The sequence below is a fragment of the Tinamus guttatus genome, unplaced genomic scaffold, assembly GCF_059628265.1.
Source record: "Tinamus guttatus ecotype Peru unplaced genomic scaffold, ASM5962826v1 Tinamus_guttatus_pri_ptg000663l, whole genome shotgun sequence".
In the NCBI taxonomy this organism is placed as follows: Eukaryota; Metazoa; Chordata; class Aves; order Tinamiformes; family Tinamidae; genus Tinamus; species Tinamus guttatus.
In genome coordinates, this window is record NW_028289197.1 from 3,894 (window position 1) to 74,482 (window position 70,589).

Genomic DNA, 70,589 nt, shown 5'->3' on the forward strand with positions numbered 1-70,589 from the left:
AAATCCTGTCCGGCGCTTCCCTTCGGCTGCCCAAGCAGGATGCTTCTGCTTTCACCGGGGCAAGGGAAGAGGATTTCCCCATGGTGCCAGAGGCCAGGTCGAGCATTTCCGTCTCATCCCTGGCAACACCACGGCCATTGCAAGGGCACGGCAGCCGGATCGTTCTCCCACCCGTCAGCCGGCAGCCTTCAGAACGCTGCTCTCTCTCGGGAGCCCAGAGCGCTGCGGAAGGGACAAGCCGAGGCGGCCCAGGGGACGTGGAGCGTCGTAAGCCCTGGTCAAGATACACCGTCCTCCCAGCACTGACGCAGGCCCCTCACAAGAGCGTGCAGAGCCAGGACTCAGCCTCAAGTGACTCTGCAGAAGACAGTGACAACTGGCCCCGCGTGGAGATGGACCAAAGCGCCTCCTCAGCACCTTCCCTGGATGGCTTTGCTGCGCTTGGGCGACACCTCCATGACGTGGACAGCCCCGGGAGCGCTGAGAGCCCAGGCCCAGCTCCACACAACCCCAGGCCCGAGGCCGAGGCCTCTCTGGAGGAAGCTGCTCACTTGCTCGTCGATGGAGGCCCCGACGAAGGCGTGGAGGTGGAGATGGCCGGGAGAGCCCTGCGGCGCCACCGTGGGCATTTGCGGCTTCGCGGGAGCGCACTGTGGCCGTACCCCAGGGCCTTCCGGGCTGCGCACTCCGTTCAGCACCCACGACAAGCAGAACGCAGGACCCGAGTGCGCCACAGGCCAAGACTACAGCCCCGGCGCCTCAGCAAGGACCTGCTACCCGTGCTCGTGGCAGGAAGCGTGCCAGTTTTCCTGGGCAGGTGCGGAAGGCCAGGGCCAGCACCACCAACGGGCTCACAGCAGGCGTCTTCCGTGGAGGAGCAGCAGGAAGCAGCTGGGCCCGTGGTCATGGCAGAGCTGCACGGAGAGCAAGGCCAGTTGAGAGAGGAGCCAGCAGAGCTGCAGGATCCTGCAGGTGAAGACCTGCCAGAACAGCAGCGGCTGGAGGAGTCCTTCTCTGTGCGTAGCGTCTGGGTCCGGCCGAGCTTGCAGAGCCTCTTCTCCGCAGCCCACACGCGCCACAACAACGAGGTGCCCTGCTCCCTCGACGGCAAGGACAGCGACGCCGAAGGAGAGGCAGCCGGCCCCTCGCAGGGCGCATGGCTCCCCCACGCAGTGGCCTCAGGGGACGAGGAAGAAGATTGGTCCTCGGCTGGAGGCTCTCAGCAAGAGGGGAGCAGCTCGCCTCTGCCCACGTCAGCCTGCCCAGAAGCAAAGCCAGCAGCTTTGCCCTCGGCCGGGGGCCCTCAACACCAGGTGAGCAAGGAGCAGGTGGCCAGCCCTGGCCATCAAAGGGAGGGGGCAGGGGAGGTCCCGCTGGGCTCCGCATGGTGGGGAGAAGCCTGCTGCTCTCCTGTTCAGCCTGCCTAAGCCACCAGGACTGACACCTCCTCTGTGCCCTGCATTGCCATCAAGCCTAGGGGATGCACGCAAAGTCCGGAGGGAAGGGGCAAGGTACAGCAGCAGCCATCTCCCACACTCACCCCCCCAGCCCACTTCCTCTGGCATCTTTTGCCCCCCAGCCCTTTACGGCCTCCGGCCCTGCCCTGCTGTTACGGCCCCGTTGCAAGCATCAGCCCATCGGCCCACCGGCCGCAGGAGCCTTCCCTTGGTACTCGCAGCCATGGGCGGCCTCCCCACGCCGTGTGCATGGCACGAGGCCCCAGAGCTTGGTGAGCTGAGGGCACTCACCTGGGCTCTTTTGCTCTCCCTCCGCAGCTTCCCTCTGAGCACCAAGTGGAGGCAACATCCTCCCCCTCCAGAGACACGCCGGAGGATGACGCAGGTACGGGTGAGAGTTGAGAGCCCTGTTGTGGGCACAAGGCCGGGGCTAGCCCAGCAAGGGCTGTTGGGCTCGGCAGCACCAAGTCACGACGGCTCAGGAAAGCCCTTGCTGGTGGGGGTGCTGCGGGCTTTCGCCTTGCGCTCGCACAGCTCCTGACCCTCGCCTCTCTTCCCTCACAGCCATCACCGCCCTCACAGACCAAGCGGTTGCCAGGCAGCGGCCTTCCTTCTTCACAAGGGTGCTGCGGGCCCTGCGCAGCGCTTTTACCTGCAGCTGTCTTACGGGGCGACGGGAGCGACGGGGCCAGGAGGCACGTGCCAGGCAGCTCCGCTAACATCACGGCTGAGCGCACGGAGGGAGAACAACAGAGAGGCACGAGACTGTGCTGCATCGCACCATAAAATTGTTATGGTTGAAAAAGACCTTTTCAGAAGCCTCCATGTTATTTTTCCCAGGAGGAAACAACTGCGGTTTGAAGCGGGGGGTAACTATGGTGAGAGATAAAGGCGCTTGAGTTCCAGACGATCGTCAGAGCTTAGAGGGGCTGGAGGTTGCTGGACTCGTCTCTTAATAGGGATGCCAGATGCCGTGGTAGCTCTAGGCCCACCTCTGGCAGTAGCAGATAGTCTGTTGACTAGAGGTCTGACTGCCCTCAAAACAATTAGTTGAGTTCACAAATAGTAGGCTTTATTCGAATGCAACGTTTACAAAGCAGGTTTTGGATGTCACCAGAGGAAATTCTCTACTACAGCGTGGGGTTCTTAGCTAGCTTTGATGTACCAATGCGCAACAATCACTGGCCCCAAAAGATGGGAGAGGGCTCTCAAGCTCGAGGAGCCTCCTCAGGCGGCATCTCGACCCGAGAGGAGGAAAGAGGTTCAGCCCGCTGACCAATCCCTGGAGCTGCGATGGAGTCTCCCCCCACTTCTCCCCTCCTTACTTCACCTTTTGTACTCTTTTTCCATTCAGGTGGAGCTTCAGTGATTCTGGTCACACTTACTTTTCTGATGGATTGGTATAAAAGTCTCTCGCTTTTCATTAAAAGGAAATCTAGAGCGCATGCTCAGTCAGAGGTGGTCGTACCTTGGAGGCGGGTCCCTTTTGGGGCTGGCGGTGTGCGCTAGCATTATGATTAGCTTATAAGGAGTAAAGTTCAAGCAAAGTTCATCCAAAGCCAGTGATCTGCCACCATTTCCCGGCCCAGCGCCTGACACCTTATCGTTTATTTCCCCTTCGACAGTTACTGTGTGGCTTATCAGCTACACGGCACCCTTAGGTCACCACCTCCGCAGGGAGTCCAACAGCTTGGCTGTGGTGTCTTCACTCTGCTCCACCCTCCCTTACTCCTCTTTGCAGGTGCTGGGAGGGCAGGCTGTGCTGCCTAGGGAATGGTGGAGGAGCAGAGTCTGTACACACCAGCCTTCCTGGAAGCGGCAGCTGTACCTCACCCCAAACAAGCCTCTGCCATGCTAGAGCTTCTGTTAGGTCCCAGTTTGTTTCAAGCAGTACTTCCACAGAACCTGTAGCCTGTCCTTTGCTAGCTTCTTAGATTCCCCATTTGTTTTTAACACTGTGATTATTGCCAGAAAATCTACTGGAGAATTTAATTCTGCAATATTTTCCCTAGAATCGTAGAATTGTTACGGTCGGAAAACACCTCCAAGATCATCGAGGCCAACCCTAAACCCACCACCACCATGCCTGCTAAACCATGTCCCAGAGCGCCTCATCTACACGTTTCTTGAACACTGGCAGGGACTGCGGCTCCACCGCTACCCTGGGCAGCCTCTTCCACTGCCTGGCCACGCTTTCCATGTAGATTTGTTTCCTAATATCTAACCTGAAACTCCCCTGGGGCAACTTGAGGCCAGCTGCTCTTGTGCGACCCGCAGTTATTCTGGAGAAGAGATCGATCCCTACCTCGCTACAACCTCCTTTCAGGTACTTGTACAGAGCGATAAGGTCTCCCCTTCTCCAGACTAAATAACCTTAGCTCCCTCAGCCGCTCCTCGTAAGGTCTGTGCTCCAGCCCCTTCAGCACTTTTGCTGCCCGTCTTTGGACACGCTCCAGGGCCTGCATGTCTTTCTCGCAGCGAGAGGCCCAAAACTGAACACAGTATTGGAGGTGCGGCCTCACCAGAGCCCAGCAGTGGGATGCAGGGCCCAGCAGCATCCCCAGGCGCTGGTGAGGAGGTGGGTCAGACCCAGAGCAGGAGAGCAGGGCGGGAAGGATCCAGGGCCATGGGGAGGGATGCCAGGTGCCCCTTTCTCGAGGAACAGAGGTGAAAGGGGGAAGGCACGAGAGGAGGGCTGGGGCTGGTGTCAGGGCTTGGGACAGCACTGCCCTGCCACCTCCCGAACGTGTGGGAACTTGGACTGCATCCTGCAGGACTCGGTGGCGGCCTGAAGAAATGTGCGTCATCAGGGTCTCTGGGATTGCTGGGAAAAGCGGAGGGCTTTCCACACAGATGACAATTGCACCTGTACCCATTGGCTTTGTGGGAAGTCTCTTGGCCCAACAAACTCCCAAGAGGGAGGGGAAGAGGATCCCACCCTCAGCCACAAGTGTCCCAGCAAGTGGCTCTGAGGACAAGCTACCACATACGCAGGGGGCAGGGGCACCGTGAGCCAAGAAGAGCTGCCTGCACAAGGCCCAGGGGAGTCCAGCTCTGCAGAGAAAGACCTGGGTGTCATGGTGGACCACAAGTTGACCATGAGGCAGCAGCGTGCCCTCGTGGCGAAGAAGGCCAATGGGATCCTGGGGTGCATTAAGAAGAGTCTCCAGCAGCTGGAGGGAGGTGATCCTGCCCCTCTACTCAGCCCTGGGGAGGCCACATCTGGAGTATTGTGTCCAGTTCTGGGGCCCACAGTACAAGACGCATGTGGAACTGCTGGAGAGAGTCCAGCGCAGGGCTACAAGGATGATCAGGGCCCTGGAACATCTGCCCTATGAGGAGAGGCTGAGGGAGCTGGGCCTATTCAGGCTGGAGAAGGGGAGGCAGTGAGGAGGATGGTGCTGGCCTCTTTTCATTGGTGGCCACCGACAGAACTAGAGGTAATGGCCACAAACTGAAGCACCAAAAGTTCCACATGAACTTAAGGAAAAAATTCTTAACAGTGAGGGTGACAGAGCACTGTCTGCCCAGAACAGGCTGCCCAGAGAGGTTGTGGAGTCTCCTTCTCTGGAGATCTTCAAAATCCACTTGGATGCAGTCCTGTGCCACATGCTCTAGGTGACCCTGCGTGTGCAGTGGGGTTGGACTAGATGACCTCTAGAGGTCCCTTCCAACCTTAAGCATTCTATGATTCTATATAATGGCAACAACAACAACAAAACTCTATGAGAATTGACCAGACATGTCTTTGAGCAGCCTACTTGAGCTTGGATATTAACTCTGCTTTGCACAAGGCCTTGGATTGCATGAACTCCACAGGTTCCTTCCAACCTATATTGCTTTATATTCTGTAATCTTTGCAGAGTTTGCAACATTTGCCTTAGAGATTCCCTATCAATAAGGAATTAATCTATTTTAAGAAGAGAGGTAGTTCAAATAGGATGGTAACCTTTACTCCATAGCACGTCATGAAAGTACAGTAGAACAGAAATGAAATTAGAAAAATAGTAAAGATGTTAATACCCCATTTTTTTTATCCAAACATATAGCTAAAGTAGAGGCTAGGGACACAAATTTAGCTTTATTTTGATTTAGCTTTGCATATTTCGTGCACTTACTTAGCACACTTTAAAAAATACTGACTAAAAATAATTCCAGTAAAACAATTCCTAAAGATTACCATAACTTCCTCCTAGTAGAAATTGCACAAAATTACAGGAAGGCAGAATATTAGAAGGAGGACAGTTGTGGGAATACAGCAATCTTAGAGGATGAAAAGAAAAAGAACTACTGGGGAAAGTAGTTGTAGCAGACTACGAAATGTGCATAAAGACTACCTGAGGTGAGCAGGGCAGGAAAATCTTCTAAATTTGGCTGTGACCAATACATTTCAATTGATCTTGTATAAATATTAGTTCTTCACTTACATTTTTCTCATCTCTTCCTAATATATTCACATTCCCCCAGATATGTTTGTAAAGCAGAATCATATTCCCTATTCCCTCCCAATCTTTGTTTTGCAAGGATTAATCACCTTTCAAAATTATACACTCTCCACTTCTCTAGCTTTACTGATAGCTATTCACTGTATTTGTTCCTTTTTTTTTTTTTTTTTAATGTAGATCAGAAATGCGCAAAGTCTTCTCAGACATTTAATTATGCCCATATGATACAAATTCTACCAAGGCACTTTTACTTCATGCATCAAACCTTGTATAGTTAAACATTTGACAGGTTTGCAACAACTCTGATAACAACTCTTTCAATAAAAATCCGTATAGTGTTACTACAACTCTGTGCTTGACCAGGCTTCTCTTCAAAATCTGTGAATATTTTTTAGATTAGTCACTCAAACTACTGAGCTGTTTGACCAACTACTTTTTTTCTAAATATAAATACTGTGCTCACCCTGAATTGACAATTCACTTAAAATCCTACTAATAGACTTGAAATTTAATATGCCTCTTCTTTCAGTATTCTGGATGAAGACCTCAGATTCACTGTTTTTCCTTTTTTGTTCACCATGAATATGTCATTTTTTGTTACTTAAGTCATACTTGCTTGAGAAAAGCTATCTGTGCACTTAAATACATTGTGATTAGATTTAAAATATGAAATATCCACTATTTCAGTAATATACACCAACATTATCTGTAGTATATATCTACTTCATTTTGTACAGTAACCCACTTCTCTGCTTATTCACCTTCTTCTCTACTTATTTACCATTTAGATTCTTTAAGAAGAATCCTTATTTATCTGTATTTTCCTTGTAACATCAAGGTTTGCCCGATTGTTGGCTATTTCATGACCCTTTTAATCTTCAAAATACAGTTCTTCTGCTAATAAATCATTTTCCTTTCCTTGATTTGTCTTTTCTTACCTTTTTTCTTACCTTTTTTTTATGTTCATTCTTTGCCTGTTAAAGTGTATATTACTTCTGTTAAATCTAATGATGATAACTTGAAGCTGGAGGCTGTTCTTTCACCTAAGGCTTAGTACTTTCTACACCTTAGAATAGATTTTTTTTGTTTGATTGTTTTTCATTTGACATTAAATGGTTCTTTTTTTTCTCCATATTTAAACCTTAGAACAATTTCAGCTGTCAGTCTAACTAATCAGTGCTTCCCTAACATTCGCTCTTCTGAAATTCCAAGACATCATTGTGTATTTTATGTCCTGAACTTAGTCTAAGGCTTTGAATGACTTTTAGTTTCAACAGACAAACCAGAGACAAACTGTAAAGATTACCTTCAATGGGTTTATCTAAACTTTGAGATAAGTACACCTCGCAGTGTGTCTCCCCCTTTGAGTCTCCAGAGGCATAGGGTGCCAAAATAGTGTCTGTCTGTCAGGGCAAGGTCTGAGTATCGATCATGTCCATGCATGATGGACTGAATCTAATACTCTGTTCACCGGAGCACTCTCTTACATTAATCATGAAAAAAGTCAGCCATTGTACTGGTAATTAAAATATACATATATTAAATAAGAAACAAAAAATAAATTAAAAGACAACAAAGAAAATAAAAACAGATAAATTAAAATATATATTTTTTAATTCGAAGCATGAAACAATATGATATTGTTATTATGCACAAATGTGATGATACTATGCATGTAAGTATGGACATAAATATAAAACATATAAGATTATAGCATTTAATATACAAAATATAAAAAGTATGATTTGTGTTATCATTTTTGTAACGATATAACTGAAATTATTCTTGTGTAGTGTGGCATGAACAAAAATTTAAACTAAGTAGAGCTAGTAGTAAAATATTCTTTTTAGAAGTTTATCCCATATGGAAGTGTCTCATCATCAGCTTGTATTTCACTGTGTCAGAAAAGACCAAAAAAGAAATTTATCCACATGTCTAATATTATTTTAGCACTGTAAAATAAACAAATAGAAGAGCTGAAAGCTGCTGCTGTAAGTCAGATGCTGAGTGCACTGAGGGGCTCTGCAGCCTCCTCCCACCCTGGGGTTTCATCTACAGTGACCAAGTCCAATGCTGCTTTGGCGGTGAGCCCGGATGAGGCTGCAGGGAAAGACCTGTCTGAGAGAGGGCAGGAGAAGCCCTGCTGGGACCTCTCCTCTTTTCTATCTTGGGAGCTACACTACATCTGTTTTATATTCAGGTTCAGCACTGAGTGATGCTTCAGGGCATTCAGATCACATCCCATCACAATTCAATAACTGTGGTACAAAAAGTACAACAGCAAAGCTTTATTTTTGATAAATATTTCTTTAAAATGTGAATATATACAACAGAATCCATGAAGCACATAGATATGATAAATGTTTAGGTATATGCACATCTATATATACAATTGTAAACACCCTCCAAGGGCAAGTTTGTGTGTAGAATTAACACTCTCATCTGACAATCATTTTTTCTAGGAATGGAATTTGCAGTCATTTTGTAGAAAGTATTAATTTGAATTAATACTGTAAATTGAAAGTAATGGCTTGTAAACAGTTAAGAATTTATATTCCTAAATCTTATTAAGAGTCCTAACATACTCCCAATTTTTACTTCTAAATATTCCTAAGTTTTTAGGAGCTTGAGTACTTATTTTGTTTCCTTCCTACAAAGGATGGATCGGTGTATTTAGGATGGGGGCGGGGAGTGAAATTTCACCTGAGAAGTAAAGGCCTCTCTCTGGATATTGAAATAGCTAAAAGCCTGACTAGTGAAATGAGGAAACAAGGAGCAGTAATTTAAAGTGAGATGGAAGATATGTCAAAAGGTACTGGCATCCATAATAATCCTGGAGAGGTGTGAGAAAATTCGGAGGTAGGGGCCTGGATACAGATGAGGAACCAGGGGGGTTGGACTAGATGATCTCTAGAGGTCCCTTCCAACCCTAAGCATTCTATGATTCTATGATCCTATGAAATGTCCTCCAGATGGAAATAAGTAAGTCTTATAACATGACAGCTAAGCACTAAAGCAATGAATATGAAATAAGCATGATATCCAGAGGGCATGCAGACTGTGTAACCATGACACAATACTATATATAACCATTAGAAAACATACATAAAATTTATCATATTGAGTTTAGTTTTGTCATAATCGTTCTGGTGCTTGTAAATGCACTGGCAGAGGAGAGCGTATATTTTTTTCTAGGTAAAAGATGTTGAAGGTCCTTGTCCTCTTAGTGACAGAATCCAGCAGATGCTGAAAACAAAATGGAGACAACACGAGTTGAAAATAGCACGAGACCTTCTGCAAAAGCTCTTTGAAGGCTTCAGGAGCTAAACAGTCCCATCACAGCACAACTGACTGCCAACACTGTTCAGGAGCCATGCGTGGAGTGAGGCTGTTGGACCCACACACAGCAACCAGGCAAGTGGAAATACTGCCCACAACTGCCCATCAAGCTCCGCTTCCTTCACAGCAGTGAGGGGAGAAAGTTCCCTACCTTGTTCTAAAGAAAACTGAAAACAGACATACCACAAGCTTGCTGTAATCCACGACAACGGGGGGATCCGGCTCCTCAGGAATTCCCACCGGACTCTCATGACGTCCGGCCAGACTCTCATGACGCATGTAAGTTTCTGGGATGAAAACATTTTCTTAAGTCATGATTTCTCTTTCTCCGGAACATGGCTATCCATCAGCTATCCCACAAGTGGCATCCAATCTTTCCCTACAGTTCCCTGTTATTTGTTCACTGAGAAATACTTGCCTTCTACTTTCTCCTCCATAAAAAATAGGAACCAAGATCAAAAAGCAGTGGGAGTGAAAAGCCCAGGGTTGAGAGGAGAAAAAAGCAATAGTCAAAAGTTGCCATTACAGCAGTGCCTACTTAAGGAAGTTGAATCTTAAGAAAACCCATCTCCCATTTGAAGTGAGCATTAGGATGTGAGTCATCTCTGCCACATCGTGACTAAGTCTACACAGGCCGAGTTACAGAACCTTATCCCAAGCTGCTCCTTATCAGAAAGATGCACGTGCCATAAAAGAAAGCAAATGATTGTTGGTTTGCCAGGAGATAGAATTACAAAACTGATTTCAGAATCAGAAGAGCAGCAGCTTAAGAAAAATGACTTTGGTGGCATAATGAGAGGAACAGAATCTTAATGGAAGCAACACAGTGCAGTGATTTGTAAAGAAATAATAGAATGAAATTAAAGGAGGTTAATGTAAACCCCTCAGCAACAAAATGGAGCTAACTGGTCTGCTGGGCCTTTCGCTTACCTTCTGAATCACCCTCTTGGAAACTTGCTGTATTTTGGGAATCCAAAGTCTCATTTCAATTTCTTAGCCCTGAATTGGGAGAAAACTGGGCTCTTTTCTTTTCAGAGCCAGATTTAGTCACAGAGGAAAAATCTCTTGTTTTCTGTTTCATGTTTATTTTCATAGACATTTGTCTGTCGTCGTGGAAGACTATTGTGGCTTTCTTCCACACGAGAACCTCCTATGAACTCACCTTCAGTCTGGTGCATGCTGGAAGCACCGTTTTCCAGGAACTCTTCTCCATCACTGTCTACTTCCTCTTGGTCTTCTCCACTCCTATTCACTTTACTCCACTGCAAAATCTTTCTCCTCTTTGTTTCACCACTGGAAGTGCAATTGTTCCTTTTGTGTTTTCTTTTGGACGGAACTGCAATAAGATATTAGAAAAAAACAACCCAAAATATAAGCAAAGCAGCTCCTCCTTTAAAACCTGCTCTTCTTATCTTCCTCGTATGTCAAGTAAAACAATCAAAGAACTGAAAGTACTGACAAATCTCACTACACATGTAGGTCTAAAGAAAAGGTTGCAAGTTCATGTGGTCCATTTGCTGTTAGATTTTTAAATTCACTCAAGACTTTAAACTAGATTTGAAGCTTTTAAGCCCAGAAAATTCCTACTTTAGCCTTGCTTTGCAGTCCTATTGTCTGCCTATTGGGTAAAGTTGCTTACTGTCTCATTACATGAACTAATAGAGATGAATAGCAAAAAAGCCTTTGGAGAAAAGCTCTTCTTCAAATCTCTTATAAAACCAGTAAAGATCAAAAGCTGAGTGAATGCTGGGAAGAGGTAAAAAGAGACCATTTCAAGAAAGTAACTGAAGGATAAAGAAAATTCTCAGTAAAGTTTTACGATTCAGATAACCTGTTTAAAACTGTTTTTGTCCTTATGCCTTCCACAAAGGAAAACAAAAAACCCCACCCTTCTTTCTATTTACAGAATATTGCACAAAACAGACGGGTGAAATCCTTGGCAAAGTATCCACCGGCAGAAACCTTGTCACAAGAAGGATATCAATGGCATTAGCAATATCACCCAGAAAGCCTCTTGGTGGGGAGAAAAAAAGAAAAAAAAAATCTAAAAAGAAAAAGCAACTTGCCATTAGGCAGTGGTGTAGGGCAGGCTCCAGGCATCACTGGCATCTCTATTCTTTCGTTACACTTGTTATCTTGTTTATTACATGCAGAAACAGAGGGCTGCTGTGGCATCACCTCGTAGTGAGATGGCACATCCTGTGAAGAGCTGCAGCCTTGCAATGAAGAACGGACAGCAAAAAAGTTGGTCTCACGTTTCTACTTTCAAATACTGAGGCAAGCCTTCAAATCCCGAGGGTTGGAATACATACCTCTTTTCTCACGAGACTCTCTAATTTCTTCACAAAGTTGTTCCAAGTCTTTATCCATTTCCTCCTTCACTATGGCATGGGCAACATCTCTCAGAGCACAAGCTTTGTCTCTAATGAGACGATCTGAAATTTGACAGTCAGAACTGAGTGTTTGCCACTAGCTAAGTGAAATCCTTCATTTGGATCATATGGAAAAGATGAACTCTTTTCCCAAAGAGGTTTTGCAAGCTATTTCAGTGAATAGTTTTGGCAGAAGAACATAAAAGTTAATAATCAAGGCAGAGGCACTACATCTTCATTAGCACCGATTGCACATAATTTCATCTCTAAATAATTTAACACTACACCAATTTTTAAAGCGGCAAGAAATGCTCTCTGTGGATGTTTCAAGGGAGCTAATCCCAAGGCCATTGTAAAGAGACAACTCTTCTCAATCTATGCATTTTAAAGGTTGTCTAAATGAGGGATAAAGAGCTATCCTCACCTCCAGCTTCTCTATCTGGCTTGTATTCTAAGGCACTGCTACAGATTAGATCAAGATCTTTCAGAAAATCTCCTGCAGTTATATATTGGTGCAAGTCAATTTTAGAGAGAATTGTTGAAAGGTCCATTGGCTGTTTAATAACTGTGATATAATCAGGTGCCTACAAATTAAATAGATGGGTTCAGAGGTTGTATTAGACTTACACAGTATCTACCCACATTATTTTAATAAATTCAAATAAATGACTTCTTAAAAACCCTGAATATTTGTGACATTATGAGCAGATAGTGGAATTAACCACTTAGCTGCTTGAAAAAGGAAGGGCTCTTCCAAAGGGCTTTGAAGAGACACACTGGAAGGGAGAAGAAAGGCAGCAGGAAGCTGGGGAGTGTGTGTGGGACAGCGAAGGGAACAGACATGCAGAGCAGGATTTGCTTCCTTCAGCTTCAGAACATCGCAGTAAATACACTGGATTGAGCCACCCGAGCCAGGCTCTGCTCTGGGCAGCAGGAAATCCGCTGCCAGAATTGCCCTTTGGAAGCAGCTGCTCTAGGCATCTCCCTTAGGAGGAGATACCTGGAGCAGAGCTAATTATGTCCTTACTGGGAGCGTGAGAGGAGCCTCAAGGCTAGTTTAGGTGAGGAGACCTCTATTTGTTTAGACTATTCACATGTCAAGAGCCTGGAAGGGAAAGACGAGGGATGCCCAGAGGAACAGGGCCCTTGCTGATACACAGCTGTATTAAAATTGCAACTAACTCTGAAGTATATGCCCCCATCTTAACAGGCTAATTCAGTAAATTAAATGAGAAAAAGAGGGACTTGGAAGTTTTGGGGGAAGATGAAACCACATGTCATTTATGGCTGATCCTGTACTGGGGAGCCAGAGACAAAATGGCAGGCGGAATCTTCAATTGTTTTTCAAACATCTGCTCTTCTCCAGTTCCCAGAGGAACCACTGACAGCCAACAAACACGTGGCGAGAGCTTTAGGCTTTATTCCAACAGCCCCAAAGAAATCTGACTGTTTATTTCAGAGTTGTAGCATACCTACATATCAAAGTCTTTCCCCAGGCAAACTCTGGTGGTAGCTGGTCTGACTTTCTAGGAGGAAACCAGGGCTTTCAGTGACTACTTAAAAAAAGGACATTGAAGAGCCTCAGGGAGTCAGCAAAATAAAATACAAAACACTTTTTGCTCCTCCAAAAAGAAATCCTTTTAGTGCAGTGCTAAAGATAAGCCTTTCGCTAGAGCACACCAACACTGGGCACTTAAAACTACACCCAGACAGTACAGTATTACAGACCCAGAGCAGTTTACCTCATCTGCATCAACAGGGTTTGTGAAGGCCTTGAAACGTCCATCAGTAGCAAGTCTGAGAGTAACATCCCTTAAGAAAACGCTAAGTGCACCAAGGGCCTCCTCCTCCTGCTCCTCTGCCCCTTGTGTTTCTCCCCGTGGTGGTTCCCGAGGTTCAGGCGGCGGCGCCACCGGCAGCACTTCCAGGGCCTGCCGAGCTTAAGGGAACCAGAAAAGTTTATTCCATCCGCAGCACTCAAATAGGAGCACACACAGAGTTACTGATAGGAAACCCACTACCAAAACAAATACTGTAAGGGTGTTAACATACAGTTAGCAAATTTTTATCTATAGAATAGGCTCACCTGCTTTCTTTCTAGATGCAGGAGGTTTAGCAGCTTGACTTAATTTTAAGTCCTCAAAAAAGTTGCTTCTCTCTTCCTTAGCAGGCAATGGGGTATCGAAAACGTCTCCATAATCTTCAATAAACAACTCCTGTATCTATGGCATGAGAAGGAAAGACATTTCAGGTACAAGATCACTACGTCAAAAAGAGGATTTTTTTAAATTAAGCTTAATAATGATCTGAAAAATAATATAAATGCTATCTTCCTGGTGATCAAAGGCTAGATTTCTTTAGGTCAGGGTGGCAAATATCTTCTTTGAGGAAAAGCTCTAGAATTTAAGCTCAGGGAATGGACGAGCACACGATGCACTGACAGAGTGATGACATCCCCCACCTTTCAGGTTTCCTGCTGAAGTGGAAGCGAGTCCCTTGACTCACAAAACAACCAAGACAAACGTTCTCAGCGCTGCTTTGTGTCTAAGCAAATCTACATGATTCAGAAGGGTGCCCTCGTAATAAAAGGATCCATTGGCTTGAGGGAGGACAGTATTATAGAATCATAGAATCATAGAATGCTTAGGGTTGGAAGGGACCTCTAGAGATCATCTAGTCCAACCCCCCTGCATACGCAGGGACACCTAGAGCACGTGGCACAGGACTGCATCCAAGTGGGTTTTGAAGATCTCCAGAGAAGGAGACTCCACAACCTCTCTGGGCAGCCTGTTCCAGTGCTCTGGCACCCTCACTGTTAAGAAATTTTTCCTTAAGTTCCTATGAAATTTTTGGTGCTTCAGTTTCTGGCCATTTCCTCTAGTCCTATCAGTGGCCACCACTGAAAAGAGACCAGCATCGTCCTCTGCACTCCCTCCCTTGAGGTACTTATAGACACTGAGTAGATCCCCTCTCAGCCTTCTCTTCTCCAGCTGAACAGGCCCAGCTCCCTCAGCCTCTCCTCATAGGGCAGATGTTCCAGGCCCCTGATCATCCTTGTAGCCCTGCGCTGGACTCTCTCCAGCAGCTCCACATCCCTCTTGTCCTGTGGAGCCCAGAACTGGACACAGTACTCCAGATGCGGCCTCACCAGGGCTGAGTAGAGGGGCAGGATCACCTCCCTCGACCTGCTGGAGACGCTCTTCTTAATGCACCCCAGGATCCCATTGGCCTTCTTGGCCACGAGGGCACACTGCTGCCTCATGGTCAACTTGTCGTCCACCATGACACCCAGGTCTTTCTCTGCAGAGCTGCTCTCCACAAGGTCGGTCCCCAGCCTGTACTGGTGTCTGGGGTTATTCCTCCCCAGGTGTAGGACCTTGCACTTGGCCTTGTTGAATTGCATGAGGTTTTTCACCGCCCAGTTGTCCAGTCTGTCCAGGTCCCTCTGGATGGCAGCACAGCCCTCTGGGGTATCAGCTACTCCTCCCAGTTTGGTATCATCAGCAAACTTGCTGAGGGAGCACTCTGTGCCTTCATCCAGGTCATTGATGAATAAATTGAACAGGACTGGACCAAGGACTGACCCCTGGGGGACCCCACTAGCCACAGGCCTCCAACTAGACTCTGCACCGCTGATCACCACTCTCTGGGCCCTGCCATCCAGCCAGTTCCTAATCCATCTCACTGTCCACTCATCTATCCCACACTTCCGGAGCTTGCCCAGGAGGATGTTGTGAGGGACGGTGTCAAAAGCCTTGGTGAAGTCGAGATAGACGACATCCACCGCTCTCCCCTCGTCTATCCAGCCGGTCATTCCATCATAGAAGGCTATCAGGTTAGTCAGGCAAGATTTTCCCTTGGTGAATCCATGCTGACTACTCTTGAGCACCTTCTTGTCCTCCATGTGCCTGGAGACAACAGCCAGTATGAGCCGTTCCATCACTTTTCCGGGGACGGAGGTGAGGCTGACTGGCCTGTAGTTGCCTGGGTCCTCCTTCTTGCCTTTTTTGAAGACTGGCGTGACATTGGCCTTCTTCCAGTCCTCCGGCACCTCCCCCATTCTCCAGGATCTTTCAAAGATGATGGAGAGCGGCTTAGCTATGGCATCTGCCAGCTCCCGCAGCACTCTGGGGTGCATCCCATCAGGGCCCATGGATTTGTGGGTATCGAGGTTCCTTAGGTGCTCTCTGACCCAATCTTCCTCTACCCAGGGCAAGTCTTCCTCTCCACCCGCTTCTTCTCTTGTCTCTAGGGCCTGGGGCTCTAAAGGGCTGCCCTTGGTAAACACCGAAGTGAAGAAGGCATTGAGCAACTCTGCTTTTTCTGTGTTATTTGTAACCAAGGTGCCCATCCCGTCCTCCAGCGGACCCACGTTTTCCCTGATCTTCCTTTTGCTGTTAATGTATTTGAAGAAATTTTTTTTGTTATTTTGAACGTCCCTTGCCAGCTTGCCTTCCAGACGTGCCTTAGCTTTCCTTGTCACATCTCTGCACTCCCTGACCACGTTCCTGTATTTCTCCCAGGGGGCCTGTCCTTTTTTCCACATTCTGTATACCGCTGCCTTCTGCTTGAGCATTGCCACAAGCTCCCGGCTCATCCACGCAGGTCGCCTGCCCCCTCTGCCTCCCTTCCTACACACAGGGATGCACTGCTGCTGGGCGTGGAGGAAGTGCCGCTTGAAAACTAACCAGCTCTCTTGGGCCCCCCTTCCTTCTAGAGCACTAGCCCATGGGATTCTACCGAGGAGGTCTCTGAAGAGGCTAAAGTTGGCCCTCCTGAAGTCCATCGTCGCAAGGCTACTTACAGCCCTGCCTCCTCCTCGTTGAATCCTGAACTCCACCAACTCATGGTCACTGCAGCCGAGGCTACCCCCCACCTTCACATCTCCTACTAGGCCCTCCCTATTTGATAGCACGAGGTCCAGTAGCCCACCTCTCCTCGTCGGCTCCTCCACAACCTGCGTCAAAAAGTTATCGTCGACGCTCTGCAGGAACCTCCAGGACTGCTTATGCCTGGCTGTGTTGTCCTCCCAGTTGATGTCGGGGTAGTTGAAGTCCCCCATGAGAACCAGGGCCTGTGACCGTGAGGCAACATCCAGCTGCCTATAGAAGGCCTCATCAACCTCCTCGTCTTGGCCAGGTGGCCTGTAGCAGACACCCATTACTTAAAGGATTCGTAAAATGAAACTGAATAAAAGAATTGGGAAAAGTGTTGATAGAAATACCTCATCTTGGAGATCCATGTACGATACGTTTGCTGTTGCAAGCCACAAATCCGGAGCAAATGCTGGAATGTTCTCTAATAACATTGTAAAGGTAGTTTTCAACGCAACGCGAGCTGTTTCCCACCATACATCGATCCGTGGAATATAAATTATACTTGGTGCTGTCCTCTGAGCTTCTCGGATAAACTAGTAGAATGAAAGCTTTGGTAAGAGCAATGAACCAGGGAGCACAGGCTGCTCATAAATAACTACGCATCAAACTGGCCTAATAAAATAGAAGTGCATACAGGCAAAGTACAAAAAAAAAAAAAAAAAAAAAAAAAAAAAAAAAAAAAACCAAAAAGCTCCACACACCTCACCATGCAAAACTTATTAATAGTAGAGTAAAATTTCTGATTTGACTCAAAAATTGATAGAGCTACACAGACAGAGATCCAGATTGCTGCCTGATTGCAAGACTGCTTACATGTAAGTTAACTTCTAAAGAGCCGCACGACTCAATAGAACATCTGTGCTTACGTGTCCATCTCTCATCAAAGGTCAAAATGTTATAATATAGTAGCAAAGTACAGTAAAAGCAGACCACCTCCATTAACAATTTCACTTAACTCACGTGAGCAGTTTACAGACAGTGAATCTCATGAGATTAAAGAAAGAAGGAAAAAAAAAAAATACCTGTGCACCTATTTCCTCTGGTGATGAGGCACTAGCAAACAGAACTGGCAGGTCCAGGGTATAAACTGGAAACTTTTCCAGGGCGTGCATGACTGCAGGCGCCAAGTGGGGGCTTTGCCCACGGTCTGGCTCTCCAGAGAGCAAGAGCCTTGGCCTGTGACACGTTGGCTGGTGAGAAGCATTCTGGAACAAAAGTAGAAAACAGCAAGTTTAAAACACATAGTGATGATTAAAGACATCAATGTTAATTTGCTCTGTTTCAAGTTTCTCTTGAGAGAAGACACAAGCAGCATAATCTCTTTCCAAAGACACAACAAGCTGAAGATTCTGAACCTAAAAGGGGACAGGCATTTACCTCTCGAAGTCAAGGAAGATTTTCTTCTTTCGACAAGTCTTTTCAGGAAAAGTCTCCTCATCTTCAAAGGCTGAAAGTGACTCCTCATCACTCCAGATGAAATTGCTTTGTAAAGTAGCGTTCATATCATCTGCAAGACAAGAAGGGTTTAACTTGCCTGGATAGTCTGCATGTCTCTCACTCTAATACAGCTTCCAAAGCAGCCCCCAAACCCACTTATCTTCTCTTTCTCCCTTGGATGGGCTCACACTAAATGCGATTTTTGAAGACTTGATCCTACCACAGGTCTAAAGAGATTGCACAAGGCTCTACAAAGCTCACCTAAGTCTTATGTTTTGCAGAAGTTTTATTTCTTTATTGGCAAAAAGTCCCTTTTTTTGCCCCAAGGACAAAGAAATGTGATTATCAGCAACAACAACTGCACTTGCTAGACACCCACACAACCCACGAGGCCATGTGTGTCTGGAATCTGTGTCCCACAGTAAAAGTATGGGAATTAAGTGAATGTGATGGCCACCAACTGGCCTTTGTCTCAAGACTCCTAAGCCAGGGTGTGTAGATCAACACATCTTCTGCACAAAGATCCTCCAGGATCACTCAGGGAGGAGAAGGTAGAAGCGGAGAACAGAGAGGGGAAGCAATTATGGATCACTTAGCATCTCTGCTTGCATTTGTTGTGGCTTTCTGCCTGCTCTACCAATAAAAATGAACCTAGCAAGTCTCCAGGTAGAAAAGCTAGCAGGATGTTGCCAGGAAGTCTGATGCATGTGATCTCACACATCGCACAGTGTGATCCACAAATGCTTCAATTCATATGAGGTGAAATGATGATAGCTAAAACAACAAGTAGTTTTAACCAGCTGTACATGTTATGGTCCTGCCTTGCTGCTGCTCCTTCTTTAGGACAAGTTCTGCATGGGGAAATACTCTCTGCAGGACTCGTAAAATTCTCTGAAAAGTCTTATTAAGCAGTGGTTTAAAAATGGGTGATAATGCTTGTCCAGGCAAAGCCGCAGACCTCTGTGAAGCTGGTACAATTCTTTCCATAGCCATGAAAAAATCTTTTGCTGTTATTTTAATTGAAGAGACATCAAGCTGCAGTTTCTCAGGGCTTCTGTGTATCTGAGGGTAGCAGTGCTGCAAAGCACGGAGGGCGGCTTCAGCACACGCGGACTTGATATCAGCACCACAGTATCCTAATAAAACAGAACATCAAATGGAGCATTATGTCAGGCTGTGGCAACACAGAAATGTCAAGGTGCCAAAGTGCAACATGCAAAGACTTTGCATGCAGGTTAAAACAGTCTAATAGGAAATGTGAAAAGTGTTGCTGCACTCCAGAGGTTTTGTTAGCCACCCTGCACGCTTACAAACCAGCCAGACTTTTCTCCTGAACCTTCTAAGCAAAACTTTTCTCCTGAGGAAGTTGCCCCAAAAGCCACTTGCTGTTTGGAGAGACAGAAAGTAAAGCAGTAAGTGGATGGAAGTGTCTCACTCTGATGGCTTTGAGGACACGCAGCTGGCTCCCTGGCTAGTTGTGCAGCGAGGTGCAAGAGCCTGGTTCCCCCCTGCCGTGCGCCACGAGCTGAAACTCCTGCAGACTCAGTCACATGCAGGAACTCGCTTCATTTTTGAACTTACCAGCAGCTTTTTCAGCCAGCTCATCAAGGAACGTGTCACGTGGTGTAGGGGTCCAGTTTCGTGTGTGAAGCTTGAAAATCTCTTTTCTAGCCTAGAAGCAAAGTGCTTGCATTATAGCTTGTCTTGAGTCAAAAGGCAGAGGCAGAACCCCTAGTATTAATAGATTAAGGCAAGTGATACTCCCTTTTTAAAGCACCACACACCAGGTCTTCTATCATGCCAAGGCCTTTGCTTACATTTTGAACCTGCATATACTCTAGATTTTATGCATTTTAAATAAATCATTTTTACTACTTAGAAAAAAAAACTCAACAATGCCCAAATGTTTGAAGCACAAAAAAATATATTGATGCCTCAGTGTAATATCCTCCCCTAGGCAGCTGAATTAGAGTTTTGTAAAGGTGTGTTACCTTGGGGGCTGAATTTTGAATTTCTCAAAGACTTCCGGATAAAGCAGCGGAAAAATCAGCATCTCTTTTAACACTGCAACGTGCTCAGAAAGACCACCCACACCAAACCAGACCTAAAGATCAAGTCAACAGAATAAGTTTACACCTTAAAGAAAGCTGCAGCCTACAGAAGGTTCCATCAGAAACCCTGGAAAAATCCCTCTAACACAATGAGTTAAAATCACTTACGGCCCTGTCCATTTGCATGGCACCGGCATCAGCCAGACTTGCTCTCATGCTTGTTCGAGCCTCGTGAACCCCCTTACAAATCGTCTTTCCAAACGTTAATGGGAAGACACTTGATTGGAATTAAAAAGAAAGTCTCCTCCTAACTGAAGGGAAAGCTGGAAGACTTTTATTTTTAAGCGTTGGAAAGCAAATGTGTGTAACAAAAGACAGGCATTTCAGAAACATCTGCCTGAAAACATATTTGCTAAACACTTAATACAACAAATGATATTAAAAGATATTAAGTAGCAAAAATGCTTTTTCTGTATTTTTAACTTCATGCTAGAGTGGGTTTCGTTCTAAATAAGCTAAAGAAGCAGGCCAAAAAAAATCCCCATGGCAGCTGGCCATTATTATCATTATTATTATCATTATTATTTATTTCTTTTTCTAATTATTTCTTTTTAATTTTTATTATTTTTGTTCTTCTTTCAGGGGTGTCCCGCAGCCCTCGGTGCGAGTGATGTTGAGGGCAAGAAAGCGTGCGCGTGGGTGCAGGGGAAGAACCACACACCTGGGGGGAAATCCGGGCTCCTTTTATGTCCCCGTTCTTTCTACATTCCTGTGTCGCAGCTTAAGTGTCGTGTGTTCTTTCCCAGGCAGCTCAGGCCCAAAAATCAGCCCCAGTGGCCACTGGGGATTATTATTAATAATAATAATAATATTAATATTATTTCTTATTATTTCCTCTTATTATTATTTCCTCTTATTATTTCTTCTTCTTATTATTTCTTCTTCTTCTTTTTATTATTATTATTTTACTTTTTCTATCCACCCCAAATCCCTCCCGGTCCCCCTCTTCCCGCCCGTGTTTCCAGGGCGACAGTAAAGGCCGTTGCGCAACCGGCTCCGCTGTGTCCATGGCGACCGCGGGGGGGGGCAACCGCCTCCCGGTGCCGCGCGTTTCCGCCCCGCCCCGGCATGGAGGGGAGGGACGCACTGCGCATGCGCGCACGCCCCCCCACCCCGGGAGGACTCCCTCCCTCCCCCGCCCCGGCCGCGGCTACCGAGAGGCCCTGTGTGCAGTGGGCAGGAGCGGCAGTCCCCACCCCCGCGCACGCGCAGTGCCCTTCCGCCATGAGGTGCCGCCAGCGCAGCCACGAGCGGAGAAGCGGCCGCGAAAGACGGCCGAAAAACGGGCGAAAAACGGCCAAAAGTACGAGGATAAGGAAAGCTGACGAGGCCCCGCCAGGGGGCGAGGGTCCCCGCCGCGGCATTTTGGCGGAAAAGAACCATCCCGACCTAGTAAAGTTGTGGTGTGTGGGGGGGCGCGGACCCAGGGCCGGGCCGGTGGGAAAAGCAGTGGGACGGTAACGTGGGGGCGAGGGAGTGCGTGTGTCTGCAGAGATGGAAGCCGCGGGGTCGGGGGAAGTTTCGATACAATCCCAAGAGCGAGATTAAAACACAAATGGGTCAAATGTGAAAAAAGCTTTTAAGTTTTATTCTCATACGCGCAATAGGCCAGGGCGGAAAAGAAGGGAAAAGGAAGGAAAAGAGAAGCAAGCGGGAGAGATGCAGCAGGATTGTAGTTGCCACCACCCCCAGTGCAGCTGAGTGTCACTGGCGGCGCCTGGGTGCGGGCACAGGTGCCTGGGTGCAGGCGCTGTCCCGCAGCCCTCGGTGCAAGGGATGTTGAGGGCCAGAAAGCGTGCGAGTGGGTGCAGGGGATGAACCACACACCTGGGAGGGAAATAGCACACAGCGGCGGAGGGGGAAATCCGTGCTGCTTTTATGTGTCCGTTCTTGCAGAGTCTGTCCCTTTCTGCGTGCTCTGGTGCTCCTCTTCCTCCAGCTCCAGTGCCAGCGTCGCTCCGTAGATGCTGCAGAGCATCATTTGGGCCTGGTGCTGATGGAGATAGAACACCTGGAGCTGATGCCACAGTCCTCCCAGAAGCAGGATCCCAAGGTGAAAAAGTCGTAAATCGTATGGAGATAAGAGATCCCAGTCTTCCCGGAGACGGGATGCGGAGGCCAAGGAGTCGTAAATTGTATGGAGATATCCCAGTCCTTGCAGAGACGGGATGTCAAGTGTCTAGAGATAAGACACGTGGAGCTGATCGATGGGAGGCCTGGGTCAAGAAGTCCTAAAGGGTAGAGCAACAACGTGGAGCCCACCACGATGCAGGGCTCAAAGCAGAGCCCCGAGCGGAGCCCGGCCTGTGGGCAGGCAGGCGGCAGCCGTGCCAGGGCGCTGCCTGAGGAGCCCTCCTTGGCAGCCAGCAAGGCCGAGGCCGCACGGTGCTCTCTGCCCCCGGGCTCATCCGTGCCAGGAGGAGCCCAGCACAGCAGCAGCCTTCCTCACGGCGGCCCCCTGGCCCCTGCCGCTGCTGTCACCCCCCGGCAATACGGAACATTCCAGAGGGGCAGTTATCGCCACGGGAACACCGATGCTCCCCAGGGCTCCGTGGAGCAGTGGCCCCAGCGCTGGCCACGCAGCAGCAAGGCCAGGTGAGCAGCAGGTCTGCGCAGCACCAGGGCCACTCGTGGTGCCCACAGGGTGCGGGGCAGCTGCGGGGCTCCGGGGCAGCCTGCGCGACGCCTCCCAAGGGAGGCCCCAAAGCCCCGCGCCCCCCTCGGCGCTCGCACCGCTGCCCTGGCCCTGTTCTCTGCTCCGCTTGGCCCTGGGCTCCCCGCGTCCCTGCCAGAGGGGCTGCCGGGGGAAGGAGGCTGCTGCGGGCAGGCCCGGCACTGCCTGCTCCGGGCCCCACCGCTCGGCACAGAGAGACCCCTGGCACAGAGAGCCCTGCTCCCGGTGCTGCGAATGCCAACGGCTCCTTGGCCCTTGCAGGCCACGGGCCCCTTCACCCTGGCTGCTGCCAGCAAGCGCTGCGCCCACAGACGCCGTCATGAACGTGGTATGGAAATGTTTCTTTTTTGATTTTTCAAGTAGTGTTTTTTGTTGCTTATGTTCTTGTTAATGTTCTTGTTATCGTTAAGGAGATTGTTCTCATTTGTATTCTTGTTGTTCTCTTTCATCTTCTTTTTATGCTTTTGGTTTCAATCTATATTGTGAGGTCACGAGAGGCCCATTGTGAGGTCCTCCATTGTGAGGTCACTAGAGGCCCTTTGTGAGGTCTTCTATTGTGATGTCATCCATTGTGAGCTCACGGGATGCTCCTTGTGAAGTCACGAGAGGCCCATTGTGACATCGGCTGTTGTGACGTCGGCCGTTGTGAGGTCACGAGAGGGCCATTGTGAGGCCGGCCATTGTGAAGTGCTTCTATCCTTTTCATTAGATATGGAATTTAACTTTCCCAGTAGTATAATCCTGTATTTCCTCTGTCTGGTCAAATAAAACCTTTAAAAAGGAAGTGTAATAGCATATACAGTGTACAGTGCTATGCTACATCTGCAGCTAACACTCTACAAAGGAACCGTGATTACATTAACTTTAATGTCAGCACTCTAGAAGCAGAGTGACTTTTCCAGAGAAGGTCACCCGCTCTTATAAAAATCCTACCTCTTTCCCGACCTGTCTTGGGATCTCTCTTTCTATTGATTGCTGAGATCTTATCTGCACGCTTGCGCATTTGCAGTGATAAACTACTCTTGATAAACTAATGCAGAGATTCTTTTCTCCCTTCTCTCCCCATCCTCTTTCTTTATGGACGCAGTCCCCAGACCTGACAGCAGATGAGGACAAAAGCAATGAGGAAGCGGAAGAAGGTGAGTAACAGCAACCCCGAAGGATCTCCAGGATCTCCGTTGAGGCTGGCTTCTAGATGAGGGTCGCACTTGGTCAACCCTTGCCCTTCTATTGCACTTAGCCCCCAAAGTTCGGAATTCACTGGCTGAAGTCAGCTGAAGATGTTGAGAGAATAGATTGTTAAATGAAACGTGGGAGTTTGGCAGGTTTCACTGGTTTTCAGTGGTTTCACTTGGAACAAAATTACAGAGCTGAGTAAATTTTTGTTACAATGCAAAAACTGAAAGGGAAGGATATTAAAAGTGAATGCATTATAAGAACCTTCCTATGTAAATAAACACTAGTAAGATCAATTTTATAGCAGTGGAATAAGAACTTCATTCACAACACAAGTATTCCCACAAGTATTCTCCAAGGGTGGTGGAAATTTCATCTTTAGAAAATGTGAAGCTGCACTGAAATGCCACCATATGCATCTTACACCATGCTTCCTGAATTGCTTTTTAGCGATTTTTTGAATGGACAAACTGTTTACAGACTTACTAGGACTTGGGTATTCACTTCAAAACTTACTGAAAATTGTGACTGGGGATTAAAGAGGCAAACAGACTGCCCGATGCCTCTCATCACATAGGCACAACCAAGCTGTCTGTCCTTTCAGCCTTCATTCCCAAGTTAAGTTTCTGATCTTGGGGGGAAAAAAAAAAAAAGTTTGGAAAGCTCAGTTAAGTTATAGCCTATAAAATGCACTGTAGAATGCCTCCGTGTGTTTGTCAGTGTGACGTGACTCGAACTTTGATTCCTCATGACCTGTATTTTTTTCTTAAAATCTCCTCACTTTACAAAGAATGTCCTGTATCGCGTAGTTTAGTCAGCTGTGAAAGGCAAATGTAGCATGTAAGCATTTTCTTAAGTCGACTTAAAGCCCATTTTAGAATATTCACTGATTAAAAGCCACTTCCAGAGTTACCTTTTTAGGGTTTTGAAGCCTTCTAATTTCTAAACCACATTTCCTGGTGGCTGCTTTCTGTGTATTTGTTGCTGTGCCTGCATTGCACGTCATCTTAAGTAGTCTTGTGCCCCTGGAGGAGCTGCTGTTGAAGCACACAGCAATCCTTATTGCCTCCTTTTGCTGGTAACTGGAATTCTTCGTTTGGGATGCTGAACACTTCATTTTGTGAGCAGGCTAGAAAGTTGCCTTCGTAGCTTCCTGCGTAGGTCCAAATTCCTTTTTTTTTCAAGTAGAGCAGAAAGATTGGATCTTTTGTGTATATGCAGTGCCTTGATAAAGTTTCTATACAGGTACAAAGTACGTGCATGTCAGGTGCTCTGCATATTTGTGACTGATTTTCTTGGTTCTTTTAAGCAGGGAAACTTGATGTATGCTTCCAAGAAGAATGAAGCTGCTGAAAAAGCTTATGCAACTCAGGTGATAGGTTAATTCTGGCTTTAAATTATCTTTACTGCTCACAGAAGTGAGCTAACTACTGGATAATTTCCATGTGTGCATAATTCTCTATTGCCATTGGGGTTACAAGCCAGAGGGATGGATGTCAGGGCAGGGCTGGGCTGAGCTCAGGACAGATGCTCAGAAAAACAAAGGAACACATTCACAACATGCTCACAACCAAACACAAATAAAAGGCAACAGATGCCACAGACAGGTGGGAAGTCATAGAATCATAGAAGTCAAGTAAATGAGCAGTATTATTCAGCATGGGAAACAGTGCTCTTGCTACAGCAATAGTGGGGCAGTTTTCCTGGTTTTCTGCAGCACAGCAAGAATTTTCAGGAAGGGAGATGTGCATGAGAGCTCCTCTGAAGTGTATCCTCCTGCTGTAGTTACAGAATCATCATCATCGTCAGAAGCAGCTGATGTTCGTGATGCTGAGGAAGGTGAGGATCCTCGGAAGTGTTACGGCCTCAGGCAGAGGAAAACTGTCATATGCTACCAAGCTCCTTTGGAAAGTAGGTTATGTGCACAGGTACTCTCCAGGGATAAATTATTGCATATAAATGAGATACAATTTCTTGAATATATTTATATACACACACTCAACTTTGATTTAAACTTCTTCTGCAAGTGCATTTTGCTGCATTTATTGCATGCATGTAACCTGTGTAGATTGCATTTCTTTGCCACTTCAGCTGCTCATTGCCATTTCTGTCAATGTCCCATTACAAATGGGCTGCTAAAGGGTCACTTCAGAAGCTCTACTTTTTATAAATCTGTTTCTACTTGTATTTTAGACTTTTTTGTTTCATTGCACTGTTTTATCAAAAACTTAACCTTTAAGTTTTGTTATTTCCATATCCAAACTTACTGATTTTAATTTAAAGGTCTCCACTGAGAAGTATAAAAAGATATATGTACATATCCTTGAAAGAAAAGTCATAAACCCAACATGGTACTCTTACCCTCTTGTCACTTTGTGTCCTGAAAAAAGCTACTGTGTGTGTTTCCCTTGTACTATGCATTGAGAAAAGACACTTGAAACTGCTTTCTGGAGTTATAAACAGGTGAAACATCACTTTCTGCTATTTTATTTCATTTTATAGAATCATCATCGTCAGAAGAAGCTGAGGTTTGTGATGCTGAGGGAGGTGAGGATCCTCGGAAGTGTCACGAATTCAGGCAGAGGAAAACTGTCGTATGCTACAAAGTTCCTTTGGAAAGTAGGTTATAAGCACTGTAGAGTAATTGATGGGCCAATGGTCTTCAGCCAAAGGCTGAAGGGTTGGTATAAATACCCAAACAGGGTTGGGTATCTATATAACCTTCACACATCTTAACCCACCAATCCTGGAGCGTCAGCATCCCAGTGACCAATCCTGGATCTCCTCTGCTTCACCAGCAGTTCCTCAGTCCTAGTTTTGCAATCTTCAACAGGTTCCCTTCATGAAACTTTTATCCTATACATTCCCACACCCAAAGTCTTGTGTGCCTTCTGTGCCCTTGGCCCCTCGAGGCCCTGCTGTGTTCCTAATGTCCTGCGTTCTTCATGCCACGCATGTCCTCGGTTCTCTATGTTTCCCTCCCCTGTCCTCTGTATCCCTAATCCCACATGCCCCCTGTGTCCCTGATCCCATCTGTGCCCAATCTCCCATGTGTCCCTCATCCCCCAGGTGTCCACCCAATATCCCGTGGCCCCCAATGCCTTGTGTCCCCCCGCGTCCCTGCACTGTCCCCGACCAAGGTGACGCACCTGCAGCACGAGGAGGCAGCGCAGACAGCCCGGCCACTCGGCACGGCGGGTGCCCAGCAGCAGCCGCCGCAGGAAACAAGGCAACAGGGGGCTGTGCCCCCCTGTGCACCCACCACCACCACCTCCACCGCCTGGAGCACCTCTGTCCTGTGCTGGCAGCTCTGGGGCAACGAGGGCACCACTCAGGACACGCAGGGGACGCTTGGGTTCCCCTTTGGGCCCAGAGCAGGGTCACGGGGGAACCCAGCGGTTCTCATGTTGGGTTGGGAGTGGGCACCCAAAGTGGCTCCCACTGTGTGTGGGGGGGTACCAGGTTGGGGGGGACCCACTGGGGATCCCATGGAGCGTTGGGGCATGTTGGGGTGGGTGGGGTCACCCAATGGGGTCATGGGGACCATGGGCACCCAAAACATGGCACTGGGGGGACCTGGGGACCACGAGCACCCCAACGATGACATGGAGGAGACATGGGCAATATGGGCACCCCAGGCCTGGCACAGAGGAGACATGGAAACTACTGAGGGTGACTGGAGTAATCCTGGGGACCCAGCAGTGACACTCACTGGTGCTGGATGCGGGTGAGGACGTCCGAGAGCTCGGCCTGCAGCTTGACAGCAGCCACCAGTGGCTTCTTCTGCTCCTGCAGCAGGTCCCCAACAAGCTGGGGACAGACAGGGGTGGTTGTGCAGAGGGGTCAGCACGTGCCCGGCAGGGTCCCCGTGTCCCCCCGCTCCCAGCAGGACCTGGGGGTGCCCCGACGCTCACCTGGCCCTGCCTCTCGGCCGTCTCTACCACAACGATGCTCTCGGGAAGGGCTGTCTCACACCCAGAGCGGCTTGAGCTGCTCAGGGAGCACCTGGCGGGAGCCCTGTGGGGGCCCCAACACGCTCAGCATCCACGGAGGCACCCAGGGGCACGAGGACAACCAGGAAGCCAGTGCTGGTGGCTCCCAGGGTGTCCCCACACTGTGCCCACACTGGTGTCACCACCCCAGGGACCACCATAATGCCCATGGCTGGGACGGGGAAAACTCGGGCTGTCCCTGTCTTGTCACAGACCCACTGCCCCCATCCCTGCTGTGACGTTCTGCATCCCTGGCGTGTCTCCTTCCCCGGCAAGTCACTGAATGTCCTGCGTGTCTCTAACTTGCCATGTCTCCTTGATGCACCATATGTCCACCCAATGCTTCATATGTCCCCCGATGTTCTCTGTGACCCACCAATGTCTCACATGTCCCTGATACTCCATGTGTCCCCAGTGCCCCATGTTCCCCCTATCTCCCATGTGTCCCTAATGTCCTGTGTCCCTAATGCTCCACATGTCCCTCATGCTCTGGCTGTCCCCTGATGTCCTGTGTCCCCCTGATTCCCCATGTGTCTGCCCATGCCCTGGGTGTCCCTAATGTGCTATGTACCTGGCGGCAAACGTGTTCCCAAGCTCCGTTTGGCCCCAGATATCCTGTGAACCCCTGATGTTCTGTCCCCCTGACGGCCCATGTGCCCCACATCATCCTTGTGCACCCAGCGTCTCAATGTGTTCCTTATGACCCAAATTCTCCCAATTCCCTATGTATCCCTAATATGCTCTGTGCCTCATGTCCTCCATATCCCCAATGCTCTGTACATCCCATCATGTCCTCTGTCCTGACAATGCTCCATGTGTCCACACGTGTCTTGTGTCCTCTTATGTCCTGTACTCTCCATTAGCTCTTGTGTCTCTCAATGCCCTGCATGTTCCCAGATCTCCTATGTCTCCTCCTGTTCCCCATGTTTCTCCAATGCCCTATGTGTCCCCAAAGGCTTGTGTGCCTTCTATGCCCTTGTCCCCTCGAGGTCCTGATGTGTTCCTAATGTTCTGTACTCCTCATGCCACGCAGTTCTCTAGGTTTCCCTCCCTGCCCTCTGTCTCCCTGATCCCACATGTCCCCAGTCCCCTCTGTGTCCCTGACCATGTGCTCCCAATCTCCCATGTGTCCCTCATGCCCCGTTTGTCCACCCAATATCCCGTGGCCCCCAATGCCTTGTGTCCCCCCGTGTCCCTGCACTGTCCCCGACCAAGGTGACGCACCTGCAGCACGAGGAGGCAGCGCAGACAGCCCGGCCACTCGGCACGGCGGGTACCCAGCAGCAGCCGCCGCAGGAAACAAGGGAACAGGGGGCTGTGCCCCCCTGTGCACCCACCACCACCACCTCCACCGCCTGGAGCAGCTCTGTCCTGCGCTGGCAGCTCTGGGGCAACGAGGGCACCACTCAGGACACGCAGGGGCCTGAGATGACCCCTGTCCTGAGATGCAAAATCCATCCAACCCCACAGATCCCTTCTTGCTTCCTCGACAGGGACCCCCAAGCCCTCTTGGGAACCCAGTTTCCTCCCTTTCTCCCGCACTCCAAAATCCCTCATCCACTCGGGGACCCCAAATCCCACTTTAGGGACCCCAAATTCCTCCTGCAACCCCAATGTCCCCACACCTCAGCAGCCAAGGACCCCAACTCAATCCATATCCCCCTCTCTACCCCAAACCCCAGCCTGGTTGCCTGGCACCCTCCACCCCAGCTTGCCCCTTACCTGGCTGATGTCAGCTCCTCTTGGCTGCTTTTCACTTGGGTCTTCATCTTTTTGGGGATTCCTCCAGAATCCATGAGCTTTTTATGGTCCTCCTCCTGCAGCCTGTGCAGGGAAAGGTCATTGGGGGGGTTAGGGCAGTCAGTTGGGGCACCCCAATATGGGGGGGAAATTACGCATCCGCATTTGGGGAGAAAAGGGAGCTGGGGGCTCCCAAACCTGGGGTGCTGAGTCCAGAATACCCCAATATTATGGGTGAAATTCTCTAGGGCACCCCAATATTGTTTGTTTGTTTTGAGGGAGAAATATTGGGTAGGGTCTCAAAAAACTAGGAGCGACTCCAATATGTGTGGGGGGGGGAATTTGGGGCACCCACATACTTGGCAAAAGGGTCAGGGCGCCCCAACTTTTGAGTGAAGGCAGCTGGGAGCATCCCCAATACTGGGGGATTCCAGGGGACCCCAATACTGGCAACCAGGGGTGCTTTGGGCACCCCAATGTTGGGGGGATCTGGGGCACCCCAGTATTTTGGGTGAAGGGAGCTGTGGGCACCTGCACTACAGGGAGGGGTCTGGGAGATGTGGGGGGCACCTCAGTATTGGCCGTGCAAGTAGCTGGGGCCCAACAATACCTGGGCTGAAGGGAGTCTGGGGCACCCCCAATACTGGGGAGGGCTCTGGGACACCCCAATATCCAGTGTAAATGGAGCAGGGGGCAGATCCATATTAGGAGGAGCCTGGCAGAAGTTGGGGACACCCTAACACTAGGGGTGTACAGAGTGGGGGGGGATCACCAATCCTGGGGGGGGCGGGTCTGTGGCACCCCACAACTGAGGGGAAAGGGACCTGGGGGGCACCCTCCAAACTGGAGGGCTCTGCAGTAACCCAGGACAGGGCTGAAAAGAGTTGAGGGAACCACCAGGACTGGGGGGGGTCTGGCAACAATATTGGGGTCTCTGGGGACTCCTAATATTAGGGATGAAGGTTTCTGGTGGCATCCCATTACAGAGGTGGCCCAGGGTAGCCCAAAATTGTGGATGAAGGGATTTGGGAGCAACCCAAACCTGAGTGGGAAGTGGGGCAATTCCCTCCCATATCAGGAGATGGAACCTGGGGAACTCCATTATGGGAGGGTCTCACCCTTCTATTGGGTTAAAGGGAGCTGGGGGAACCCCGATACTGGGGGAGTCTGAGCTACCCCAATATGGGGGGAAGGCATTAGAGGGCAGCCCAGCACTTAGAAGATCCTGGGGCACCCCAGTACTGGGGGGAGGCAGATGGGAGGCACCTCAATAGTGAGGGGAGTCTGGGGTACCCCAGAATGTTGGATAAAGGGGAACCTCATATTGGGGGGGAGATGAGCATCCCAATATCCATATTAAAAGGTGCTGGGGGTCCTAGGGCACCCAATATTAGATGTGAAGGGATTGGGGCACCTCAGTATTGGGGGTGGAGGGATTTGGGGACACTGCAATCCTGGGGAGGAACTGGGACACCCCAATATTGGCTGAAAATGTAGCTTGGGGCACCCCAATCCTGGGCAGGGTCTGGGAAAGGTTGGGGAGAACAAAACACTGTGGGGGTGAAGGGAGGTGGATTCACCCCAATACCAGGGGTGTCTGGGAGAGGTTGGGGACACCTCAATATTGGGAGTAGAGGGAGCTGGGGGGTGTTTGGGACCATCTGCAGAGCCCCATTTTCCACAGGGACACTGGGGGACCAGGGCCACCCATGGGTGCCTGGGGGGACACCCTACCTCACCCAACACTTTGAAGTGTCTCAGCAAGGCCAACAATTTCTGCTTGATGTTGGGCTGTTGTTGCGGAGAGCGGGTAGGTCAGGGCAGAGGCAGGGGCAGCCTGGGGACCCAGCAACACTAGGGACATCCTGGGGACAACTCTAGGACCTGGCACCCTGGCACGTGGGGGAGCATCCTGGGTACTGCCCCCAGTTCCTCCTGCGGCACCCACAACACCCAAGGCTGCAGCAGGACCCTCCGGGCACCCTGTCACCTCCACCCTGGAGAGGCACCTGCTCACCTGGGTCCAAGCAGAGCCTGGGAGCGTCCTCCTCCTCTTCTTCACTTTCTGCAGCTCCTCTTTCTTGTAGAAAAGGTCCTGGGGGACAGTGTGACAGGGTGGCACCATCGGGGGCACCTGTGGGTGCCGTGCAGGCAGTGGGACACCTGTCAAGCACCCACCTGCCGTGCAGAGCATCGTCGCTGCCCTCCTGCTCCAAGCAGATGCTCTCCTCCTCTGAACAGTTGTCCACGTCAGCAGAGTCATCTGGGGGCACCCACGGGTGAGCACCTGGCTGGGCTGCCCACCCTGGGGATGCTCCCGTGCCCCTTTTCGGCGGGTGCTGCCCCTGCTGGGGGAGCTGCCCCGTGCCCTTGGCCGTCCCCATTCCTTGCTCTTCCCCTCTGACTCCAGCGGTGTCAGCGGGGACTCGGGGCACCCGTGGGTGCCTCGGGGGCCTCACCTGGCATCCTGCTCTTGTCCTTGTTGTCCATGCGCCACTTGACACTTCATCCGAAGCTCGGTGAGGGGCACTGCCACGTTCTGTGTGAGCACCTGCAAACCTTGGGCGCTGGGCACCCAGGAGCTCCACGCTCGCCTCCGGCCTCCCGCATGCACCACGGACCTGGGTGTCTGCGAGCTCGCTGCTCACTCTGGACACCCGCAGGCACCGAGGACATCGGGGTGCCCCCCAGCAGGCGCCCACACGCACCCGAGGGCCCAGGCGTCCGGGCGCCTGCATGAACCCAAGGGCCCAGGCTTGCAGGTACCGGCCTGCAGGCACACTGGGGACAGGCACCCCCACGCACCCAGGTGTCCCGGCACCCACACGCACCCCAGCACCCAGGCACCGGGGCACCTGCCTGAGGGCACCCGAGGGGCGCACGCGCTGGGGCAGCCGGCAGCACCCGCCGGCACGTGGGCACCCAGGGGTGCAGGGCACTCGGGGGACACGGCCCCGCAGGGACAATGTGGGCACCCCTGCCCTGAAGGCTGCAGGGGCTCGGGCACCAGCTCTGGGCATCCAGGCTGCACGGGGGAGGCTGCTGTGGGTGAAGGGGCCAGGGGAAGGGCGGCTGGAGGGTCCCGGGCGCCTGTGGCAGGAGGGATCGGGGGCTGTTGCGGGGAGCGAGGGGCGCTGGGGGCAGGAGCTGTGCGGGTGAAGGGTGCTGGGGTGAGGGCCAGGCGGGGAAGGGTCCTGGGCACCGGAGTCTGTGGGTGAAGGGGGCTGGGGGCAGCTCAAGGGGGAGGGGTCCTGGACGGGGGCTGGGAGGGAAGTGTCCTGGGGGTGGGGGGTCCTGGCAACAGGGCCCTGCGGCTGCTGGGGGGAGGATCAGGCTGGGGAAAGGGAACCCAAGGGTCAAGGGTCCTGGGGGTGGGGGCACAAGGGGGATGGCTCATAGGGCCTATGGATCAACCGAGCAGATGGGGACCCCCTGGCTGAAGTGTTCAGGGGGTCGGGGCCCTATGGAAGAAGGGTCCAGGGAGCCGGGACCCACGGGGAAAGTGCTCGGGAGGTGGGGGCCCATGGGGGAAGGGGCCGCCAGGTTGGGCTCCACGGGTAAAGGGTCCAGGGAAGCGGGGACCATGGGTAAAGGGTCCAGGGAAGCGGGGTCCACGGATAAAGGGTATAGGGAAGTGGGGTCCACGGATAAAGGGTCTAGGGAAGGGGGGTCCATGGATAAAGGGTCCAGGGAAGGGGGGTCCACGGGCAAAGTGTTCGGGATGTGGAGGTCCGTGAGTGAAGGGCCCAGGGTAGGGGGACCTACGGATGAAGGACCCAGGGGATGGGGCCCCATGGATGAAGTGTTCAGGGCCTGGGGCCCTATGAATAAAAGGTGGAGGGCCTTGGGGTCTTCGTGTCCTGTATCCACAAGGTGGGGGCCCATGGGGGAAGGGTCCAGAGGTTTGGGCCCTTTGGAAGGGTTCAGGGAACCGGGACCCAGGGGTGAAGGCTTCAGGAGGAGGGGGTCTATGAATGAAGGGTTCAGGGAACCGGGGCCCAGGGGTGAAGGCTTCAGGAGGCGGGGGTCTATGAATGAAGGGGTCAGGGAACCGGGACCCAGGGGTGAAGGCTTCAGGAGGCGGGGGTCTATGAATGAAGGGTTCAGGGAACCGGGACCCAGGGGTGAAGGCTTCAGGAGGCGGGGGTCTACGAATGAAGGGTTCAGGGAACCGGGGCCCAGGGGTGAAGGCTTCAGGAGGCGGGGGTCTACGAATGAAGGGTTCAGGGAACCGGGACCCAGGGGTGAAGGCTTCAGGAGGCGGGGGTCTACGAATGAAGGGTTCAGGGAACCGGGGCCCAGGGGTGAAGGCTTCAGGAGGAGGGGGTCTACGAATGAAGGGTTCAGGGAACCGGGACCCAGGGGTGACGGGCTCCATAGGTGGGGGTCGATGGATAAAGGGATGTGGAGGTGGGAGCCCATGGGGGAAGGGTCCAGGTGATGGGGCCCTATGGGAGAAGCGTGCAGGGGATCGGGGCCCATGGGGAAAGTGCTCGGGAGGTGGGGGTTGATGGGAGAAGGGGTCGGGAGGTGGAGGCCCACGGGTGAAGGGTTCAGGGGAGGGGACCCTTCCGAGGACGGGTGCAGGGGAGAAGGGTCCAGGGACGACGGGTTCGAGAGTTGGGGGTCTACGAATGAAGGGGTCAGGGAACCAGGCACCACGGACCATGGGTTCAGGGAAACGGGACCCACGGGGGAAGTATTTGGGAGGTGGAGGCCCACGGGGTAAGGGTGCTGATGGGGGGGGACCCTTAGTGATGGGTACGGGAGTTTTGCGCCTGTGAGAATTGGGTCCTGCAGGTTGGGGAATACAAGTTCTGGGGTCTGGGGTCTGGGGTCCACAGGGGATGGTTACTGGGGGTGGGGGTCCATGGGTGAAGGGTCCAGGGCAGGGGGCACTACGGAAGGAGGAGCCAGGGAAGCAGGACCCATGGGAGAAGGGTTTGACAGTTGGGAGCCCATGGGGGAAGGGGCCGGGAGGTGGGGGTCCAGAAATGAAGGGTGCCGGGTACCAGGGCCCACGGGTGATGGGTTGCATAGGTGGGAGTGGATGGGCTCCTGGGAATGGGGGTCCATGTGTGACGCGGTCCTTGGGGGGCCGTCCCATGGATGAAGGGTCCCCTGGGCCTAGCCGTGGGCCTGAAGCAGCCTGATGTTTAGAGCAGGCGGCTGAGGGATCCTGGGGACTTGTTCCCACAGGTGAAGGGTCACTGGGACCTTGGCCTGGGGTGGGGGGTCTTGTGGGTGGGGGTTCTATAACTATGCAGACATGGTCGGATGTTTTGGGGATGAAGGGGCCTGGGGTTGGGAGCCCGAGGTTGAGGTGCCCAGGTGGGACGTGTCCCTGAGTGGGGGGCCCTGGTGTTGAGGGCCCAAAGGTGACGGGTCCTGCTGGTCGGGACCCAGCAGGGAGGGCTCGTGGTGCAGGTGGCCCCACAGCGAGGGCTCCTCGTGCTGGGACCCCCAGGGTGGCAGGTCCCGGTGGCAGCGCCCCAGGGGCACTGGGTGCCGGGGGCCGCAGGGCGAGGGGCGCCGCGCGCGAGGGCACCTGTGCGGGGGCTCGCGGGGCCGCGGGCCCCGTCTGCAGCTGCAGCTCCGGCGTGAGGGGGGCGCTGGGCCCCACGGCCCCCTCCAGCTCCTTGGAGCGCAGCACCCGTGGGGATCCCTGTGCCGGGCTCGGTGTCACCAGGAGGCACCCAGCCGTGCAGGGGGGCAGGGCCCCCTTCCCCCTGGAGCCCCAGCCACTCCATGGAGTTTCCCTCCTGCCCCAGGAGCCCCTGGCAGCTCTCCAGACCCACTGGAACCCCCAGCTGCACCACAGGGCACTTATGGGATCCCCTCCAGACCCATGTCTGCACCCCAGGGCAACCACTGGAGCCCCAGATGCCTTGGGACCCGCCTGCACCCTGGAGCAGCCTGGGAACCCCACAGACCCACTGGGATCCCCCCATTGCACCTTAGGGAACCCCTGATCTTGCCCAGACTTCTTGGTACCCCCACCTGCCCCTGGGGCTCCATGGGACCCCCAGGCCCCTTCAGACCCCCTGTGGCACCACAGGACACTCTGGGGATCCCCGGTCCCTTGCAACCTACTGCCTGCACCCTGGGGCACCCAGGGGACTCCACCAGATCCTTCGGGACCCCCTGTGCAGCACAAGGCACCTTTGCCCCCCTGCAGCCCTCTTGTCACCCCCAGGCCTGCACCCTGAGACACCCTTGTTGCCCTCCAGACCCACTGGGACCCCCCAGCAGTTACCCTGGGACTCCCTTGCTCACCCAGACCCTTTGGGACTCCCCTGCTGCACCCTGGGGCACCCATGGAACCCCCAGAGACTCATCAGAACCCCCTGCTTGCACCTTGGGGCACTCATGGGACCCCAACAAACCCCTTGGGATTCCCCTCTTGCACCACAGGGCACCTTTGGAACCCTCCCCCTGCTACAGATGCCTCGTAACCCCCTGCCTGCATCCTGGGCACCCTTGACCTGCCCCCCCTGCCCCACACACACCCATTGGGACCCACTCTAGCACCCTGGGCACCCTTGGAACCTCCCAGACACACTGAGATCCCCCTGCCTGCATCCCGGGCCACCATTACCCATTGGGATCCCCATGTTGCACCATGGCAACCCCAGGCCCCTTGGAACCCCCATGTTGGACCCTGGGGCACTCATGGGATCCCCAGATCCCTTGGAATCCCTGTATCGTAAACCCGGGTACCCACGGGACACTACTGACCCCTTGGGACACCCCAGCCTACACCCCGAGGCACCCATGGGCCCCCCAGACCCTTTGCAGCTCCCCTGTTGCACCCTGGAGCATCCTTGGGGCTCCCAGACCCCTTGGGTCCATCCTGCCCATGCTCTAGGGTACCACTGTGCCCCTCAAGACCTGTTGGGAGCCCCTGTGTGCACCCTGGAGGACCTGTGGTCCCTTTGGACCCTTTGGGACACCCCCGTTGCACCATAGGGAACCACTGAAACCCCACTCCCACTCCAGACCACTTGGGACACCCCTGTTGCACCCTGGGATCTCCCCAGACACATTTAAACCTCCATGTGGTACCCTGGGGCACCCACGGGACACCATCCCCCCAACTCCTTGTGATGCCCATGTTGCACCCTTGGAATCCCCTTGGGACACCCCCGTTGCACCATAGGGAACCACTGAAACCCCACTCCCACTCCAGACCACTTGGGACACCCCTGTTGCACCCTGGGATCTCCCCAGACACATTTAAACCCCCATGTGGTACCCTGGGGCACCCACGGGACACCATCCCCCCAACTCCTTGTGATGCCCATGTTGCACCCTTGGAATCCCCTTGGGACCCTCCTGCCTGCAGCCTGGGGCACCCCTGGGCCCCTCCAGGCCCCTCGGAATCCCCCTCTTGCACCATCGGGCATCTTGGGAAGCCCCTGGAACCATTTCCCAACCCCTGCCTGCACCCCGGGACAGGACCCTTGTGCCCTTTGGACCCCGCAGCGCTCTGGGACCCTCACCAAAAGCCCCGATGATCCATCCCATTGGTACCCCCTCCCACCAGCTCTGCCCCGCGACAGCGATGGGACCCCCCAGACCTCAGGTGCCAGGGGCCCCTTCGGCACCTTCCCCACAGACCTCTTTGAGCCCCCCAGGCCCCCTGGTGTCCCCACCGGGGGAAGGAACCCTTCGGTCCCGGCTCTCCCACCCACGGGACCCCCTTGGGTCTCACCTGGGGCTCGGCAGTGGTGGCGTCGGGGTTCTTGGCCACTTTGCGCACAATCCGCAGCCTCTTCAGGAAGGCTCTGAAGAACCTGGGGAGGATGGGGGGGCAGTCAACGGACAGAGCGGGCGCCCCGAAGCCTGGGCCCATTCCCATAATCCCAGCAGGAGACATGGGGACCCCGGGCAGGGTGCGCACGAGCACCCGTGTGTGCTGCAAGCAGGTGTCATGGGCATGTGCACGAGCACCAGCGTGTCTCACACACGGGTGACGTGACGGTGATCACAGGCACCCACGTGTCTCACACACGGGTGACGTGACCATATGCATGAGAACACGTGTCCTGCACACGCAGGATGCCAGTGTGCTGACGAGCACACACGTGTCACAGGAGGCACTGGGGGGAAGGGGCACCCGGGGTGTCTGTCACCCAACGCAGGGGGGCACCCGGCCCCAAGGGGGCGGCTCTGGGGGTGCCACGGGGGACGGCAGCACCCAGGGGGGCCCAGCGGGGCCGGCACCCACGGGGCGGCTCCCGCCGCCGCTCACCTCGGCACGCAGCCGGCCGAGCTCCGCTTCCCCATGGCGGCCGCGCGCAGCTCCCGGGCCCCGCCGCCTGCCGCGCGCTCCCGCACAGCCCAACGGCCGCTGTCCACAACAGCCGGCAACGGCCCCAGCCTCCGGCTGCGAGGCCGCAGGGCCCCGGCCGCCCCTCGCGCCTCGGGCCGCCTCCAGCCGCCGCCTCCCGCGGTCCCGAGCGCCTCTGGCCGCACGGGGATCGTGCAGGGATCGGTCGTGCGGGACTCGCGCCGTCCGCAGCCGCCGCCGCCCGCCGCGCGCCTCGCTGCGGCCCCGGGGCCGCCGCCGCCTGCAGCCGCCGCTGCCCAACGGCCGCGTCACGCGCTGGCCCCGCCCACGGCACGCGCCGCCACGCCCCCAGCCTCCCGCCGCGCGCTCATTGGCTGCTTCTGCCGCTGCCCCGCCCACCTGCCAGCGGCACTCAGTACCTGCCCCTCCCCGGGCCCCGCCGCCGCCACCTGATTGGCTGCGGATTAATGAATATTCGATAACATCGGTAACATTGGAGCCCAGCGCTGCGGCTGGTGCCAGCAGGGGACGATCCTCTGTGGGCTGGAAATGTCCCCCTGCAGAAGCCTCTGCTCCCGCCACGGAAGAGGACAGGACACCTGCCCCGGAGCAGGAAGTTGGTTCGTTTCCTCTTGCTCCATGGACTCTTCACGGGGAGTTCATCCATGCACCAAATGCCCATGGAGAAGCTCCTGGGATGCAGCGGGGTTCAGTTCCCTCCTCTGTGCTCTGCAAGTTCACAGGAGGTTTCCCCTTGACTAAATTTTATGTCTCTCTGCATAGGAGCTTCCTGTCTAAGCTGCCATCGTAATCCATAGGGATGGAGAGAGGGTGGCAGCTGGACACTCACAGACACCTTTGGACTTTTGAAGGGACAGAGTGGTGGTGGGGTTGTGTTTCCATGTGTTTCCTGAGTAAAGCAGGACAAGGCAATGGGCAGCCTTATGCCAGACTTAGCCTCCAGAAAAACATTACATTTGTGTCTTTCTTCTGAAGCTGGGGTCAAGAGTACACCAATGCACCCAAGGGATTGCAGCATGAAAGGGCCTCTGCTCTGCCTGTGCACTCTGTGGGCTCCAGGGGAGGAGGTCAGAGGCCCAGCGTGGTGTTTCAGGGACCAAGGGCTGCATTCGGGGTTCATGTCCCTGGGAGCACTGCCAGTGGAGGTGCAGAATGGTCTCTGAATTGAATGCCTGGGGATGTCGCACAGGGGACAGTGCTGATGACAGATGTCCATCCTTGTGGAAGGGAACCTGAGGCTCCAGGAGAGCTCAGGGGAACCCCGGGGATGCCTAGGGGTGGCAGTGAGTGCAGTCTCACCAAACATGAGGCAGCCCATGGTAGAGTCCCCCAAAGACCACGCAGCAAATGCAGGCATGCCTGGGGAAAGGAGGGCTCGGCAGTCCCTGGAGAAGCAGGGGGGACCCAGGAGGCGCAGGGAAGGAGGACTGGAGAGTGATTCATGCACTCGCAGTGAAACACCACAGGCCGGCGTTAACGCACACCTGAAAACATCTCCTGCTCTTGCAAGAGCCCTGGGGTCACTCTGAGAGCCATTCAAAAGCCTGGACAAGTGTCAGTCGTGAGCAGCCCTGTTTGGCTAGATCTGCCTCCCACCCCAGCCACCAAGGCCAGCGCGGAGTCAGGAGTCACCCATGGCCTTAGGGCCCCACAGCCCCACTAGTCTTTCCATGGAGATTTTCTGACAACAACTGACAAGGGGAGAAAAACCTTCTGAGGGGTTTATTTGGAACCGGCGATGGCTGTTGCCACCTAGGGCACATGTGGGCACATGGCTGCTATGGGGCACGATGCAGCAGCATCTCTGTAGCCCCCAGGACACAGTGTCTGTCGCTCTGCACCAGCCCCGCTCTCGGGCCCTGCCGGGCTCTTTCACCTGCACCGCTCCTCTTGCTGCCCCGCGATGCAGCGGCAGCAGAACGCTCTGCGCAGAGCCCGAAGCGCCGTCCTGAGCCGTGAGCCCCATCGCCAGGGAGCCGCGACGTCCGGGAGGGCAGCGATGCCTGCGGTGGGAAGCAGAGCTGTGGGCAATGGGCTGCACGGGTGCAGGGCTGCACCTGCCTGTCCCTGCCGCCGAGGGCTACCCAAGGGGCTGTGGCCTTTGCACGGGAGCCCCGAGTGCTTCCTGCTGCCGACCTCAGTGCCACTTGCTGTCCCAGACAATCCCACTGTCCCCAGAAGGGCTCTGCATGTGGGTACGTACCTGGCTCAATGTCTGGCCTGGGGCTGCAGGAGGACAACGACTTCTCCTCCTCTTGGGACTCTGAGGCCTCCTACATGGGCAGAACAAGAACACGCACGCGTTGGCCCTCAGCTGCTGCTGCTCAGGGTACCAGTACCCCTGGTTACACAGGGTCAAAGGGTTGGGGATGGGGAAGGCTGTCCATGGATGCACATCCCAAGGGAAGGGACCTGCGGCTGGCACGGCAATAGGACAAGGCTCGTTGTGGGGCCGTAGCAGCAGGGCTGGGCAGGGGGAATGGAGGCAGCTGGGGGCATGTGTGGCACAAGGGGGCTCGTGCCCTGGTGTGGAGGGGGCTGCTGCTGGGGCTGCCTCTTCCCTCCTCGCTCGGCATCCAGATCCCAGGGCTGAATGCGACGTGGGCTGGAGCAGACTTCATCCTTGTGCATTTGGCACTTGGAAACAGAGAGGAGCCGGCATCTCCCCGTGGAGACATGGCAGAGGGCAAATGCCTGGGGTGACAGTGGGATGCCATAGGCAGAGGGGTCCCAAGGGATTGGGCAGCTCTGGGCACCCCCTCTGCTCCCCCCAGACCCAGCTCACAGGGCAGCTCCCTGGGCTGTCACATTGTGACTCCGCCCGATACTCTTTTCACTCAGAGACCCAGTGGCTGGTTTGCCCTTTACGGAGGTTAAAGCTTGCTCTGTCTCCCTGTAGTCTGCCCTGTTAGCCAAGTCCTTAATATATGTACAGATTGTATGGACTGTGTCATATGGATTGTATGGAGTGTCATTATTTTCCATGAAACTGTGCTCTGCCTTATTTTTCTGTTTGTTTGTTTCCTTGTAACTAGAAGAAGATCCCCCTGTGCCTGTTGGCAGCCAGTTGTCTAAGTAAAGCAGGTGGGAATTGGGGCAGGTGAGCTATAACATTGAGTGCAGAGTTAGGTGGACTAAGGCTGGCTTTCAGCAAGAGTGATTTAAATTCCCAAGAGGCTGATGAGAGAAATGGTAGGACTGGGGAGATGGAGAGGAAGATTGTGCATACAGTGCCTGATCACTGGGACACTGCTTTTCCTACATGTGCTGACTTCATTAGGAGTCGCTCTGGATGGCTATGAATTGGATGATGTGCTGTCACCTATCCTTTAGAATAATACTAGAAAACTTCAAAAAGATGAAATACTTGTATATGATTGTTGTCTTCATCTTTCAGCTACACTCTCCAAACCTCTCCGATTAGCCATGGACACTTGAAGGAAATAGCAGGGAGAGTCCTGGTTTATCAGGGCTTTTTGCTTTTTAATGAGCTCCATGCAGTACTTGGAGCTGAGTCCGTGAATTGCAGCTGTTGAAAGGAGATTGAAGAAATCAGTGAAGAAGTCAAAGTCAGAAGGAAACCCTAAAGTTTTGTAGAGCATTAATGGATCCCACTGAGGCCATTAACTACAACAAGTCACCAGGGGCTGGTTAAAGCTAAAAAATATAATCATTGGTAGTAGTTAGGTAGAAAAAATACTCAGGTGGCTCTGATGCTGAATACACCCTCGATGTGTTTTGTCAAGGAAAATGGCCACGCATGGGCAGAGAAACCCTGGGAAGGGAGATCCTTTCCTCCATGTGTTTCCCAAGTCTCTTTCTGGCATCAGTGTTTGGGTGAGGTTGTGCAATGCTGAGTGCAGGACAAACATACGACACCTCCCAGGGTCCCCAGAGGGATAAAGGGGGGTAAAGAAGTCCTGATGATTCGGGGTAGGCCTCAGTGACAGACACAACAGCCATAGTCAAGAGGATAAAGACCTCCATTCTGTTGGGGCCTTGGCAGTGCCCTTGGCTGTCTCCACCACAGGTCATCCTATAGCTGCTCCTGTGTCCATGCAGACTATGGACACCCAATCTGCTTCCCCACCAATTCTCACAACAGGTTCTCCTTCCCTTCCTTGATGGCTTTTCCATCCTCAGTGGCTGTTTCTTGAAACACAAAGCCATGGGTGGTGACAGACTCGCTCTGGGTGCCCTGTAGCACCACTGCTCTACCCTTCAAGTGATATTTCTTCATCCTATTGCCCAATCTGAGCTTCCCAAGCTGTATTTTGGTCCTGTTTCCTCTTTTCATGCTGCTTCCCACTACCAAGGAAATCTCTTGGCAGCCCCACAATGTGGGGACGAATATAACCTGGTGTGTCACGACAGAGTGGAACGTGAGGAACTGAAGTGCCAGGGCTTGAATGACAGGCCCGAGTCGGAGATCACTTAGTGATGAATATGGCACTGCCTTTGCAGTACACAACACTCGCCTGTAGAGTTGCTCATGCCAGCTTGCACGGAGGCTCATTAAACTGTAGCTTTTTTAAGCTCTCGTGCGGCTGTTTTTGACCATGAAGGGAACCCTCCCATCTGAGGCCTGGGCTCTGACCAGATCCCCATCCCAAATGATAGGGAAAGTATGCCACATCAGATGTTACCGCTCACAAACAAAATGCAAGTTATCATGAATTACTTATTTGGCTCTATAAAAGATGGTCACTCTTGCCACGATTTTGGAGACCTCATGGGTGGATGCACCACGTAAGACCTCCCAGTAGCTGGGAAGGTTCTCCAAATCCTCGCCACAACAGGGACAGGCAATTGGTGATGCATCTTTTAATCACTATTCTCTTTCTCGTATACTCATGGTTAGGTGCATTACCTTGCTTATTTTGTCTGTTGCTAAAACCGAGTGTGTATTAAGCTTATTTTGTTAAATGTATCATTCTGCACTGCCTTAATATTAATAGTGAAATAAGACCATTCTTTCCAGTGGCGTCTGGTTGTTTCTGTCGCCCTGTCTGCCCCAGACCTGTGCCGGTGCTCTTCTTTCTCATCATGCTCTTTGCATGCCCCAAGCCCCCTGCCCTTATGGCCCTGAGTAGCAAGTGTGTGTTACAAGCAGGATGCAAATTATTGCCTGATGACTTTTAAAAGAAGGGAAAGATGCCTCTTCTCTTGCTGTTCTCCAAGAAAAAGCAGCCCAGCCTGAACCAGGCAATGCCTGTAACAAGACCAAGCAAGGTAGGGCAAGGTCCTTCCTTGCGCTCAGCTTCTTCTATTCCCAGTTGTCACTTTGACCATGCAGGTGGCAGGTGAAGTTTTCTGAGGTGTGAAACACAGGAATCACACCCGAGGAGAAACTGCCACTTGTGCACTTTGAGATGTGATCGTGACACATGCAATGGTGCAGTGTGACAAATGGAGAAGGGGTAAAGGGAAGCAAGCTAACCATCAGGAGGCATGAAAGCAGTGCGAGATGCAGTGCCATAAATGCAGCATTCCAATGTGAGCCCCTTTTTGCATCTATCAGGCGGTGCTCAGAGAGTCTCTGATATGTGAAGGTCGCTTGCCAAGGGCCAGAGGTACAAGCAGTGTAACTGGAGGGACTCGATTTCTCCAGTTCATGGAGCTCTGTCAGACGTGGGCACTGAACAGTGCAAGAGAGTCCCCTCAGAGCCCATGGTTTTGTGGGTGTCCAGTTTGCTGAAGTGAGCGCTACTCAGGTCCTCCTCCAGCAAGGGAAAGTCTTCCTTTCTCCATTTCTCCATGGTCTCTGGGGCCTAGGATTCCTGAGGGTCACTCTTAGCACTAAAGCCTGAGGCAAAGGTAACCTTTTCTGTGTCCTCTCTCAACAGGGCTCTTGGCCCATTTAGCAGCAGGCCTGTGTTTTCCCTAGTCAGCCTTTTATTCCTGCTGTATTGTTGTATTGTATTTTAAATAATTCTTTATTATTATGTTATCAGGAAGGTAAGAGTAAGAATTCAGAAAGAAATAAATGAAGAGCACATGTTTCATGCCAAGTACATTGGAATGACAAGTGACTGCACACAGGACAGGTTTTGTCACTGACATTGTACCCATTGAGGAAGTTTCCTCAGTGCCTCCTTGAGCTCCTTGTTCCTCATGCTGTAGACAAGGGGGTTCAGTGCTGGAGGCACCACTGAGTACTGAATGGCCAGTACAGAGAGATCCAGAGCTGGGAAGGATATGCAGGTGGGGTTGGGGGAGAGATAAAGTGGCTAAGGGTGACATTTCACTGCCCCTGTGACCAGGGGTAGGAGTCAGACCCAACCAAATGGGTATCACGACCTCTAATCCCTCCGGGGGACTGCAGATTCCTGCACAGTCCAGGGCACCTGGACTGCAGAGCATTTCCAAGGGTGCTCGTTGTGTCCAGTTGTGCCTATACATCCTGCCCCCGGTGTTTGATACATGGTGACCCAGAGGGCTCTCCGTTCTCCCTTCTTCCTGACAGTTGAGTCCTCACTGCCTCTCCTGAGACTGCAGAGTCCTCTTTTGCCTGCGAATACCCAGTCCTTTACCTCTAAGAAACTCCATCTTTGAGGAGCTCTCCCTTTATGAGGCTCTACTCACAGGCCATCCCAGGCATATGCTGTCCCAGCAGGATCTCTGTGCTCTCCTGACTCCTCCAGCTTCCCCTCCATGAGAACAGCCGTCTGACACTGTGCCTTTATATGTAGGAGAGCTGTGCATGTGTAAATCCATGACCATTCAGCCTCTCCACTATCCTTGGAGTCTGATAGGTGAATTCCCAAACCAGCCCTTGGTCTCTAAAAGATCATTACATGATCCTGAGCTCTGTGTTGTTGAACTCATGGAGAATCCTGTGCAGCAGGCCCTTGAGGAGTGCAGGTCATTGGGCCTATTCTTGACAGCAGCTTTGGAGGAAAAGCCCGGCTTTCACGCACTGTACTGATAGAAATTACTTTATTACAGAGATACTGTTAGAGAGCCAGTCCTTGTCCAGCATTTGACACAACTGAGGGGAGCAGGTGAGACAGAGCAGATACCGTAAAAAGGGGAATGAATACAAGTAGTTGTGTAACAACACAATAACAATTATTATCACTAAAAAAGCCATAATAAAAATAACATGAAGAAACAATGCTCAATCTAGTTATGGGATACAGAAAGAGTCATTTGTGGAAAGATGTGGAAAAATTACCACTTCTTAAAAATATCCAAGAATTCACTTTCCTAATGGCATCCTTGAGCTCCTTGTTCCTCATGCTGTAGATGAGGGGGTTCACTGCTGGAGGCACCACCGAGTACAGAACAGCCACCACCAGATCCAGAGATGGCGAGGAAATGGAGGGGGGCTTCAGGTAGGCAAATGCACCTGTGCTGAGAAACAGGGAGACCACGGCCAGGTGCGGGAGGCACATGGAAAAGGCTTTGTGCCGGCCCTGCTCAGAGGGGATCCTCAGCACAGCTCTGAAGATCTGCACATAGGACACCACAATGAAAATGAAACACCCAAAGGATAAACAGCCAGTAAGCACAATAATCCCAGCTTCCCTGAGGTAGGAGTGTGAGCAGGAGAGCTTGAGGATCTGAGGGGTCTCACAGAAGAACTGCTCCACCACATTGCCTTGGCAGAGTGGCAGGGAAAATGTGTTCCCGGTGTGCAAGACAGCATTGAGAAAGCCACTGGCCCAGGCAGCTGCTGCCATTCTGACACAAGCTCTGCTGCCCAGGAGGGTCCCATAGTGCAGGGGTCTGCAGATGGCAACATAGCGATCATAGGCCATAATGGTGAGGAGATAAAACTCTGCTGATATGAAAATAGTAAAACTTAAGACCTGACCAACACATCCCAAGTAGGAAATGGCTCTGGTGTCCATCAGGGAATTGGCCATGGTTTTGGGAACAGTGGTGGAGGTGAAGCCAAGGTCGAGGAGGGAGAGGTTGAGGAGGAAGAAGTACATGGGGGTGTGGAGGTGGTGGTCGCAGGCTACGGCTGTGATGATGAGGCCATTGGCCAGGAGGGCAGCCAGGTAGATGGCCAGGAAGAGCGAGAAGTGCAAGAGCTGCAGCTCCCGCCTGTCTGAGAATGGCAGGAGGAGGAAGTCAGTAAAAGAGCTGCTATTCAATATTTGCCTCCCTCGTGTCTTTAGGAACTGTTCAAAGAAGAGAAGTTAGTGAGAAGTCAGAACTAACTCTTCAAGAAAAAAAAAAAAAAAAAAAAACAGAGAGGAAAAAAAAAGAACTCCCAAGGTTTTCAGTTTTTATACACTCTCCCTCCACATAGTCAAACACTGCCTCTCTCTTTTATTGAAATGATCTCTTTTTTCAGTACATGAGTTCTGCTTTGCACTGGATGAGTTTTTTAAGGAGAAAGAAAAGAACTGCAAAAGAAAAAATAACCCTGAATTCATTCAGTTTTCAGACGCCCCCAAATTACCAATGTCATTTCCAAGAGGCTCTTAGTGCAGTTCCTTTGCTGGAACTTTGCACTGGCTGAGTGTGCTGTGAGGAGCAGGGACCTCAGCCCCTGGACTCCAGGGGGTCTGTCCTGCTGTACAGCACTGGGAATCAGGGAACAGAGGTGACGAGCTTGACCATTCACCATTTCTGTCAGGTGAAGTCCACTCAAGACATCAACGAGCCCTTTAGCATCTTCCCTCCCACATATAAAGAGGGTGGTTTGAGGAACAGAGTTTCATGCAATTGTTCAATATTTTTTATTTGATTGAAGCTGTGCTTGTCACCCCTGGGGAGCGTTCCTCAAAACAGACCTCTTTCTTTGACATTTCTACTGAGTCCAGAGAGGAAATCATCCACTGTTGCTGTGTGCAGATTAGGGACATCTCATTTGTCTCTTAGATTATTTCCCAGCTGTTCTATGCTGCAGGATGATCACACTCCTCTACTATCCTAACAGGCAATCAGACCTTGCAGAGGGCAGAGGAGTCCCATTTCACAATGCAGATTTTCAATTTCTCGCCCTTTCCCCGTACACCTAAGAGAGTCTCCTCACTCCCCTTCTTGCCAAGAGCACACAGGGCTCTTTTCAGCTGCCCATAGAGAGATTCTCCCCACCACCTCCATACCCTCAGCATCTCTGCAGCTTCCTCACGGGTCTCTCTTAGCAGTGAGGATGGGCTCTCCTTAAGGGAGATACAGCTTGTTTCCCAGCCCTGTGCACTGCATTTCATGGAGCTGCACAGGACAGAAGGGGGATGGAAAAGCTCCTTCCCTGCAGACCCCTCTGTTCCACAGCTTGCAACATCAGCGCCTGAACTGCAGCAGAAAACACCCAACCCCAGAAAGCTGAGAGCAGGAACAGGAGCATCCTGGACAGGAGGGGAAACAAGGAGCTAGACCATGACGTTGCTACCAAGGCAGGCAAGGAGAGGCACAGAGAGACATCCTGGAGAGCCTTCACCGTACGCAGCTGGGCATGCAACCTCGCAGAGGGTGATATTACAGAGCAGCGACTCCGAGCCCCTTGGTGGGACAGCAGGAAATGGGCCCGTGGCAGGAGAGATGCCCCTGGATATGGATGGAGGTCTGGCTGCAGAGGAGGCAGCTCCTGCCCTGCACTTCCTGCCCCTTCCCTGCCCATCTCTGCTGCCTGCAGCTGTCCCTGCCGGCAGCTCTTCCTCTGTCCCTGTGTCTTGTCCCTGCCACGGCTCACAGATCCCATATCACCCTCCATGTGTTCAGCTCTGCCCTACAGAAACCTCCTGGCTCTGTGGCCGCAGGTCGTAACAACTAGGTCACATAAAGTCCTCCGAAGCCACAATGATGATGGTGATGCTATCTGTAATCTAAGGTGGGGATGAAGCGGCTTGCTGGGGTTTCTCACAGACCTCTTAATCCCTCACTGCCCTAATCCCTGCCAGGTGTCTCTCCTCTCAGGCAGAGATTCTCCCTGCAGGCCCATGGGGAGCTCCCCAGGCAGGCTGAGCGCTGCCCCTCGCAGGCTGCAGAGTCACTGCCCCGGGCACACAGCAGGCGCAGGGACACTGCTCTGAAGAACAGACCTGGCTGCACTCCCTGCCTTCACCCCCTGCAACGTGCCTGCGAGAAGGAAGCAGGATGCTCTGTCCCAGTGACAGTGTGACAGAGAACGCCTGCCCTGGAGCATCTCCTCAGCCTGCTATGCCCTGAATAATCCAGGAGAGAGACTATTAAAATCCCAGTGCATAATGACATGGACTGAGAGCAGAAGTCCCCTCCAGAAAGCTCAACAGCATTGCCCTGCAGGCAGACACTCACCATGTAAACGGCTGTGAAGATTTTGCCGTGCACTGAGTTCTGCTCCGTTCCCCTTGCTCCAAACCACCGTTCATCCCTCGCTGCCTTCTCTCCTCTGCTGTCCGCAGCAGCAGGCAGTGCCCGCAGCCCTGCTGCTCTTGGCACAGGAGCTGCTCCTGCACTCGGCTGTCTCTGGGCAGGGCTGCCAGGCTGCCACGAGCTGCCTCCGTCCCAGGAGCCTGGCCCCGCTCAGGAGCAGAGGCCCAGCTGGACTCACCAATTCCTCTGTCCCTTGTGCCCCCTCCTCCTGGGAAATGTTCACTTCAATAAACTAAAATAATCACCTGTTGTCCTTTGCTAATGATTGGAGAGATATTATTCCAACATGGCAATTTATTGCATCAAAGGATGACTATCTATGAAAGTTGGAAATACCCCACTCTGGAAGCCTCATTTCACATCCCTTAACTAGACAGGAGACCGAGGAGTGGACAAATAGGGAGTTAATTGACACATGGTCCAGGTGCTGATTCAGAAATATCAATCTGGGCAGTACCCATCTAGGCCTGGATCTGAAGTTGTATTCGGATCCCTCCTCTAAACTCCACAAATACAGCAATGGTGGGATTCCCCTTGCCAAAATTGAAGCGAGCAGAGCACAGAGATCTGCCCACGAGCTCCTTGTCAAAGCTCCACCACAATCACTGGAGATGCAGGGTGAGAGTCAGCAGTTCCCACAGAAAACCCTGGTGACAGCAGAAGAGACTGAGGAGGTCCAAGTGTCAGTGTCTGCTTGCTCTGATGGAGCTACTAGGAGACCTGCATGATCCTAGAGCACGAGCTGGGGAATTGGCCGTCTTGGCCATCTGAAATGACCCCAGATGCCATCTATGACAACAGCGACACTCCCCATGAAGCTGAGGTATGGGAAGATTGCAGGATTAACCAACAGCTCTTGTAATTCAATGCAGAGTCCTGATTTGATGTCACAGAAAAGTGCTGGCAGGGCCTTGTCTGATGCCTGGGGTGTCCAGCACAACCACATATCTCTAGCAGATACAGCAGATCACCTACAGGAAAACCATGTCCCTTGGAGTGATTGCTGGGCAAGAGTCCCAGGACATCCTGCGTTTCCATCCTGTACCCAAACAAAGACATTCCAGCACTGGCTGTAGGGAAAGCCCATCCTGTCTACATCCAGGGTGCTGCATAAGTGGGAGGCATCCTCATCCTGCCATGTCTCTGCTCCAGGCCCTGCACTCTGAAACCCTTCCAGCTCTCCTCCCCTGAACTACTCTTCATCCCACCACATGACATGAACAGGTAACGGGCTAATGAGGACCTCTGGGTGGCTGCATCAAAGGCTGTCAAGGCCCATGGACATTTTCAGTGGCACCTTGTTCTTCCTGAACCAGTGTTAGGTACAGGAGAGAGTGCCCGTTGGTCTGCTTTGTGTGAGAGGAAATGTCCATGGCCAGGAATACGTGTCCCCTCGCTGGAGAAGCTCCTGCCTGGCGATCTTGGCCCAGGTCCTTCCCTACCATCCTCGTGCTCTCCGTGCAAGTCCCATTCCTGCTGCCCACCTCTCCCTCCAGCCCCACCGCTCACCTCCCTCGTGCGCTCCTGCACTCCACGGATCCCATCCATGGACGAGGAGCAGCCATTCGCCTGCTGCTCCTTCTCCATCTCCAGGACTCGCTCTGGGGACAACCCTGCACAGCCAGTGTGTTTCCGGCCTGTCCTCTGCACAGACAGACGTGTCCTCACAGTCCATGTCACAGCCCTGTCCTCTGATCAGCTGCTCACACTGAGGGGACCTCATAGGGCCTTGGCTGGGGCTGGTTCTGCTGCTGGCCAATCCCGCACGGGGCCAGCAGTGACCTCACAATGTGCCCTGGAACCTTCAGCTGGCTCTGGCCTATCAGCAGCAGGGACAGAGGAGATGTCACAAGAAACCTCAGCAACCCAGAGCTTCCTGATAGCATCAGGTCTACAGTGAAGGATGACCTTACTAACAACATTCAGGCCATGGGCCTCCTGCTGGTCTGCCAGGTCCCAAGGCAGAAAGGCCAACACAACCAACATCCAAACCATGGGTGTTTTCTGCCTGGTCTCCACTGGACACTGAGGTGACATCACAACAGCCTGTGGGAGCTAAGAGCCCCCTCTGGCCTATCCAGAGCAATAGGTGTCCTCAGAGTCACAAGTTTGAGTCTATCAGCTACTCAGGCAGAAAGGACCTCCGAGTACGAAGGGCAGCCATGGCCCTGCTGCTGGCATGTCATGTTCTCACACAGAAGGGACCCTGTCATTGGTCCCAGGGACATGGGCAAGGTTGTTCTCCAGGGTGTGCTTGCTCCTGCAGTGCTTTCCCAGGAAAGGGTCTAGGAAAGAGCAGTGCCCTGGCCCCAGACACAAGTCACCACCTGTGGAGGTCAGCCTAAGGTCAGTAGCAAAGAATGTCCCCTCGGCAGATGGGGGGCTGAGCAGGAGAGGCGGGAGCTGCAGCCACCTGGCCAGCACATGATCAAGGAACTCACTGGACAGCCTCATGTGTGATCAGCGTGTGATCATCTGGTTGATGGGTTGGTTGGGTTTGGGGCTTAACGTGCTGCCAGGCAGGGCGGGGGCTGTCTCCGGGGTCAGAAGCTCTATAAATTGTGTTTAAATAAAGGTCTCTGGTTTCACAACACCAAAAACCATGATTGCTTCAGACACTGCAAATGTCGCCCAAAGTTGGGGCAAGAACACAGGGGAAGCTCACAAAGCCCGAACCCGGCAGCGTAGCCCAGCTGAACCAGGAACGGAGCAGGAAGAACTCCAGTGTGCACCCATCGCCTAATTAGAGGACAGCAGCCTGGGAATCACGGGAGGCGGAATGTCTCAAGGGCAGAAATGCAGCCTGGACGTGCTGCAGCACATGGTGCACGAAGAGAACGGGCAGGTTTCCAGGAAGGATTTAGTTACTCTGCTAGAGTGGATTCGGGAGAAGGTATCTACTTTCCCGAAGGAAGGCACGCTCCAGCGAGAGGTATAGGAAGAACTCGGAAAGCACCTTAAGGAGGCAATGGTGGATGGTGATACAGCCACAGTAAAACATGTGAGCACCTGGTGGCAGATCATGGTCGCCTTGAAAACGGCCTGGGATCTTCAGGGGGACAAAAGCAATCAGCCACATGCAGCAGCACCGTCAGCACCACCGTACGCTGGGGCGGCTGATCCTCCATGCAACCATCCGTTTGACCCAGGCCCCAGGGACCCGGAGAAGGAACATGATTTACAGCCCCAGACCCACATAATGAGGTTACAAAAGGGGATCAAGGGTCGAATCACTGGAAATGTTTAGCAGAGAGGAGGTTCAGCGGGGGAACTTAGAAATATTAACAGTTATGCCGGTCATGTGCGCGTTGGCGGTGCATTTCACTGAGAAAAACCAAATCCCGCCTTAAAAGGGAGAGGCAGGGAAGTGTTTTCAATGTGGAGAGAATGGCCATCTCAAGAAAAACTGCCCCAAAGGCCGGGAGGCGGAGGCAAGCCAGCTCCAGCTCGCTTATTCACGTGCCGTATGGGTCATTGACAGATCCACTTCGAGTGCTGGAATGGATCTTTTTACCTCATGGACAATCAAAAAGAAATTATCACTGTGACAGAAGAATATGCACAGTTAATTCAGAAAGCAAGAATGCGCTTAAGAATATTAAACAGCAGCGATCCAAGATTCATTTATCTTCCTGCAACCAAGGAAATTTTGCAATGGTTATTAGCAGAACATTTAATCATGCAGGTGGCTTTAGCAGACTTTGCAGGACAGATGAACATTCACTATCCCCTGCATAGGTTATGGTCAGAACTTCCTAACATTCCCTTATTAGCAAGGTGTCTTTGGCAGCAAACTCCCCTTTCAGGTATGACTGTCTTCACAGATGGATCAGGACAAACTAAAAAGGCTGCCATTGCCTGGAAAACGTCAGCGGACGCAGAGCGGCAAACTGAGGTTCAAGTACCAGGCTCCACACAGCTGGTGGACTGGTAGCTGAAACCATGGCTTTTTAAAAATTTACAACTCTAAATCCTAATGTTGGAACAGATTCCTTAAATGTCGAAGGCCTGGTGAAGCGCTTGGAGGGAGCTACACTTTGAGAGATTGCCAATCCTTTGCTGATGGCCCAATTGTGAAATTTATGGACTTTGTTAAATCGCTGAGCCAATCCCTGCTTTATTACTCACACATGGTCACATACTGGGGAGAAAAGTTGGGACGTGTGTAAGCACTGGTTAAAATGTTTTGCGGTCACGGATGTTCCAAAAATGATAAAAACAGACAATGGGCCTGTGTATGGTGCTATGCAAACCCAGGACTTCCTTAAACAATGGGGCGTTCAACATATCTTCGATATTCCTCATTCTCCTACTGGGCAGGCAGTTATTGAACACTCGCACCAGACCCTAAAAAATATGTTCATTAAACAGAGAGGGGGAGCTCAGAGAGATGGCCCCCAAGAAAGATTGGATAAAGCTTTATATGTATTTAATTTTTTAAATCGTAATATAGCAGGTGAGGGCTGAGTTACTCAACACTTCGGCCAACGGTCAGAAAATTTACAGCCAAGATCCCAAGTTACCATAAAAGATCTAGTTACAGGGAAGTGGGAAGGTCCAAAAGACTTAGTAACTTGGGGAAGGGGTTATGCTTTTGTTTTGACACACAGGAAACCAAGATGGGTCCCATCACGATGTGTACAGCCCTGGCTTTCCTCAGCAGCTGTGCAGCCTTTGTCCCAAACTGGGTCAAACAGCCAAGAAACATATGGGTAACGTTAGCCATGTCAACAACAGACAATCCCTTTCAAACATGTTTAATAGGAGTATTTTCTTGGTTAAGACAGTTTGGGCTTTGGAAAAAACAAATTGTAAAGTTTTTGATTATTGGGTTAATTGTATTTTGCTTGCTGTTAATTGTCTACTTTGTCTGTTATCATGTGTACAATGGTTAATTGTATGATCAATCAATCAAGTGATGACCGCTCAAATAAAAACTAAATAAGAAAGGGGGAGATGTGGAGGTCAGCCTAAGGTCAGTAGCAAAGAATGTCTTGTGGGCAGGTGGGGGGCTGAGCAGGAAAGGCGGGAGCTGCAGCCCCATGGCCAGCGCATGATCAAGAAGCTCCTTGGACGGCCTCGTGCATGACCAGCGCATGATCATCTGGTTCATTGGTTTGTGGGGTTTCTGGGTTCCACGTGCTGCCAGGCAGGGTGGAGGCTGTCTCTGGGGTCAGAAGCTCTATAAGTTGCATTTAACTTAAAGGTCTTTGGTTTCACAACACCGAAGTCTGTGAATCCTTCATACGCTGCAGATTTTCCATTGTCCATCTTTTCTCTGCTGCCTCCCATGCAATTAATGTGGCCTTCCAAGAAAATCCTGCTGCTCTGTGCCCTCCACAAAGTATTTGTGCACAGCATGAAGATCTCTCCTGGCCTTCTCTGGTCTAGGCTGAACAAACATCCCTCTTCCAGCCTCTCCTTACCTGCCCCATGCTCCAGCCCCTGACCAACTTGTTGTCCCTGTGCTGAACTCCTTCCTGTTTGTTCATTTCCTTGCAGAACTGGAAAGCCCAAATGGGATCTGGTATAGAGGCATGGTGTCCACTGTGCCAAAAAGAGCGATAGAACACGCATGTCGCCCCACTGGCTGTGCTCTCCCAAATAAAAATCCGTGAGGATGGCCAAACAATGGCACAGGGACCCAAAAGGCCTCCCTTGCTGACCACTAAGTCACTGAGATGAGATGTGGGTGCCCTTGGCCACCACCAGGACATACCCCTGGGAGTCTCTATGGCAATGGCCAGGGCTTTGTGATGGGGGTGGCATCATGTCCCCAAGGCCATTGTGATGGGGCGATGCCCATGGCAACCAAGGCTGTGTTGGGCCAGAGCAGCACCTTCAGGGTCGCACTCTGAGGACAGCAGCTCCAGCAGAAGAATCAAGGTTGGGTTGGGGATAGTTTTAGTTTAGTTTTATTTTATTAACCCTCTTGCTGGCTTCTTCCTTGCCTGCTCCACCTCTCCCTTTTCCTCTCCCCTTTATCCTTCTCTGTGCTTTTTCCTCGCCTGCTCCACCTCTTCCTTTAGCTATCCCCCATTGCCTCCTCCTTGCTTCTTCCTCTCCCACTCCACCTCTTCCTTTAACTCTCACCCTAGCCCCTTTCTGTGCTTCTTCCTCACCTCCTCCACCTCTCCCCTTTCCTCTCTGCCTTTCCCACCTCTGTGCACATACCTCACCCACCTCCCATCTCCTTTTGCCTTGACCCCTTTCTCCCTTTTGTGCTTCTTCCTCTCCCCCTCCACCTCTTTCTTTAGCTCTTCCCCTTTCCCTCCTCTGTGCTTCTTCCTCACCCACTTCACCTCTTCCTTTCATGAAGGAAGCTCCTTTCCTCACATAGATTGACACCATCTCCTGTTACATCCTCATAGGGCAGCTCAGGAAGTGCAGGCTGGATGAGTGGACAATGGGGTGAATTGAGGGCTGGCTGAATGGCAGAGCTCAGAGGGTTGTGATAAATGAGGCCAAGTTTAGTTGGAGGCCTGAGGCCAGTGGTGTCCCCCAGGGGCCCATACTGTGCCGAGTGCTGTTCAACTTGTTCATCAATGACTTGGACGAGGGGACAGAGAGCACCCTCAGCAAGTCTGCAGATGATACCAAACTGGGAGGAGTGGCCAACACTCCACAGGGCTGTGCTGCCATTCAGAGGGACCTGGAGAGGTTGGCGTATTGGGCAGAGAAGAACCTCATGAAATTCAACAAGGACAAGTGCCAGGTCCTGCACCTGAGGAGGAATAATCTCAGGCACCAGGACAGATTAGGAGCTGACCTGCTGGAAAGCGACTCCGCGGAGAGGGATTTGGGAGTCCTGGTTGACAACAGATTAACCATGAGGCAGCAACGTGGCCTCGTGGCCAAGAAGGCCAATGAGCTCCTGGCTGCATCAGGAGGAGTGTTGCCAGCAGGATAAGGGAGGTGATCCTGCCGCTCTCCTCAGCTCTGGTGAGGCTGGACCTGGAGCATTGGGTGCGGTTCTGGGATCCCCAGTACAAGAGGGATGTGGAAATCCTAGAGAGGGTCCAGTGTAGAGCGCTGAAGATGATTAAGGGACTGGAGTGTCCAACTGCCCGCAGCCCCCCATGCCAGCCCCTGTCTCCAGCACAGCACAAGAGTCCCTGCTGCGGGGCTCCTCTGGCAGGGACACAGCAGCCTGCCCTTAGGCGATCTACCTAGAAGCAGATTTTTCATTGTTGTTTATTCATCCTTGACAGCACAACTGCTGCTTTCCTCTTCTCCAGGTATATCCTTGCTCTGCCAAAAGTCTTTCTGCAGGTGGGGACATTGGTGCTGGTCCGCCCAGCAGCGGGGCCACAGGTGGCTGCTGCTGCTCTGCAGAGCACTTGACTGTTGCCCTACAGGGTCCAAAAGTGACCCCACATTTCCCATGGTGCTTGCAGTGGGTAGCAGACCCAGCTGGACAGGCACCACTGCACCTGATAACCCTTCCAAGGGGGTCTGTGGCCTTGGACGAAGAGCTGAGCAATCACTGGGCTTTTCAAATGGCTCAGGATGTGTTTCAATTTGTCCCAAGACCCAGCCCATGACACTGAAGGTGACAGGAACGACTCCGCAGGCACCCTTCAATATGCCTGCAGGGTCCTCTCTTCCACTTGTGGGACTGCAGAGCTATCACTAGCCTGGACATTCACTGGCTTTGCCCTTTATATTTGGGTGACTCCATCTGAGTTTTTGAAGCTGGATTCACAGCCCACCCCAAGGCACATGGTCCCCTTGGAGATGCCCTGTGGTCTCCTGGGGGATCTATATCTGTCTCCAGTCCTGTCATTTGGGGGATACCACTTGACCATGCATCACCTGGAGGAGCACTGAACACCCACAAGTGAGAACAGGATCCAGAACTCACTGCCTAACTTGTCACCTATGAGGACATTGCACGGAGCCCATGGAGAGCCCTGCAAAGCAACAGAGTCTTGAAGAGTGAAAGCCCTTGAGTAATTACAAATGCGCCTTTGGAAGGAGAGAGCAACATTCAAGCAACACAATGAGGAAATCCCCTTTAATTAGAGCAAAGCCAAGACTGACACGAACGGGCAGAGAGATGGGCAGCGGCAGCTTATTTCTGAGGAACTAGTACCAAATGAATGAGCTTCCTCAATGCATCCTTGATCTCCTTGTTTCTCATGCTGTAGATGAGGGGGTTCACTGCTGGAGGCACCACTGAGTACAGAACAGCCAGCACAAGATCCAGAGCTGGGGAGGAGATGGAGAGGGGCTTCAGATAGGCAAAAACTGTGGTGCTGACAAAGAGGGAGACCACAGCCAGATGCGGGAGGCACATGGAAAAGGCTTTGTGCCGGCCCTGCTCAGGGGGGATCCTCAGCACAGCTCTGAAGATCTGCACGTAGGACACCACAATGAAAATGAAACACCCAAAGCCTAAACAGGCACTAACCAGCAGAAGCCCAGCTTCCCTGAGGTAGTAATCTGAGCAGGAGAGCTTGAGGATCTGGGGGATCTCACAGAAGAACTGCTCCACCACATTGCCTTGGCAGAGGGGTAGGGAAAATGTTTTCCCAGTGTGCAGGAGAGTATTGAGGAAACCACAGGCCCAGGCAGCTGCTGCCATTTTGACACAAGCTCTGCTGCCCAGCAAGGTCCCATAGTGCAGGGGTCTGCAGATGGCCACATAGCGATCATGGGCCATGACTGTGAGGAGAAAACACTCTGCTGATACGAAAAAAAGGAAGAAAAAGACCTGGCCAACACATTCCAAGTATGAAATGACCCTCATGTTCCACAGAGAATTGTGCATAGATTTGGGGGCAGTGGTGGAGATGCAGCCAATTTCGAGGAGGGAAAGGTTAAGGAGGAAGAAGTACATGGGGGTGTGGAGGCGGTGGTCGCAGGCTACGGCTGTGATGATGAGGCCATTGGCCAGGAGGGCAGCCAGGTAGATGGCCAGGAAGAGCGAGAAGTGCAAGAGCTGCAGCTCCCGCGTGTCTGCGAATGGCAGGAGCAGGAACTCATTGAGGGAGCTGCTGTTGGACATCTGTTCTATTGGGCTCAGGAAAACTGTGTAGGGAATAAAAGACAATAATAGCTTAGAAGAATTTTCTCTGAAATAAACCTTCCATTTTTCATAGAAATGCTTCTCAACCTCGTCCCAACTCTCAGTAATTTCTTCTTCTCACTATCACCTTCAGTCAGCTCCTCAGTCTCTGCTCTACCTGAGTGTTCTGGGAGGAGCCGGAGCCTGAGTTACTCTACGCCAATGTGTATAAAGGACTGGTTCTTGATATCTCTCCTTTTCGGAGTTGATGTCACAGGACATCCACCTTTAAGATAAAGGGTCTTTTCATATTACCACACATACTTCCAAGGAGTTTGGGGTGCAGCAGGGGGTTTTAGCATTCTGTTTTAGAATTTCTTATTTTTGAGGTTTTTAGATTCTGCCAACATATCTTGTCAGGTTCTTTGCATGTCTTTATTGACATGCAAATAAAGACAGATTTCTCTATTCTTGCAAATGTGAACATTAAGCAGACTGGAGATGGAAATGGGCTCTCTGCTGCTTAGGGAACAGTGTGGAGTGCTGTTGAGTCCATCTGCCTTGTTCCTCCAGACAAACCTGGACTCTGTTGAGATCATAGAAGACTGGTTTCAAAGCACTCGTTTAACTCTGCTCTCCCTCTAAGTTTAAAGTGGATGCATAATGGAGAGAACAGGACACTGCTCCTGACATGACAAGGACTCTGTGCAGTGAATCCTGCCCTGGAGGACACCTCACAACCCCAGCAGGACAACAGAGACAGTCTCGTGTCCTGACAGTCACAGGGTCTCCTAAAGGGAGAGTCAACCCCTTTGCAGCCCCTCCAATGATGCTGCCCAGCACCCTGGGCACATTGCTCCTCTTCAGACACCTCCATGGCAGGACTTCAGGGTGAGTATCTGAATTTGTAGCTGAAGCCCCAGGTGACTGCCAGGACAAGAGCAGAAAGGAGAGGCAGGGAAATGAGGAGAAACTACTGTGACTGCTGCCAAGGGAGGACAGAGAGACAGAGCAGCACCGTCCCCAGGTTGCAGCTCCCAGACAGTGTGGACTTCCAGGGCAGTGGTTCTCAGACCTTGTGCCTTGCAATGGGAAATGGGCACGTGGCAGGAGAGAGGCAGCTCTGCTGTTCTGGAAATCTGACTGCAGAGGAGGTCAGAAATGCCCTGGAGCCCTTCACCTTGAGAGCAGAGTGAGACTAAGCACAATGAGAATGAGGAGAGCTGCAAAGGGGATATTGCTGCTGCCCACAGGTGAAAAGGCAGTTGAAGGAATAACCTGGGGTCCTCGCAGACCTATTGATCCCTCAGAGCAGCACTGCACAACTCTCCTTCAGGCACCTAAACCTAAAATGTCCCATTCATTTGCTGCCTTGTCAAGGATACAAAACAAAATCCTAGCCTCTGGATATTGCCTTCCCTTCCATAGAAGCTTCCCAAGAGTGTCCTCTTGAAAAGCCCCTTCCAGATATGTTGTGTGGGTCAGGCTGAGCTGTGAGCAGCCCTGACCCCACACAGCAGCCTCTCAGCAGGAGAATGAACCTGCCCAGGGGGGATCTCTCCTCCCACCCAGAGCTTCTCCCTGCAGCGCCCTGGCAGGCTGAGTGCTGATCCTCACAGAATCACTGCCCCGGGCACAGAGCACCCTGGTGCGCATGGACACTGCTCTGAAGAACAGTGCTCTGAAGAACCTGTGTGCCCACATTGCCTTCACTGTCCTGCACCAGCTCCAGAAGAAGCAGCCATGATGGCCTGACCTTGTGATGCTGGGACAGGGAATTTCTGTTCTGAAGCATCTCCTTGTATGCAAAGTAGAAGCAGGGAGAACAGTCCTCAAAAAAACAAGTCATCAGCTGGAGGGGTGCTGCAGACCCCTCCAGAAACCTCAGTAACATTACCCTGCAGCCAGCGACTTAATGTGTCACAGATTGCTCCCACCATGAGCTCTCCTCTGTCCTCCCACTCGACGATGCCTTTCACCTCTCTGTCCTCTCTCCTCTGCTGTCCGCAGCAGCAGGCAGTGCCCGCAGCCCTGCTGCTCTTGGCACAGGAGCTGCTCCTGCACTCGGCTGTCTCTGGGCAGTGCTGACAGGCTGCCACTAGCTGCGGCCCAGCTGAATTCATGAATTACTCTGTCCCTTGGGATTCCTCCTTCTGGGGTATGTTCCCTCAAGTAGAATAACCTGTTTTCCTTCTCTAAAGAGTACAGGGATACAGATTCCAACATGGCAATTTATTTCATCAGATAATGATTATCTCCCAAAGTTAGAAATGTCCCACGGGAAGTCCTGATTCACATTTCTTAACTAGGCAGGACACCCAGACAGTGATAAGAAGGGATCTTGTTGATATCTGGTGCATACATGATTCAGATGACTTATTCAGATGGCTTATTGGGGCTCCACATGTCTGTTCAGAAGCGCCAGGTTTGGTGAAGGATTCAGCTAACTCATGAACTCCACAAATACATGGCAGGTGGGATTCCCCCTTACCAGGCTAAGCATGCACATGGTCTGCTTGCAAGCTCCTGGCCTAAAGGTCCTAATGGAATCACTGGAGATAGAGCTTCAGTGGGAGGCCAGGTCAGGAATTTCCATGGTTATCTCTAATGACCCTGGATGACTTCTATCCTACTAGAGCAGCACTCACAATAAAGCTGAGGGACAGGCATATCCCTACAGCTCAAAAAGCTGATGTATTCCAGTGGAGTCCATTTATAGAATCACAGAATGGTTGAGGTTGGAAGGAGCTTTGCAGATGATCTAGTTCGAACTCTTTGGTCAAGCAATGTCACCTACAGCAATGTTTGCAAGCACCTGGGAGACCAGCAGCAGGCACATGGCACTGCTCCTGCTTGGCAGGGGGGGTCACATTGTCTGTGCTCCTGACTGGACAGCACCAGGCATTAGCAGGTCCATCCATGTCTGTGAGGGTGACCGTGAGCTCTGCTCTTTGCTGAGTCCCGGGCAGGCCAGCAAGAGGCGCCTGGCTGGGCAGTTCCTTGGGAGGTCCCTGCTGGCAGAGCAGCTGCGAGGCCAGCGCTGGCCCATGGCTGGGGACGGGCTCTGAGGCCGCTCCTGTCCCAGCAGCAGCGCGGCCGGCAGCGGGGTCTGGTGCAGACACGCGGGGAGGTCCCTTGTGTGCGCGGAGCTGCCGGGGCAGCAGCAGGCGCTGCCTGTGAGGCCAGGGGTGTCTCAGCAGCGGGCAGGGACACGGAGGCCATTGCGGGGACGCTGCCGGGAGGCCCCTGCTCTCTGCAGGGCTGGCTCTGTGCTGATGTGTGGGCGTCGGCTGGTGACGTCACTGCTGCCGCAGCCCCTGATAGGCCAGGCCGCGCAGCTGGTTGTGACGTCAGCAGCCCCTTCCTGGCCGGGGCGGCTCTGCCGAGGAACCTGGTGTCCCTGCAGCCCGCGGCGGCAGCAGCCCACGCTGGGCTGTGCGCGAGCGAGGTCCCCCTGCCCGAGGAGCTGCTGGGCCAGCAGGAGGCTCATGGCGGGTGCTGGCGCTGAGGTCGCTGCTGCCAGAGCAGTGAGGGGCCAGCAGCAGCGGCGGGGACGAGAGGGTTTGCTGAGGGTGCCCCGTGGAGGGGCTGACACCTGCGGAGCTCTGCAGCCCTGGAGAAAGGCAGCTCCTTAATCAAGAGGAGGGAGATGGAGCGTTTAGCATCATGAATTTGTGCTGCTGTGAGCATGATCTTCTCTGGTGAACGTGGACAAGGAGCAGAGACTTGCGGCCAGCTACCATTGGACCAGGGAGTCCAGCAAGACCTTTTAGGCTGCTAAATGAAGCCAGTGCCTAAGTGAGCATGGTGTAACAAGAGCAGTGGCATTAGTAATTGATGATTGCCAGGCTGTGCTGCAGTAATTCCCCTCCCTGTCTGATGGGTGAGTTAATGTAGACTCGGCTGAATTGCACTCTGAAGATGTGGCAAGGGAAATGATGGGCACTGTCTCCAGCAGCAAGTTCACAGAATCACAGAGTGGTTAACATTGGAAGAGACCTCTAGAGATCATCTAGTCCAACCGCCCTGCACACGCAGGGTCACCTAGAGCACGTGGCACAGGACTGCATCCAAGCGGGTTTTGAAGATCTCCAGAGAAGGAGACTCCACAACCTCTCTGGGCAGCCTGTTCCAGGGCTCTGTCGCTGTATTGGAGTTGGAAATTTCTGTGATCTGTAGAGTCATAAAAATCTCCTGTGAGAAGAAGAGGCCAGACCTTGGGAAAGAAGATGTTTGCCTGCCCAGGCTGAGCGATAAGTAACAGGGATGCAGCTGCTCAGCCCAGTTCCCAGGCAGCCCTCCCTGGAAACCTGTTGAAGCCGGCCGCTCGGCTGGGCTTGTAGCCAACTTAACCACAGACGTCCTCCAAACTAGCTTTGGAGGTCAAACACCCGGAAATGAGGAAGAGGAGGAGGAAGGCAGGACCCTCGAATTGAGGGCTGGGACCCCCGACTGGCATGCGCACCCGGGGGGGAGAGTTGCACAACTAGAGGCGGCGTTTGTCCGCTCCCCGGCCTGCCTCCTGGGTCGTACTGACCCTACGTGCCAGGATGCACCAGGCATAAAAGTGGACAGTGCGGAGAGAGCGGGGGGGAGAAGAAACTCCTACCTCTGAAGCCTATGCTGTCTCCGTGGGAGCCGGTTAGCAACTCTCTCTGGTCTGCCAGCTTGAGAGGATGTTCGGGTCCGGATCAGCAGGTATCACCTCGTGAATAGCTATCCATACTTGGCTTATTTTATGTGCTTTCACCTGAATAAATGCTTGATGTAGTCACCTCATTCTGGCTGATTATTGCCGAATCCCGAGCCCATCCAGAATAATCTCCCACACATTTTTGCCTCTGGGTGCCTCAGGACGTGCCCACACACTGCAGTGCTGCCACGCAGACTCCCGTCTGGAGCCCGTAAGGCACTGCCGGGCTCAGAAGCTGCATTTTCCAATATGGTGTATTTTACCATGTTTTCTATTTGTCATGAAATCTTGAATGCAGCAACCAGAGAAGTGGGCATAAAGTAACAGGGCTATGGAGTGAGCTCTTTCAGATAGGAGGGAAGCCTTTGTGAACTTGTCAGAGGTGAGGTCTGCGAGTAAACATACATACTGAATATTAATGGATTAAAAACTGTTTAAATATGGGACAGGTTGCCAAGAGAGGTTGTGGAGTGTTCTTCTCTGGAGATCTTCAAAATCTGCTTGGGCGCAGTTCTGTGCCACGTGCTCTAGGTGACCCTGTGTGTGCAGGGGGGTCGGATGAGATGACCTCTACAGGTCCCTTCCAACCTTAAGCATTCTATGATTCTATGATTTTGACTTGTTCACAAGGTGGTGAGATGACCATCTCCCAGCTCCCCAGCTGCTGAAGCTTGTGAGCATCCCCACAACCAATGTTCCTTTCCTCCTAGTCTTTGCACAGTCCTGCGGCCAGTCTTGCAGAAGGGAGACTCCATGCTCCTTGGAGCCTTTCAGAGATGGGACTTTCCAAGCCACTGCAAAGGGAAGCACAACCTTTACTCATTTATCTTTTACTTATTCAGCCTCTTTGATCCTGTCTATGGCACACTGAGCATGCCTTTGGAGTTTCTACCCTTTCTCCTCTCCTCTCTCCACCGTCTCCTCCGTGTCTACTGAATTACCAGGGTCATGGGAAGTGCTGGTTTAGGGAGCTCCCTTGAAGTTCTAAGTTGTGCATCTGAAGGCCTGATGGAGGCCTTCCTTTGACATCCTCATGTTGTGCTTGGGTCGCTCTGAGCAGCCAAGAAAACCCCTCTTCTCTAGGGACTTGCATCGGAGCTTTTTCCCTGCTTTTGTACAGAAACATAGAGAGGTCTACGATTGCCAAGAGCGGCACGGCCCACATTGTGGCCCAGAATGCCTAGGAGTTGTGTGGCTCTCCCATTCCCACATGTCCTGCTTGAATTGACAAGTTCAAACCTCACCTTCACAGCACACGAGGTGGACATTGTAAAGCTGCAGGATTGGGAATCCTCCCATTACTCTTTATTCACTCAGCAACCCAGCTGCTGGTTTGCACTTCAGGGAGTTTAAAGCCTGCTCTGCTTTCCAGGAGCCTGTCCCCCACGTTCTGCTTATATCCAGCCTTTCCCATCTCTCCAAAAGATATCCAGTAAGGCTCTCCCCTGTAGCAAAGGGAACTCATTGTTGGCATCTTGGACTTAGCCTACAGCCAAAGAGAATAATTACACTTCATGAAATTATTCCTGCTCTGTTTCTCTTTCTATGCAATTAAGAAAAATCCTGTGCCTGTTTGGAGCTAGTTCTCTAAGGAAAGCAAGTGCGAGCTGGGGCAGATGAACTGCAACCTTCAATTGCAGACTTCAGTGGAATAGGAGAGCTTCTAACACTCTAACAAGAGTGAGGAAGTCCCCTGTGGCTGATGAGAGAAATGGCAGGGTTGGGGAGGGGGAAGGAAGTGTCCATACAGTGCCTGAGATCCAGGACACGCTTTTCCTCTCTGTCCAGACTTCATTAGGAGTCACTCTACACTGACACCAGTTGGAGAATGTTGCTCTTAAATTATAATAATGATAAAAGCCTTTAAAAGCAGAAATACTTGTGGTTATTTATGTATCCACCTTTCAGCTACACTCCTGAAAAAGTCTCCAATTAGCCATGCAAGACTTGGAGAATATTACAGGGAGAGACATAGTTGGTCAGAGCTTTCTGCTTTTTAATGAGTCCCCTAGTGTGTTTGGGGCTCGGCCTATGAACCTCAGTTACTGAGAGGAGACTGAACAAAATGTTCAAGAATTCAAAGTCAGAAGCAACCTCCAAAGTTCTGTAGAGCATTAATGGGTCCCACTGAGAGTTGTTAGCCGCAAAGATTCCCTAGGGGCTGATTAGAGGAGAAAACTGGAATCAGTAATAACAGGTAGGCAGAGGAAATGTGCAGGTGGCTGTGATGCCACATTAACCCTTGATGTGTTTGATCAGGCAGAATGTCCAAGCTCGGTCACTGAGCTTCTGTAAAGGGAGATCCTTTCCCCCACATGTTTTTCAGGCCCTCCTGGGGACGTTATGTGGGTGGGGGTGTGCAGAGCTAAGTGCAGCGCAGTGATACGACACCTTTCAGGGTGTTGGCAAGGGGGACAGTGAGGCCCAGTGACTCCTGGTAGGTCTTGATGGCAGACAACAGCCATAGCCAAGGGGATGCCAACCTTATTTGGGTTGTTTGAGCTTTGGCAGTGCCTTTGTCATTCCCACCCAGGCCAGGAGGAGGGGAGGCCTTGGGAGAAACAGAGCTGGGCTTTGCAGAAAGAATGGCAGGAGCGGCCTTTACCTTGGGACCTGTCACAGAGGTGAACCAATCTTCAGGAAGGACAAGACGCCAGTGAAGAAGTCCCTTGGCCTGAGTTCACAGCCTGAGGTCATCATTGGCCCAAGTCCCGTTCATGCCATCTCGGGGTGCGAAGAGTTTCAAGAGAGGGAGAGCTAGAAGGTTTTAAGGGTGCGGAGACCTTGGGGTGATGTGCCTCTCTCATTGATGAAATAAGCTTGGCTGCAGACTGTTAGGAGTTGGCTGAAGGACAGTGGTGGGATCCAGACATGTGGGCACTGTTGAGAAACCTGAGTGCCCAAAACCACTTGAAAGGGACACGTTTACCCTGTAGGTCACAGGGTGTATCTGCTAGAGACACGTGGCTGTGCTGGACGACCCAGGCATCCAGCATGGCCTATTGCTGTGTCAGTGAATCAAGTGCCTGAACAGAATGAGATGAATTGTTTCAATGTCAGCATCTGCTCGTGTCTCAGCTTCCTAGTGAGCAGAGCTCTGATGGCAGTGGGCGTCTGATAATATTTTGGGGGACCAAAGCAATTCCCTACCCGGTCCCAACACATGCTCTAGAGGAAAGTAGATTTGGTGATCACAGCAATCAGACCCTGGCACATGCCTTCAACCACCTCTGACCCTTCCAGTGTCACCAAGGGTTTGTGTGTGTGCAGCTGACACCCACCCTGAACGACCAGTGATTGGGAGCATAGAGCAAGACCTCCCATCCAGGCATCCCTGCTGTGCTCACTTCAGCTTGGGCAAGGGGAATCCCACCTGCTGTGTGTTTCTGTGGAGCTCACCACAGAATACCATGGCAGCCCAGGGTCTTCTAAACCAGCCTGAGAATCCCAAACTGGGTGACATCAACCAATACCTGAACACTGGGAAAGGGAGCTCTGTTCTTGTATTCATGTATCTTGCCTAGCTAAGAGTTGGGAAGAGGGGCTTCCTGAGTGGGACGTTTTCAGCTCTTCCAAGTAACCATGCTCTGATGAAACAAACTACAGTGCTGACACCAGTCTTTCCTAGGGTTCAGAGAGGGACAATCAGGGATTATTTTGGTTGACGACAGTGCACATTTCCCAGGAGGAGGGGGCATGAGGGACAGAGAAATTGGTGAGTTCAGCTGGGCCTCTGCTCCTGAGCGGGGCCAGGCTCCTGGGACGGAGGCAGCTCGTGGCAGCCTGGCAGCACTGCCCAGAGACAGCCGAGTGCAGGAGCAGCTCCTGTGCCAAGAGCAGCAGGGCTGCGGGCACTGCCTGCTGCTGCGGACAGCAGAGGAGAGAAGGCAGCGAGAGGGGAACGGCAGTGTGGAACGGGAGGACAGAGGAGAGCTCACTGAAGGAAGAAATCTTCACAAGCCCTTGCGTGGTAAGTCTCTGGCTGCAGGGCAATGCTGCTGAGGTTTCTGGAGGGATCTTCTGAACCCATCCCACCCCATGACTGATAGGACTTATCTCTCCTGGAGTATCCAGGGCATGGCAGGAGAAGGTGCTGATCCAGCTCAGGGATTCCCTGATGCACCTTCACAGGGCAGGGCATGCTGCTCCTGTCTTCCAGGTATCGCTGCAGGGGTGTCAAGTGCTGGGTGTGCACATAGGTCTCTCCAGGTTTCTGAATCAGAGCAGCATCCCTGCACCCGAGGGAGCACCCTGGGCAGTGACTCTGCTGCCTGCAAGGGTCAGCGCTGCACAGAGAAGCTCTGACAGGGCTGGTCCCAGTCAGCCAGGATCATCTTCCTGTTGACACTGTGCTGACTCGGTCAAGTCTGCTCACCTTGTTCATGCGCAGGACATTTCCCAAGAGTCTTTTCAAGAGGAAGGTCAAGAGAAGGGCTACTTCCAAGGGCAGGAACTTTCCTCTTCCTGTCTGCACTTTCAGTTATCTCTCTAACTGCTGCAGGGAGAAAAGAGGAGTGTATTCTGTTTTGCCAAGGTAGTGGACTCAAGCCTTCCCTCTCAGAGATCAATAGGTCTGTGAGAAACTTTATAGAGTCCCTTCAACCCACCTTAGTCTGCAGACAGCATCAGCATCATCTTTGTGCAATTTATTTTACTTGCTCTGTAAAGTGCCTGCACAGCGATGCCCCTGGACAGTGTCCTGTCCCCAGAGACTTGTGTAGGGCAGAACTGAGCACACAAAAGTGATGTCTCTGTGAGCACAGACTGACAAAAATTGTTGGGACAGAGTAAGGTGCCATCAGGGACTTCTGTGGGCAGCAGACATGGTCAGGGAAGGAGAGGGAAGTGCCCACCATGATGGGAGGATGGATTTGGGGAAGTCATGCTCAGTCCTTCCATTGCAGACACCTTCCTCTGAGCAAGCCCTGCCACGTCTCCTCTGCCACCCAGCAGCCTCTCTGCCCTGACAGCCTTGGGGTCCAGGGTATCAGCCCACTCCACTGCAGCCAGATCCCTGCTAAAAGACAGGGGCATCCCTCCTGCTATGGGCACATTTCCTGCTGCCCAATATAGGGGCTTCAGATGCATGGTCTGCAGTGTCACCATCTGTGAGGTAGCATGTCCACATAGGTGAGGTAAGGGTGTTCCTGAGTGCCCCTCTGCCTGTCTTTCCTTTCTCCCCTTGGCAGAAGGATCACAGGATTGCTCCTTGTTTCCCCTCCTGTTCTTCTCTTGGGCTCCCTGGGGTTGCAGAGTTTTGAGATGCAGGTCAGACACCTACCCTGCAAGCTGTGGAAGAGAGGAATATGCATGGGAGTGAGGCGCCTCCAGTCCCCTCTAACCTGTGCAACTGCAGGAAATGCAGCCCAGGGGTTTAGGAACTGAGCTAACTCTCCCTTAAGCACAGTCCATCTTCAATGCAAGTTCATTTGACCCTTTTGCCTGTAATGTCTTAACAGACTTGGAGGTGCCCTCAGGAGGGACATTGCTGCATCCTGCCATCTCTGTGATGTTCAGGAGATCTCTGAAGAATCTGTTACTGAGACTGAGAGTATGAAAAAACGGTTTGGAAAGTTCATATGGACAGCTGAAAAGAGCCCTGCATGTTCTTGGCTAGAAGCAAAGCTTGGAGACCTCCCTCAGGTGCCCTGAGAAAGGGAGAGAAGTTGGAGATCTGAGGTTTGGAAAGTGGACTTGTCTGCTCCTAGGAGGGGCTGGGTTCTTTCTAGGGCAACTGATTGGGGTGATCATCATGCACCTCAATGACGTTTGGGCACACAACAGCTGCAATCAAGGCAGAGGAGCTCTCCTCACTCTGCATAACGTGACTATAAATCCATTTTCTCACGATTCCCAGTAGAAACGCTGAAAAATTCTGCCTCTGAGGAACACTCTGCAGAGGTGAGAGGGGCATTCCAAAGGAAATACATGTCAAAATAAATGTCAAAAATCCCCAAATTGTGCTCTCAATACATGTTCATTAGAAGTGGTGCTGTAGATACTGAAAAGCCCTTTTACAAACCAGGGGGATTTCACCTGAAAAACTGTGAATCTCAGAGCTCATCACCCCTCCTGTCTCCTTCCCACTACTGTAGAGCTGGACAGACTTCTCTGGAGCCCATGGGGAGATGCCCCTGCTCCTCACAGCACATTCAGCCACCCCACACTGAGGCTCAAGGAAGGGAGCTGCACAAAGATCTCCATGAAGAAAGGTAATACGGGCAGTGTATTAGAACTGGAACAAGATGGGAGATATTTAAGTTTAAACATCTGGGATAACTGCTCAATATCTTTTCTATTTTGAACAATCCACAAAGCCTGGACAGAGTGAAATGTCCAACAGCAGCTCCCTAAACGAGTTCCTCCTCCTGCCATTCGCAGACAGGCGGGAGCTGCAGCTCTTGCACTTCTTGCTCTTCCTGGCCATCTACCTGGCTGCCCTCCTGGCCAACGGCCTCATCATCACAGCCGTAGCCTGCGACCACCGCCTCCACACCCCCATGTACTTCTTCCTCCTCAACCTCTCCCTACTCGACCTGGGCTCCATCTCCACAACTGTTCCCAAAGCCATGGTCAATTCCCTGTGGAACACCAGGGCCATTTCCTATTCGGAATGCGCTGCCCAGATATTTTTCTACTACTTCTTGTTTTCAACAGAGTTTTCTCTCCTCACACTCATGGCCTACGACCGCTACGTTGCCATCTGCAGACCCCTGCACTATGGGAACCTCTTGAACAGCAGAGCTTGTGTCAAAATGGCAGCAGCTGCCTGGGCCAGTGGTTTCCTCAATGCTCTCCTGCACACGGGGAACACATTTTCCCTACCCGTCTGCCAAGGCAATGTGGTGGAGCAGTTCTTCTGTGAGATCCCCCAGATCCTCAAGCTCTCCTGCTCAGATTCCTACCTCAGGGAAGTTGGGCTTCTTGGGGTTAGTGCCTGTTTAGTCTTTGGATGTTTCACATTCATTGTGGTGTCCTATGTGCAGATCTTCAGAGCAGTGCTGAGTATCCCGTCAGAGCAGGGTCAGCACAAAGCCTTTTCCATGTGCCTCCCACACCTGGCTGTGGTGTCCTTGTTTGTCATTCCTGTATTGTTTGCCCACCTGAAGCCCCCCTCCATCTCCTTCCCACTTCTAGACATGGTTGTGTCCATTCTGTACTCAGTGGTGCCTCCAGCCCTGAATCCCCTCATCTACAGCATGAGGAACAAGGAGCTCAAGGAGGCACTGAGGAAACTCATCCAGTGGGTATAAGGTCAATGATAACAACTGTTTCATTCACTCACCAGGATATCTGGCATCAAGGCTGTATTTTATCAATTTCTTTCTTTTTTACTTCTCTTTTACATCCATCTTAAAATACTAAATAATAAAATAAAGATATCTAGTTTTTGTCACATCTGCACAGGAATCTCTCATTTAGCACTTAAACATAGACCGTAATAAAGCAGGAAGCCAGGCTTCCCCCTTCACTAGCAGAGAGGGGGGATTCTCTGAGCCGCTTCTTTGAGCTCCCTTGGATGTGCCCAGTGCAGGGAGGAGAGTTTCCCTCTGCAGCGTCTTTTCCAGCACTGACACCAAGGGACCTCTGGGGTACAGAGTCATGGCAGGACAAGGGCAGGTGGGCTAAGACCAGGGGACCAGTGTTGTTTAGGAGATCTCAGCTCTCGTGGCTATGGTTAGAGTGTGATCTCAAATCTCTCTAATATGAGAGAAATGGCAACCAAGGGTCAGCACAGGTTTCCATGGTTCCATGCAAAGCTCCAACATACAAAACTAAACATGAGTGAACTGAAGGGAAGTCTAGAGGCAGCCTTCCCATGGCAGTTCATCTTTCCTGAAGACACATTCCAGGAGGGCAGCAGGACTTTCTCTATTTAGAGTTGACCTCCTCATTTCCGTGCTGTCCTTCCATGCTTTATTCTGCAGATATGGCCCAGGAACTCTCATAACCTGGAAGAGAGAGGCTAGTGTTTCCATGTGCCCTGGAAGAACAGGCAGGACCAGTCCTTGGGCTCCCTTAAGCCACAGCTGGACTCCAGAATAACATTTCCAAAATAAAAGGGGATCTTCCCTATGATGGCCCTGAGTCTGTCCTCTCTTTAGAAACTGGAATCAAAAAATATGGCCAAGGGTGTGCAACCACAAATGGGCCTGCTCTTCTCCTTGTGAACGCCATGAGATCCAGGGGATGACCTCAGCATTCCAGAGTGATCTGTTAGCCTCAATCTAGGGTTCATCTCTCAGTGACCACTGCAGATAGGCAATGGTCTCTGCATTGGCTGTGCCAGGCTGCCCCACACGTGACTGTGCTGATGAGAGAACCCCCAGGGGATCTCCAGGCACAGGGTTTACCTGGGAGTGGGCATTGAGTGCAGCTTTAACGAAACAGGGATGACTCACAGTGCAGGGAGCAGAAGGTACAGCACTAAACCCAGGTGCACATGGGGAAAGGAGGGCTCTGCAATCCCCAGAGAGGCAGTGGGGACCCAGGAGGCCCAGGGAAGGGGCAGTGGAGGGCGATTCCTGCACCCACAGTGAAACACCACAGCCTGGAGCTAGTGGCCACCCAAAGACACCTCCTGCCATTGCAATATTGTGGGGCACTCTGAGTACCGGCAGACCTCAGCCACCAGTAT

General features: G+C 52.0%; 2 protein-coding genes across 2 annotated transcripts; both read right to left on the reverse strand.

Moving 5' to 3' along the window:
• Positions 1-12,008: 12,008 nt before the first annotated feature.
• Positions 12,009-49,835, reverse strand: LOC148591956 (ATPase family AAA domain-containing protein 2-like). The gene is made up of 6 exons (XM_088536397.1): positions 49,758-49,835; positions 17,513-17,695; positions 16,838-17,023; positions 13,700-13,835; positions 13,356-13,552; positions 12,009-12,197 (listed from the first exon to the last, which is right to left on the reverse strand). The coding sequence occupies exons 1-6, from the start codon at positions 49,833-49,835 to the stop codon at positions 12,009-12,011; spliced, it is 969 nt and encodes a 322-aa protein (XP_088392523.1).
• Positions 49,836-56,322: 6,487 nt separating this feature from the next.
• LOC148591957 (olfactory receptor 14A16-like) lies at positions 56,323-57,258 on the reverse strand. Its single transcript, XM_088536398.1, has one exon. The coding sequence runs from the start codon at positions 57,256-57,258 to the stop codon at positions 56,323-56,325; it is 936 nt and encodes a 311-aa protein (XP_088392524.1).
• Between the last annotated feature and the right edge of the window lie 13,331 nt (positions 57,259-70,589).

Bases quoted from the DNA above. Each gene is read 5' to 3' on its own strand.
- LOC148591956 (XM_088536397.1), bottom strand. From the start codon at position 49,835: ATGGAGAAGGAGCAGCAGGCGAATGGCTGCTCCTCGTCCATGGATGGG. The intron at 13,836-16,837 runs GTATTTCTATCA...CTCATGCCATAG, and splicing joins ACATGGATCTCCAAGATGAG to ATACAGGAGTTGTTTATTGA. The intron at 12,198-13,355 runs GTAAACTGCTCT...TTTAATTTGTAG, and splicing joins ACCCTGTTGATGCAGATGAG to GCACCTGATTATATCACAGT.
- LOC148591957 (XM_088536398.1), bottom strand. From the start codon at position 57,258: ATGTCCAACAGCAGCTCCCTCAATGAGTTCCTGCTCCTGCCATTCGCA.